This window comes from Lactuca sativa, chromosome 8 (assembly GCF_002870075.4).
Source record: "Lactuca sativa cultivar Salinas chromosome 8, Lsat_Salinas_v11, whole genome shotgun sequence".
Classification (NCBI taxonomy): Eukaryota; Viridiplantae; Streptophyta; class Magnoliopsida; order Asterales; family Asteraceae; genus Lactuca; species Lactuca sativa.
This window is the reverse complement of record NC_056630.2, coordinates 228,165,637-228,237,725: the sequence shown is the minus strand read 5'-3', so window position 1 is coordinate 228,237,725 and position 72,089 is coordinate 228,165,637.

Sequence of the window (72,089 nt, the reverse complement as noted above, 5' to 3'; positions counted from 1 at the left end):
TCTTTAAACCTAGAGATATGCTTTGTTACTTACAAGTTGGTTATGCATTGATTGTACGAAAACGCATTGGTAACTCGATGTTATAAAACGTGCTTTTGTGTATAATTCAATGAGTGGTAGAACAAACATATGAGTCGAAGTTTATCTGTTCCTTCTAGGATTAGAAGCGATATCTGGGCCCCTCGATGATTTCGTTTTGACCTATGTACCGGGCCCGGTCAGAACTAAATTGATGTGTTCAGTTAAGTTCTATGTCAAACAAATCGGAAATCGGGAAACAAATGCTGGACAATAAGTAAGACCATGCTCCATGTATTTGTCCGGCTGATATCTAGAACAGAGGATTATATGATCCCTTATCTAAAATGGCGTGTTCTAGTTCAACAGAGTTTAAAGAGCTACGATTGCTGATCGGTTCCTGAAGTCATACTTGCAACTATAGTTATTAGACTTATCCAAGTGGGAGACTGTTGGATATAGTTTCTAAGTCCATAACTATATTTGGTATGTACTTGACTCGACCCGGTATGGTCCATTTGGGTTGCACTTCGCCCGAACAATTTATGGATAATCTTTTGAGAATAGCACAAGTTATGATTTATTAATATATTATAAGTTCTAATATATTAATATAAGATCATATTATTTAATTATTATTGATCTATAATTAATCTAGGATTAATTTAGAGATCAAAGGGATTACTAATTAAATATGGGCTTCTACATTTATATAGTGTGGGATAATGCTTATTTAGAATGGGCTAGGCTTGCATGGAAAGTCCATGGATACTCCATGGAGCTTTAACCCATGGATCTCATGGAAATGAAGAGACATGGATATTAGGGTTTACACGGATGTAACCCCAATCCACCACACTATATAAAGGAGGCTTTGGTTCTTGAAATCACACTAGTTGAGGTGAGTAAAGCAAGAGGGCCGATTTCAAGATAGTAGTGACTATTCTCTCAAAGTTCCAAGTTTGTGGTGATTTGTGATTTCCATTTGAGGCATCCACACTATTGGTGCTAGGCTCTAAAACTCCAAGGAATCAACTACAACTACAAGGTAAGTATTTCTACTAGCTTTATTTGATTCAAGTTCCCCATGCCATGCTAGTTAGGATATGAACCTTGGAAAAATAATTATTTGCATGTATCTTAGACAAACATAGATCCAAGGTTTATTAGGGTTGCATGTACACTTAGGAAGTGTTAGAATGGTCAAAACCCATCAGGAACTCCATGCCGCGATACTACCTCCCTCACGTACAACTCTGCCAGCCTCTCAGCAGAAGAGCTCTCACTAATAGCAAGGAAGTGAGCGCTCTTTGTCAACCTGTCCACAATCACCCAAATCGCATCGACACCTCTTGCAGTCCTGGGCAATTTGGTGATAAAATCCATGGTAATCTGTTCCCACTTCCACTCGGGAATCTCCAATGGATGCAACTTACCATGTGGATGTTGGTGCTCAGCCTTAACCTTGCGACAGGTCAAGGACCTCTCCACAAACCATGCGACATCCCTCTTCATACAGGGCCACCAATATTCCCTTTTAAGGTCCAAAAACATCTTAGTGGCCCCGGGATGGATCGAGAACCTCGATCTATGGGCCTCCTCCATCAAGATGGTACGTGTTCCGCCCACAAACGGTACCCAAATCTGACCCTGAAAGGTCATAAGTCCTTGACTATCGGTAACGAACTCCGATACCTACCCGATCACCCCGCTCCTTTTTGCTATTCTCCGGTCTCACGGCCTCCGCCTGGCCCCCCCGAATGGTGTCCCACACCAGAGTCATCACTGTCAATCTCATACAAACGTCTCGTATCAGGGCGCTCTCCACCCTACGGCTCAAGGCATCAGCTACAACGTCAGCCTTCCCCGGGTGGTACATGATCTCACAATCATAATCCTTTACCACGTCCAACCATCTCCTCTGGCGCATACTCAGGTTGGGCTGATCCATCAAGTACTTCAAACTCTTGTGGTCCGTTTATATGGTACACCGAAACCCATATAGATAGTGACGCCAGATCTTGAGGGCGAACAACACAGCCCCCAGCTCCAGGTCGTGGGTGGGATACCTTGACTCATGAGGCTTCAGCTGCCTCGAGGCATATGCTATCACATGCCCCCTCTGCATAAGCACTGCTCCCAACTCGGATATCGGCGCATCACAGTACACCACAAAATCCTCCATCTCTTCCGGGAGTGCGAGCACCGGGGCTTCGCACAACTTCTGGTGAAGTGTCTCAAATGAGGTCTGCTGCTCCGGAACCCAAGAAAAAGCGACACCCTTCTGGGTCAGCCTGGTGAGTCGCACGACGATCTTGGAGAAATCCTTGATAAATCTCCGATAATAGCCAGCCAATCCTAGAAAGCTCCTGATCTTGGTGGGCGATCTCCGCACCTCCTACCTCATGACCGCCTCAATCTTGGCCGGATCGATCAATATCCCATCCTGGTTGACGAGATGTCCCAAGAACTGGACCTCTCATAACCAGAACTCACACTTGGAGAATTTGGCATAAAGCCTCTCCGATCTCAGAACTCCAAGGATCTCCCTCAAATGCTCTTCATGTTGTTCTCTAGATCTCAAATACACCAAAATATCATCAATGAATACGATCACCGATAGATCCAACATCGGTCTGCACACCCTGTTCATGAGATCCATGAACGCTGATGGTGCATTGGTGAGCCCAAAAGGCATCACCACGAACTCGTAATGCCCATAACAAGTTCTGAACACTGTCTTCTAGATATCTTCATCCCGAACCCTCATCTGATGATAACCCGACCTCAAGTCTATCTTGGAGAACCAAGACGCCCCCCCACAACTGATCGAATAGATCATCGATCCTCGGCAACGGATAACGGTTCTTGACCATCAACTTGTTCAACTCCCGGTAATCAATGCACATCCGGTGTGAACCATCCTTTTTCTTTACAAAAAGGATCGGTGCTCCCCAAGGCGAGCTACTCAGTCAGATAAACCCCTTCCCCAGCAGCTCCTGAAGCTGTGAGGATAACTCCTGCATCTCTGGCGGCGCGAGGCGATAAGGCGCCTTGACGATAGGTGCTGCTCCCAGAACCAAACCGATGCGGAACTCCACCTGCCTCTTGGGCGGCACACCCGGCAATTCCTCGGGAAAAACATCTGGGAACTCGCACACTAACGGAACCTCATCAATCGAACCTGGCTTCCCAGCGGCCACCCACGTGTCCATCACATAGGCTACGAATCCACTGCAGCCCTGCTGCAAACTCTGTCTCGCCCTCGCAGCCGAACAAAACGCTAACCCACATCGGGTTCCCTCGCCATACACTGTAAGCACTCCCCCACTAGGGTCTCGTATCATCACCAACTGATGCTCGCAGTCTATAACAGCTCCAAATCGGCTCAACCAATCCATGCCTACTATAACACACACATCCCCCATCGCAATCGGGACCAGATCTATCAGGAACTCCACACTGAAGATCTCATGGATACATCCTCGAATCACATCTGTAGCATACACCACTCGCTCGTCAGCTATGGAAACTCACAGAGGTCGACTCAACGCCTCTCGACGGATACTAATGTGCTGACTAAATGCCAAGGAAACAAATGAAAGACTCACACCCGAGTCAAATAACACCAAAGCAGGTACAGAACTCACAAGAATAGTACCTACGCATATCATCATATAAGCACAATATCTCAACTCAAAAAAAGATAAATAAAGAATGCATACGAGCCACAACATCGGGTGCTGCGCGGACCTCCTTTGCAGTCAACTGGAAAGCTCTCCCACGAACCTTCGGAGCCTCGGCCTTCACTGGTCGAACCTCGGTAACCCTAGCAGCAGGCGCAGATCCCTGTCCTAACCCCTGATGCAACTATGGACACTCGACCTTCTGATGGCCAGTCTGGTTGCAATGAAAGCAAACTGCAAATTCCGTGGGGCAATCCTTGGCGATATGCCCCTCCTTGCCACATTTGTAGCAAGCACCCGATCGACAGGCCCCCCATGACCCTTGCTGCACTTTCCTCAAGGGCGGCCCTTCTGGCCTCCAGTCCTCGAATTAGCGGACTTGGTTCGCTTGGCTACCGGCTGAGACTGAGCCGGCCATCGATCCATCCTCTGAGACTCGGCCTCCTTCCTGGCCTGAGTCTCCAACTCAATCTTCCTCTTCCGGGCATTTGCCTGGTGCTCAGTAAATGTCTGATACGTCGAGTTCGACATGAACTCCCGAATGTCTCTCCTCAGAATACCCAAATACCGGCTCATCCGTGCTTGCTCAGTAGACACCTGCTCAGGGTAGAACGTCGCCCTCTCATGAAACTTCCGGGTAACCACAGTAACCGAATCATTACCCTGCTTGAGGGTCAAGAACTCCTGAACCAATCGTTCCCTCTCCATCGGGGGAACATACTCGTCTCTGAACATGGTGGTGAACCTCACCCAGGTCACCGCTGAAATCTTTGCAAGAGTGAAGCTCGCCGTCACGAACTTCCACCAACTCTTCGCTCCCAAGTGAAGCTGGTTCAAAGCGAACCGTACCATCAGATGATCCGGACATGAGCACGTATAGAAGCATCCCTCAATATCAGCAATCCATTTCATCACAGCGATCGGATCCTGCGTCCCATCAAACTCAAGTGGCTTTGTGTTGTTGAACTCCCGGAACAACAACGAGTCACCTCCCTGCTGTCTGGCAGCAGCCACAGCTGCTGTAGCTGCAGCGGTTGCAGCCTCAGTCATCGTGACGTACCGCTCAACGAAGGTCTCAATCAGTGTGGTCTTGATAGACCCAAACATCTCCAGAATCTCGGCCCTGATCGCCGCAGCCACCTCATCGTGGATCATCTGACGAAGCTCCTCGTCATTCACACCGTTCGCCTCAGGTCTGTGGCGTGTCCCAACCATGATGTCTCTGAAATATAACATAATAATATCAAAGACTCGTTCGAGCATGCTCGCACTCGATAACTCCACCCTACTTGTTCCTTAGTACCCAAAGGATTCTTACTTAGAGTGCGCACTGCTCCAGTGTCTTTAGTAGTACGGGCCCTTATACTACCGCCTACACCGCATCAATATACACCCTAAGTCTTCCTCCTTGGATCCCAAATCACAAGTACTCTATATCTCACTGACATAGGCTACCCTTCGGTAGACCTCTTATCAGCCCCTCACTGCTACCTACTCACTCTCAAGCATCACATAGCAGCGCAATCCTTCCTAGGCTAAGGCATCACAAAATCAGGCCGCTCTAGTCCTAATATGAATACCTAGCCAGCTCTATCATGCATAATATAACATATCATATCTCATAATCACATAACGTAAGGGAATTTTGGGGATTCACCGTTCGGGCGCTGGCTGACCGTACACACTGCTCCGCTCTGGTTGTCTCAAAATCTCTTGTTTTTTTTAGATAAATTAGTTTTATCGTTTGAAAATTTCTCAAATCCTCAGTTTGAGTTCGGTTACGCCCGAAGGTGCATCTGAATCCCTCAAACCAAGGCTTTGATACCAACTTGTAACGACGTAAATTTTCAAAATAAATTTTCATTTCTTTAAAACATAATTTCATTTAAGACAAACCATAAAATCCAATGTAACATGGTCATAATACAAAACATATCAAATCCCAAGATCAACCATATCCAAATCCACCTGTGTGTGTGTGTACGAGTCATGCCGACGCCTTCCCACGGTCCTCACTAGTACCTGAAACACATTACACATAACACTATAAGCAAAAGCTTAGTGAGTTCCCCAAATATACCACTTACACACATACGCCTTTCCAGGCCATACTCCACACGACCTTCCGTTCCATGTGTCAGGGGACTTCCGTCCCAACTCGGTAAACCTTCCGGTCCTACCCGTGTCAACCTTCCGGTCCATAACTTCCTGACCTTCCGGTCCACATCATAATGCCTTCCGGCCCATATCAAGCATAACATACATATCACATACATAGCGCATACAAATCAGGCAACTAATAGCATAAAATGCATATATCTCATAGCATACCAGACCTTCCGGTCACACATAGGTACCCTTCCAGGTACAGTATAGTGAGAAGACTCACCTCATATGATGTCTAGTATCTCATGTGCTCGATATCTCCGAATCTCGAAACAACGACCTAGCCTCGCCTAATCACAACAAGTAATCATTCCAAATCATTAACGGCACTCAAGGCTATACCACATCCCTTTCTACAATCCCACAGAAGAGTAAAAGACCATTTTGCCCCTCCCTGAATCAAAAGTCCACATGTTGACCAAAACCCTAAAAGTCAACAAAAGTCAACAGCAAGCAGTACGCGGGGCGTACCAAATCCTGTACGCGGGGCGTACCCTTGCACTCCAGAATCGGGGAACGCGACCCCCTACGCGGCGCGTACTGGGATTACGCCCAACGTAAATCCCAGTTTCCTACTTTCTTCATTTTAGGTCTTAATCAGTTAAGACATAATCTCATATTACAGATCTGGCCATTCTAATACCCTTTAATCCATAAAGTCGAAACCTTTAAGCCTTTGCATGGCTATAAAGGTCCCTATACCCTCTTAACACCTTTCCTTTCTCCTCCAAAAGTCTAGATCTCATGCATGGCTCAACATTTACGTCCAAGATTGCATTTTTATGAACATACAACTCATATAGTCCTGAAATATGATAGATCTAGGCCAATGGAGACTATTTGCTCATAAAGTCTCCATCTTGGGACCAAAATAAGAGCGCGAGTACGCGCAGCGTACTCCTTAGTATGCCCAACGTACTCACAAGCCTAGCATTTACATAAAGGGACCTAACATGACAACTTGGAAAAGAAGAAGGGTTAAATGGTTGAACCTGAATTTCGGGATGTTACACTATTAGGGTTACACCATGTAACTCATAACTTTTCCCATGCCTTATGCTCCATGGATTTTAACCACGATGGAGTATCCATGGGTCACCCCATGGACTTAGTCCAACATAAGGAATCTTGGATCACAAGCCCACATATATATAAGAATGAATGATTTACACAATCAACCCAAATATTTAATTAGTCTCCTTTTGATCACTTAATTAATTCCAAATTAATTCTTGATCAATACTAATTAAATAACCTTTATTAATATATTAGAACTTATAATATATTAAAAAAACCTTTAGTGTTATTTCTCTCATTATAGTCTATCCAAATGTATGATGCCACGCAACCCAAATGGACCATGTCAAGTCGGGTCAAGTCTTACAAATTATAGTTATGGACTTAGACATTAATCCAACAGATGAATTATCCTATGTACATCTTCCATATACCCCATACCTAGATCATAAATACAAACAATATAGAACACTATCTTGCAAAAGGAAATGAATGATGATTTTCATGCACTTATCTCGAATGGCACTTCTATACTTGTTATGAGACTTTGAGGATTAACTGTTGACAGATCTATGTAGATCTTTCGCCATAAGTTTCATGAAGATGGTTTTATTGCCTGATACAAGCCCAAACTAGTAGCCAACGGTCTCAATCAATAGTAAGGATTCAATTATGATGAGATCTTTAGTCCGGTTGTTAAACTGGATACCTAGTCTGGTTGGAAACTGCCTACCAACTTGAGGTGAATGCTTTTATTTAAGACATCTTCAAGTGACAATATATATACGTCCACCAACATGATTTTTTTTTATCATGGATATCAGAACCATGTGTGTCACCTGCATCGATCTTTATACGACCTTAAACATGCCCTACATACATGGTATCATATGTTTAGTCAATATACATCTCACATTGGCTTTCAATACAACCATATATATTCCTATTTATATATTTATTAGTCTACACATGCTACATTGTACCTTCTGTTATATATTGATTACATCAACCTCACTACCTTATCTACTAACTTACTTCACTAGATCATTCCCCAACTCAACCATAAGTTTTTTTGATAGACCATGGTCCACTTAATTTCTTCTTAGGCATCTCAACTACTCTATCATCCACCAATATCTTATTGTCTCACCAAAAGTATGCCACTGAGATCTTACAAAGGGCTAATATGATTCACTACAATCCATACAGTTCCTCGGTTGAACCACTTCAAAATTGGATGCCTCATGTTCTCTCGTTGACAACCACACTTTATATCATAGCTTAGTCGATGATATTCGGTATCTTACCTTCACCTAACCTTACATTTCTTTTATAGTTCAACATATCATCTTATACATGCATGATCCTAAAGAATTGAACCATATTTACATTATCTTAAATCATGCATTATGTTTGTGGTACCCTAGATCATGGTCTCCAACTACATGTCCCCTCATGTGTATACTTTTTATCGCCTACTCCGATGTTGATTAGGGTAGATGCCCGACCATCCATAGATTTACATCTATTTATTACGTTTTCCTGGAGGGATAACTGTTGGATTAAGGTGTCTAAGCCAGTAACTAAATTGATATATTCTTGTAATTAGAATCAAAATCCCTTTTGGGTTGCCGTGATGACCAGAAATAGCTAGAAATGATTTTAGGAGAGAGAAGTATAATTTATTAGATTATTATATGATTAATAAACTAATTAAAAATTATGGGAAAATAATTTGTTAATATATTATGTGATTAATATATTAATTGAAAATAAATAATTGATTTGTTAATTTATATGGTTAAAAAATTAATAAGAAATCAATTAGAATTGATTAAATATTAATCAGAATTAATTCGGGATTAATTGGAATAAATTAAAGATGCAATTGATGAATTGTAATTTTTCAATAGTTAAACAAAATAGGCAATTTTAGAACCATCCTAGGGTGGACGGTTTTGGGAGTCCTTTTAGGGTTTCCAGAAGCCTCATGGATGTTAATAAGGAAATGATTTGAACTGAAATTAAATCCATTATTTAATTATTCAAATCTTGTTTTGCCTGCAAGTTACCTAAACTATAAATAGTACCCCTTGGTTTGCAATATTCGTTCACCACATTACCTAAATGCATAGGAACAAAATTCACTTCATATCTCCTCTCTCCTACTCATTCTAGGGTTTCTGGTTTTGGGTGTGAGTCATTAGAGGCATCATCTTTTTGGTGTTTGCTTTAATGAACTTGAAGAGGATTTAATTTGATTATTTGTTATAATAATCAAATGGTATGTAACCCTAATCTTCGTGTTAAGTTCGATTTTTATAGCCTCTCTCTAGGGTATTTGATGTTCATAGGTTATTGCTACCAGTAGAGAACACATAGATTCTTTCTAGGTTGTATGTGAACTTAAATGTTTAAATGTTTTTCCACCACATGAATTTTGTTTTATAACCTAGAAAACCCATCAATAACGTCATCTCATGGTTCTCCAAAGTCATAGACTTATTTCCCGACATGGATGCAAAATATTACGAGGTCGCAAATATTGTCGCCAAAACATGTTGGATTCATAATCTTATGCAAAAATTGAGATAACTCACTACAAAAACCACAATTTGTATACTACAAGTGCAATACACGTGTCATCTAACAAAGCTCAGCATCAGTGCATTAAATACATAGAGATCGACATTTACTTTGTCGGGGACAAAGTTGCAATTGGCCTTGTTAGTGTGATTCACAATCCATCAAATTCCCAATATACAGATATATTCACATAGGTATAAGCTCCTCCCTATCAATCGTTGTGTATGTGTGTGTGTGTGTGATGTTGGGGGTTGGGGGTGGGGATAGCCCCACTTGTATATTTAGCCCACATTGTATACTAGGCCCATGGGCTTTGTCTATTTGTCCATCGTATTTGTATTTATATTTGTAATTATTGGATTAAGAAATCAATGCGAAAGTCGGTAATCATCATACTGCTCATGGTGTGGTTTATACAAGATTTTGTAATGTCACATTTATTATCCTAGCATAATGATAATGGAAAATTGGAAATATGTTTTTTTGAGGTGAGAGGCAAGCTAATCGGTCCAAACTAGTTTATAAGCGATTTAATTTTCAGGGTATAGGTAATTTAATTTCTCAAACAGAATTTTAAACAAACACATGTAAACGGGTGAAATCAATTTTCCGAAGTTTCCTTGTAAGGTTTTTCGGTGGTTCAGTTCGTACCCATCATAATTTGGTTTCGAATGTCTAGGATGTTATCTAATTAAATCCGATCGAATAACACCAAACTGATCCAACTTCACACAAACTGGTATCGACTCAATCCGATTTCGGACCGGATCCAAATCCAATTTGAATAACCTGTTTTGTCGTTGACCTCTACCGAAGGCGATGGGTAATCTGTATGCCTTTCTTGAGTTTTTGGCCCACAATTTCAATGGGTAGGCTTTCTGGGCCATATTCTAAACTGATTGGGCCTTAAAAAGATTTTGAAATATTTTTAAATTTTTATATTATACAATATTGTAAAGACTTTGGCCATAAATGTTTTTTAAAAACGTTGGGCCAAATTTGGATTTTCAGTTGTAAAGAGTTGGATCCAAATTTACACATCGAATTTATAAATGAGTAATGAAAAAACGTTGCTTTTGTTCGTTTCCATTTTTTTTATCTATATCATGTTTCATGAATTCTTAAAATACGAACACCAAGTTTAAAAGACTTTAGGTGTTACTAAACAACTAGAATAAGAATACTTTATCACTTTACCAATTTATCTCTTCAATAAGATACGACCTAAAAGTACTATAAGTGCCGACTTGTGAATTATTAAATAACATGTATTTGATAATATTATGATAAAAGTTCAATATATTTGATTACAAACTTTATAATCAAAAATCAATAAATAAGAATAAAATTTTTGACATGAATATATCAATAAAAATTATGCTAACAAATACGAAATCAGTAAGAATAAAAAATAAAGAGTTCATATTATTTACAAAGTAGTAGTAAAAGAAGAAGACGTATTTGGTGATAAGATGTATGTAACCAAAATAATAAGTCGTAAATAAAAATTTGAAATCTAAATTAAGTCAACTATAAACTATTAATTGTTATTTCATATGTCCCATATTTATTGTCTACTTTTGACTTTTCAAGTCTATTATTCAGTTTTAACCTTAAATATTTTTATTTGCGTTATATATTACTAGATAAAACTTATAACACTGAAAATATATTTAAAACACAATCCATTCATATATTTTATATCAAATATTATATCAAAAAATATATATTTAAGATCAAAGTTGAACAATAAAGACATCAAAAGTCAAAAGTTGACAATAAATGTGGGATGAATGTAGTATTTTTAAGGAGAGACTTTAGTTTCCCACCAATAGTTTTTTTTATGCATGTCATAAATATATCGAAAAATATCATGAATCATTAAAGTATATTTAAAATATTTGTATATCTCATGTATAAATAATTTATTCATTTGTCAATTGTTATATTTTTGTTTATTTTGGATAAATTATTTCTTATTCTCGTATTAATTTATTAAAAATTAAATTTAAATATGTAGTTTAAATAAGAATTAACTAAAAATATAAGTGTATGCTTATGTGGGTATGCTTAAAGGCTACCAAATGACCATTTTGATTTTTTTTTTAAAAACATAAAACCAACGAACTAAAATGTTTGAGATTGATCTGAAAAAAGAAATTCCATCAATTCGAAAATTATTAAAATTCACGGAAATGACAATTTTGTTCAAGAGTTCCTTCTTGCAAATATTAAATTGAAACTTTCATATTTATCAATAATCATCACAATATCTTTGCAAGAGTAAAGAAGAATGCCAATCAACTTTCCAATTTTTCCACTTCAAATATCTCCTGTACCATATAAAATAAATTGGAAAAAGAAATGGGTTTGGTTTCCTAAGTGTAACCGAAAACACCTTAGACCCAATAAGGTTTGCGGTTTGCTCGAGTTTTTGGACTTGGATCGGCCCAAGAATGGTTTCGGTCCAATACTAGGCCAAGAGAAATGTATTAGGCCCAATAAGGATTTTTGGTTTAGGTCCGAGAGCTCAATAGAGATCTTTGGCCCATTAAGGCTGAAAGAATGGTATTTGGCCCAATGAGACTAAACAGAAGAGTTTTCGGCCCAAGATATTTCCTAGTAGAGGTATTCAGCCCATTAAGATTTGAAATAATTCTTCAAGGCCCAATAAGTCCCAATAAGGGTCTTACGGCCCAAAATTATGTTAATTAAGAATTTTTTTACCCAACTATGGCCCAAATATGGGTTCTCGGCACATAATAAGGTTAACTAGGGCTTTTGGCCCAAGAAGGGCCCAATAAAAAGGTATGGGTCAATTAAGAGGTTTGAACTGAGAAGTCAGGGTTAAGACCCAAAATTGAGTGATTATAGCTTATTGGGTTAGTTTTTGGGCTTACAAGAGGAAGTTTCGACGTGAATCACAATTTTGGATGTATAAACTTGTATAACACTGAAGTTAATTTACACTACACGTAGTGTTACATAGTTACACAAAGGAACTATCTTGCACATGGATAGGAAACCTAACCCTAAAAGGCTAGTTGTGACAAGTACTCATAGAACTCACATGCATTGTTATCTTCAACTGGAATGGGTATAGAAACAAGAACATGTCAACATAATAGGTTACAAACCTCAAGTCATGCGCTAGTGATTAACAATAGGTTTACTCTTGATTAGTTCTTGAAACTTTTGAAGATCTTTAAGACTCCCACAAACCTCTTGACATATAAGATTCTATTTGTCAAAAAACCTTACTTGACAAACAAATATTCAAGAGTTAGTGCGGTTTCTTATCAAGGCAAACACTTCTGACAATTGGTCTTAGTTGGTCTTTGTTTTATCCAAAACATCACAACTTACCAATTTCAAATGTACAAGAGTAAGTAACACTTTACTCTACATTTGATGAGTGTTATAAAACTATTTAAGATATGTCACTCAAGTTGCAATCTTGGAGTACGACTCTAAGACTCGATTTTGGAACGAAGTATGAAACAACGACACCCAACATTCCTAGCCTTTCAGTGTGTGACTTCATCTACAAGACATGTGCACACAAAGACCTTCCATCTTGGTGTTTGCTAGCCAAGCTTTAATGACCTTGAACTTTTCAAGTCTTTGAACTTGTGGGTCAGGGAGAATTATTGGAGGAGGTGGAGGAAGTGAAGCATGATTTCCATCTCCACGGTCCAATCGTGGGACATCATCTTCAAGAGGAAAGATTTTCCATAAGATTCGGGAAGACCATAGTTGCCAGAACTAGACATCTACAAGGGAGAAATTCAAGTGGGTTGATTTAAGTCCTTAATATATATCATCCAAATTAAATATTAAGGCTAGGACCCAACACAATATTCTACAATTCGGAAGAGGGATGCCCTAATCAAATTGCAAAATATTTGAAGGTAGGTAAATGACGATTTACCAATTTCAACATTGAAAAATGAAATTGATTATTAAGTTTTATATCAATTGAAATCCCTAGATTCTTTTGAGATTCATTGAACTTTTCAATGGAATGTTTAATCTCGATTATGCCCTTCAAGTTTGTGACTGTGATACCGAGGATCACAAACAAGGTGTGAATAACCATGTAAATTAACTTGGTACTCGCGAAGTCATTTATCACCTAATCAATGTGCTGGTTAACCACACACACTCCATTGATCTATGAAAAACATCGAGCTACCCTTTGCCACCATTGTTAGTCCAAGTTAGTGTGCCGGTTAACCACACACGCTCCACTAACGACTTGGTAAGGTGCAAAGTGTAATTTCATGCGTTAGCATCAAATTCACATTTTTCCTAAAGTAACTAAGTTTGAGAATTTAAAAAATATTTAGTTACTTTATAATTCATTATACTTTTAATAAGGGTTTAGTGTCCTATCCTACTCGTTCGGCTAACGACCCTCCACCAGTCGAGGAAGCGGTGGGTAAGAGTGGACACCCACTAAACCACCATTTTATAGGCAGTAACCTTATACCCCCCTTATAGACCGGCTTCGTGAATGAGGCCTACTAACGGTAAGAGTAACCTTTTACTTATACATATATAATATGTTAAAGTTTTAATTTTATATAGTATAAGAGTGTATTTTAAACTTTTAAAATACTTGGTGGTTTAATTCTATTACTAAATTATACTCTTAATTTAATTATACTTAAGCCATGTTGTGATGGATTTATTAATCTTCTCCTTTAATTAAACGCTTTAGTTATTTTAATACAATCCATAAGAGGTAATTTAAACTATTCAAAAGACATTAAGGTTCTAAACATAAAATACAAAATTAAAATTATTTAATTAATTTTATGTTATGAACCCAAGAGTTGAACCTTTTAATTACAAGAGTTTTAGAAGTCAATGTTTCATAATTTGATACATTTTAAATACCAAAACTCGAGGATAATTTTGTAACTCTTGAAAACCTTTTGAGTTCCAAACTTGATGACAAAATTTGTAACTCCATAAAAAACTTTTGAATTCCAAAACTTGATGGCAAGTTTTGTAACTCCTAAAAACATTTAGATCAAATTTTAAAACCAATAAAATAATCATAATTTTATCTTTTACAAATTTGACTTAATGCAACTCTTATAGTAAGATAACTTCAAATCAAATTTTACAAACAATTAGCTTATCATATAAACTAGTAAAAAAATTCAAGATTTGACAATTTATCTTTTAATTGGATGGAATAATCATTACCATATCAAAAAAACATATTTTATGATACCAAACAGTTTAAGGTAATAATCCAAATCCAATTTTGGCCAAAAACACCGAAAAACTGCAATAAGGCTATCCGACTCGTCGAGTCAGATTATGGACTCGTTGAGTTCACTATGAACTCGACGAGTTCATGAGTGGACTTGTCGAGTCCCCCTTGCAGAGTGCAGTTTTTCAACTTTTCCAACTTTGAATAATTAAGCATGCATCAATATAACAGAAAACAACCCGTGACTCTGATACCACTGTTGGATTTTATGTACTCTAACATCCATATGGCGTACATACAACCCTAATGCTTTGGATCTAAGTTTTCTCTAGTTATACATGTAATAATATTATTTAGAGCATAAAGTCTACAACTAACATATAATTTGATATTTGAATCATAAAATAGATTAGATGATTACCTCTTTGTTGTAGCGTGATGTTTTTAGCCTTTAAGAATTTAGCACCCCAAGTGTGATGCCTCAAACAAGTCACAAACACCATGAACAAAGGAGGACTTTAAGAGAGAGTTTCTAGGCACCAAAGATCGACTATAGCATCTCCAAGATTACTAGTGTGTCAATTTTGTGCATAAAGGGGTTACATATATAATGTAGAATCCAAGAGTCACATGTAACCCTAACTCTTACACTTAGTCTTATGATCCATAACTCATGTGGACTAACTCTTTATGGATTCTTACATAACTTAGCCCATCATGGATCAATAGCCCAAACCATATGTATCACTAATTTACATAATTAGTCCCCGTTAATTTAATTAGTCTCTTTTGATCACCAAATTAATTCCAAATTAATTATTGATCAATACGAATTAAATAATATGATTTCTCAATTAATATATTATACTTATAATATATTAGTAAATCATAAAGAACCTCTTTCTCAAATATCCATCCTATCAAATTGTCCTGGTGAAGGAAAAATAAATGGGTTTGGTTTCCTAAGTGTAATCGAAAACACCTTAGGCCCAATAAGCTTTGTGGTTTGCTCGAGTTTTTGGACTTGGATCGGCCCAAGAATGGTTTCGGTCCAATACTAGGCCAAGAGAAATGTATTAGGCCCAATAAGGATTTTTGGTTTAGGTAAGAGAGCTTAATAGAGATCTTTGGCCCATTAAGGCCGAAAGAATTGTCTTTGGCCCAATGAGATTAAACAGAAGAGTTTTCGGCGCAAGATATTTCCTAGTAGAGGTATTTAGATCATTAAGATTTGAAATAATTCTTCAAGGCCCAATAAGTCCCAATAAGGGTCTTATAGCCCAAAACTATGTTAATTAAGAATTTTTGACCCAACTATGGCCCAAATATGGGTTCTCGGCACATAATAAGGTTAACTAAGGCTTTTGGCCCAAGAAGGGCCCAATAAAAAGGTCTTGGTCAATTAAGAGGTTTGAACTGAGAAGTTAGGGTTAAGACCCAAAGTTGAGTGATCGTAGCTTATTGGGTTAGATTTTGGGCTTACAAGAGGAAGTTTCGACGTGAATCACAATTTTGGATGTATAAACTTGTATAACACTGAAGTTAATTTATACTACACGTAGTGTTACATAGTTACACAACGGAACTATCTTGCACATGGATAGGAAACCTAGCCCTAAAAGGCTAGTTGTGACAAGTACTCATAGAACTCACATGCATTGTTAACTTCAACTGGAATGGGCATAGAAACAAGAACATGTCAACATAATAGGTTACAAACCTCAAGTCATGCGCTAGTGATTAACAATAGGTTTACTCTTGATTAGTTCTTGAAACTTTTGAAGATCATTAAGACTCCCACAGACCTCTTGACATATAAGATTCTATTTGTCAAGAAACCTTACTTGACAAAGAAATATTCAAGAGTTAGTGCGGTTTCTTATCAAGGCAAACACTTCTGACAATTGGTCTTAGTTGGTCTTTGTTTTATCCAAAACATCACAACTTACCAATTTCAAATGTACAAGAGTAAGTAACATTTTACTCTACATTTGATGAGTGTTATAAACCTATTTAAGATATGTCACTAAAGTTGCAATCTTGGAGTACGACTCTAAGACTCGATTTTGGAACGAAGTATGATTCACCTTTTGATTTAACCATTTCAACAATTCACGATTCCTCTTCTTAGCCATACAAATGCACTAAGATGTCCTTAGAGGATCAATTGTGATATGGTTTTCATAATCATTCCTAGCTTTCAGTTTGGAGAAACTTTTATCTTTCTACCTAATTGATTCTTCTTATTCGTTGTGCCACACAATGAAACCTTTCCAATGATTCAAAATTACACTTAATCTTGTAAGTATAACCATGTTTACTAAACTTTTAGTAAATCATAACGAATAGTATTATTGTTCTTTGTGGTGGACCTGACCAGCGCACAACCAAGTCTACCCAATCCCCTATTCCTTCACTTGACTCACATATACACGTGGACGAAGAATTAGTCCTAATTTCCAAAAGACGAAGGTTCTCATTCATTACACAATACAATTCGCATGATTCCAAGTTTCTATCCAACTGAAACTTGGGTAATGAGAATCATTCATTATTTGGTAAATCTTGACACTATCACAAACAAAGAATCAAATCCATTTTCCAATATTGCTATCAATGGAAACACATAAACAACAATTTTCACAAATGCCATTGCAAGGAAACTTAAAATAAGATAAAATCAAATTGTTTCTTTTATTTATAAAATTGCGTAAAAACTTTTCCTTACTATGCAATTACAAATGAAAACTTTGTTGTTATCTATTCCTAAGCAATCTATCATAACTCTTAAGCAGCAGCTGAAAATTCTGATCATCGAACCATGCGATCGAAATCTATCTCGTTGCGATCAGAATCAGCTTACTCTTCCTTTAAGCTTCCTTTCTTTTCTTCGATACTACAAAACATCAAAATGTAATTACATTACATCATGTATTAAGAATCTCCAAATAGGAACTTAATTGAGTTAGATAGTGGGCTTACCTGAAGTAGAGTCAAACATTTTGACTTCACCATCCTTGCTATCTTTCACGTAAATATGGCAGGTTCGCAAGAAATGCCCCTTCTCTCGGTGATAGAAACAAACAAACTCTTTTGGAATGGCACATGAGACAATCTCAAACTTAGCCCTTCTCTTTACCACTTGGTCAACCGGGTTGACTATGGCCGATCCCTTTTCATTGGGAAAAGAAGACTTTTTTGGACTTCCAATGTTTCCATTGTCAATGTCCATGGAAGTTTGGAAAGTATATCTTCCAATCAAATTTGCTTTACCAGTGCGCCAGTTCATTGCCGATTCAGCAGCAACAAGCAAATATGTTAAATCAATAGGGGTCATGTCATTATCTCCCATATAGTAGTCCTTAAAGAACCTGCTATATGACTTAGGAAGTGATTGAAGAACCAAGTTAACAACCAACTTCCTTGAAACAACAACACCCAACATTCCCAGCCTATCAGTGTGTGACTTCATCTACAAGACATGTGCACACACAGACCTTCCATCTTGGTGTTTGCTAGCCAAGCTTTAATGACCTTGAACTTTTCAAGTCTTTGAACTTGTGGGTCAGGGAGAATTATTGGAGCAGGTGGAAGAAGTGAAGCATGATTTTCATCTCCACGGTCCAATCGTGGGACATCATCTTCACGAGGAAAGATTTTCCATAAGATTCGGGAAGACCATAGTTGCCAGAACTAGACATCTACAAGGGAGAAATTCAAGTGGGTTGATTTAAGTCCTTAATATATATCATCCAAATTAAATATTAAGGCTAGGACCCAACACAATATTCTACAATTCGGAAGAGGGATGCCCTAATCAAATTGCAAAATATTTGAAGGTAGGTAAATGACGATTTACCAATTTCAACATTGAAAAATGAAATTGATTATTAAGTTTTATATCAATTGAAATTCCTAGATTCTTTTGAGATTCATTGAACTTTTCAATGGAATGTTTAATCTCGATTATGCCCTTCAAGTTTGTGACTGGGATACCGAGGATCACAAACAAGGTGTGAATAACCATGTAAATTAACTTGGTACTCTCGAAGTCATTTATCACCTAATCAATGTTCTGGTTAACCACACACACTCCATTGATCTATGAAAAACATCGAGCTACCATTTGCCACCATTGTTAGTCCAAGTTAGTGTGCCGGTTAACCACATACGCCCCACTAACGACTTGGCAAGGTGCAAAGTGTAATTTCATGGGTTAGCATCAAATTCACATTTTTCCTAAAGTAACTAAGATTGAGAATTTATAAAATATTTAGTTACTTTGTAATTCATTATAGTTTTAATGAGGTTTTAGTGTCCTATCCTACTCGTTCGGCTAACGACCCTCCACCAGTCGAGGAAGCGGTGGGTAAGAGTGGACACCCATTAAACCACCATTTTATAGGCAGTAACCTTATACCCCCCTTATAGATCGGCTTCGTGTATGAGGCCTACTAACGGTAAGACTAACCTTTTACTTATACATATATAATATGTTAAAGTTTTAATTTTATATAGTATAAGGGTGTATTTTAGACTTTTAAAATACTTGGTGGTTTAATTCTATTACTAAATTATACTCTTAATTTAATTATACTTAAGCCATGTTGTGATGGATTTATTAATCTTCTCCTTTAATTAAACACTTTAGTTATTTGAATACAATCCATAAGAGGTAATTTAAACTATTCAAAAGACATTAAGGTTCTAAACATAAAATACAAAATTAAAATTATTTAATTAATTTTATGTTATGAACCCAAGAGTTGAACCTTTTAATTACAAGAGTTTTAGAAATCAATGTTTCATAATTTGATACACTTTAAATACCAAAACTCGAGGGTAATTTTGTAACTCTTGAAAACCTTTTGAGTTCCAAACTTGATGATAGGATTTGGAACTCCATAAAAAACTTTTGAATTCCAAAAATTGATGGCAAGTTTTGTAACTCCTAAAAACACTTAGATCAAATTTTAAAACCAATAAAATAATCATAATTTTATCTTTTACAAATTTGACTTAATGCAACTCTTATAGTAAGATAACTTCAAATCAAATTTTACAAACAATTAGCTTATCGTATAAACTAGTAAAAAAATTCAAGATTTGACAATTTATCTTTTAATTGGATGGAATAATCATTACCATATCAAAAAAACATATTTTATGATACCAAACAGTTTAAGGTAATAATCCAAATCCAATTTTGGCCAAAAACCCCGAAAAACTGCAACAAGGCTATCCGACTCGTCGAGTCAGATTATGGACTCTTTGAGTTCATGAGTGGACTTGTCGAGTCCCCCTTGCAGAGTGCAGTTTTTCAACTTTTCCAACTTTAAATAATTAAGCATGCATCAATATAACAGAAAACAACCTGTGACTCTGATACCACTGTTGGATTTTATGTACTCTAACATCCATATGGCGTACATACAACCCTAATGCTTTGGATCTAAGTTTTCTCTAGTTATACATGTAATAATATTATCCAGAGCATAAAGCCTACAACAAGCATATAATTTGATATTTGAATCATAAAATAGATTAGATGATTACCTCTTTGTTGTAGCTTGATGTTTTTGGCCTTTAAGAATTTAGCACCCCAAGTGTGATGCCTCAAACAAGTCACAAACACCATGAACAAAGGAGGACTTTAAGAGAGAGTTTCTAGGAACCAAAATTCGACTATAGCATCTCCAAGATCACTAGTGTGTTAATTTTGTGCATAAAGGGGTTACATATATAATGTAGAATCCAAGAGTCACATGTAACCCTAATTCTTACACTTAGTCTTATGATCCATAACTCATATGGACTAACTCTTTATGGATTCTTACGTAACTTAGCCCATCATGGATCAATAGCCCAAACCATATGTATCACTAATTTACATAATTAGTCCCCGTTAATTTAATTAGTCTCTTTGGATCACTAAATTAATTCCAAATTAATTCTTGATCAATACTAATTAAATAATATTATTTCCCAATTAATATATTATACTTATAAGATATTAGTAAATCATAAAGAACCTTTTTCTCAAATATCCATCCTATCAAATTTTCCTGGTGAAGGCAACCCGCCATGCTACTCTCGGGTCAAGTACATACCAATTATAGTAGCGATGCTGAAAAGTCAAAATCATTGTTACTACTAACATAGAAAAAATTGGAGACAAAGAGAAGTAGGGTAGATAATTTTGAATTACAATTGAAAAATGTTACTCTTGATAGCGATAATGTTCGAGCAGGTAATTGTATTTTGATGAAACAACGTAACATTTACTGCAATTCAGCTAAAAGATTGTATGCTAAACTAACAGATCTACATCATTCTTCTGATATTAGTAAGGAACAACATAGGAAACTATTGCCCTTTTTGGTATTCGAAAGTGAGAAAATAGATTCGAGATCCTATGATTTTGAGAAAAAGATCTCTGAATTTGACAAAGTCCCAAATGATTCTTATGCATATGATATTGTTAAAATAGATGAATGTTTAGATGCTAATGATTTGGTTCATATTGTGAATGAGACCTTAACTAAGACTGAACAAATCAAAATTTTGAAAAGACTAAGAATTCGACTTTTGACTCTCAACACAGTTTTGCTGATATCGAAGATGATTCTAACAATATCAGTAAATTAAGGAAGAGGAAACTATTGATTGTTCCCAGTTATCTATCATCAATGTCACTTCAATGGGAAAGGGTAAAGAAATCTGTAATGATTCGTTGGAAAAGGTTAACATTGACCGACCCTCAACTTCAAAAGCTCAAAACTATGATTATGTGAAAGTCAAAGACTATGACAGTGATAATGATGAGGGCGAAACAATTTTTCTGAAAGTTGTTGTTGATCAAGTTTACGAGGAAACAAAGAAATTCGAAAAAGTAATGAAGGAAAAAGGTCCTATTTATCTCAGATCGAACTCAATTGTATATCCATCATTCAAATGAACCGGTGATATGGTGTTTCCAAATCAAGTGTTTGTTACTACAAGAAATGGAGACAAAGTGAATCCTGAAATCAATAAAATTGTTGATGCAGACAATCAAGGAGTTATGAAAGAAGGTTTTTTCTAAAATTAAAGCACAATTGAAAATACTCTAAACAAGAACTCATCCAGTTTTCAAAGGCAAAAACCTAAAAGAATTTGGGAAGTGAAAACAGAAAAAGAAAGTGTTGTTAAACAACCAATTGAACCAGTTTCTCAAAATCAAAAGACAAAAGCACAAATTTTCAATGAACAAATTCAAAAAGTTTCAAAAGAAGATGATATTTCGATGTCAAAAAACAAGGTTTATTAGCAATATATCAAGTCTTTTAAGAAACAAAAAGATTTTTTCATCAAAAATCGTCTGAAGAAGTTAAGAATTTTTCACAAGATAAGCCTTTTGTTCAGAAAACACCCGCTCAATAACAAAATAATTTTTCAAAAGATCATTCAAAAGTTCAAAAACCAATTCGAACAACTATTGTTCAAAGACCAAGAAATGCACATTTTGCTCAAAACCAACAACAAAGGACTTTTGTTCCTAATCATCAAAATGCAAGGTTTTCTCAAAACAACTTCCAAAGAAATGGTTGTCAACTTAAGGAACCAAGATATGTTCATAAATCTCATGGCCAAGGAGGATTTTCGAATGGTCAACAATTATTTAATCCTACATCCTTAAGTTATAACAAAATTTTCCAAAATCGATATCAAAATCATGCAAAATTGTTATTTCCAAAAAGAGATTTAGAAAAATTAGAAATTCAAGCAAAGATAAACGAATCGTTTAAACCAAAACAAACCTCATTTTTCAAATCCAGATTTGAAGCAGAAAGTCAAAGCTTCATTTGTCAAGGGGAAAACAGAAATGAAGAATTTTAATCATTGGCTCGAAGGCAAGGAAAGCCATACCAATATGGGAAGTTTTCTCAAAAGGAAATTAGGTATGCTTATGAAAGCTACTTGAATGTGTCACAAACTAGAAGTTCATCATCAACGAAATCGAATCCTTCAGTTTGAAAATGGAGAGAAGCTCCTAAAGGAAAAGTTGAGGCGAAACGAAGTGCTAGTGAAAAAGGGAAAGTTGACGTTACACATAAAGTAATGGGTGATTTCATTTCGATACCTAAGTCTATCGAAGTTGACTTAATCGATAGTTTGAAATCAAATGTTCGAAGTTGGGTGTTAGGATCTTCATTTCATAATGCATTTTACTCTAATAAACAAGGACCCAAAAAGCCTTGGGGGACCTAAATTCTTTAATTGATTGCAGGTATTGTGTGACGATCAATACGATGAACACTTGTACATCGACAGTGGTTGCTCTCGTCACATGACATCTCAGAAGGAAAATTTGCGAGATTATATAAGTTTGGAAAATGATGGAGTTGTAAACTTTAGGAATAATTAAAAGTGTAAAGTTAAAGGCTATGGGAAAGTTACGAATGGAAAGTTTACAGTCAATCGAGTGGCATATGTCGAAGGTCTTTAACACAACTTGATAAGTGTTTCACAACTTGTTGTGGGCGTTGGTAATCAAGTAGTCTTCGATGAGGAGGGAAATGTAATTTAGAATAAAGAAGAAAAGAAGTCTTGGTTAAGTCTAATAGGAAAGGTGATATGTTCACTCTCGACATCAAGCGAATAGTTGGTGTTCCCTTTGTTTGCTTACATTCGAAGGCATCATCTGAACTAAGATGGTTGTGGCATCGAAGTATCTCCCATATGAACTTCAAAAATCTCAACAAATTGGTTTCACATGATCTTGTACGTGGCCTTTCCTGTTTTAAAATTCGATAACGATTCATTATGTGCAGCTTGTGAAAAGGGAAAGCAACACCGTCAAGGTCATCCTATCGTCATCGATTCTAAAATCATCGAAACACTGGAACTTCTTTATATAGACCTTTGTGGACCTTTGAATGTTGAGTCTCTCAACAAAAAGAGGTACATCTTGGTCATAGTTGATGATTTTCCAGATTTACTTGGGTTTTCTTTCTTCGTCAGAAGTTTGAAACTGCTCAAGTAATGATTGATTTTATCAAGAACATTGAGCTCAATCTACGAAAGAAAGTTCGAACAATCAAAAGTCATAATGGCTCAGAATTCAAGAACCAATCTATTGATTCATTTCTGGCTGATCTAGGAATTACACATAATTTTTCATCTCCTTACACACCACAAAAAAATGGTGCTGTCAAAAGGAGAAACAGATCTCTATGCAAAGCAGCAAGGAAGATGCTCACCTATGCGAATCTACCACAATATCTATGAGCATAAGCCATTTCGATAGCGTGTTTCACTCAAAATCGATCATTTATTCATCATCATTTTAATATCACCCCGTATGAAATCATTAACAACCGGAAACCAAATGTGACATTTTGTTTTTGGTTGTAGGTTCTTCATAATGAATCTCAAAGATAACCTTTCGAAATTTTAGTTTAAGGCTGACGAGGGGATATTCTTGGGATTTTCACATAATTCAGTAGCATATCGGGTGTTGGATAAGTGAAAAGGAAGATTGAAGAAACTTTGAATCTAACTTTTGATGATTTATTATGTCAAACGTGTTGAAAAGACTTTTGAACAGAAGCCTATCGTTACTGAAACAAATGATGAGTCATTTCTAATTCTTTTGATTTTGATTATGTCTTAATTTTTGGTGTTCTTGACAGGGCAATAGATGCAGAAGTTCATGCTAGTGATAATCGAATTCTTGAAGCATCAAAACATTCTGGTGATTCGACAAAAACTCAGGATGATGATGATTCACAATCTACCTCAAATTCTCAAATACATGTCGAATGTCACCCGATGTTGCAAGGTGATCAAGTGGATGGGGAGAACTTGAATTCGATATCACACAATCATTTCAGTGTGTCTAATGTTGAGGGGGAGCATGGTCAAAGCAATCATTCATTCGAAGGGGAGCCTGAACATTCAAATGCTGATGGTGAGGGGGAGCATCACACTCTCAATCCAATTGTTGAGTGGGAGCATCACACTTTAAATCCAATTGTCGAGGGGGAGTGTCTGTCACACCGCCGAACCAGGATGACGGAAACGTTCGGGGGCGGATGACGTCATTGTATAGTACCATAACAATTGAATATGAATGAAACATAACATTACACGTGACATACATTGAATATACACACTTACATAGTTTATATATTATACTTCCTTATCAGTTACACAAAAGTGACAAAAGTAAAACTTCATTAGATTGCACCACTTGATCTCATAGCAGAGCTGGTTACATGTTACTGGATCCCTGAGAATATAAGTCGTTTTGAAAAGCGTCAACTAAAAAGTTGGTGAGTTCATAAGCATTTTTGTATAAAAAGGTCTTGTATTTGTTTAGAATAGTTCTCGTAGCACTTTCAGAAAAATCCAATATTTTCTATGAAAATAATTTGTACATCTCGTTCTAAATTGTGAATATATGCATGCATGTCCTTTGTTTTCTTTTGTTTGTAAAAGTTGAGCGTACGTTCCTAGAAAATCCAATATTTTCTGATGTAAGAAAAACTGTAGCCTTAAATCCTAATACCGAAAGTGTAAGAGAATGAAGACTTGAAAGATGAGTTGTAGTTTTATAGTTTAATAAAACTGATGAAGTGTAAGCTTCCCGTAAACCAAAATCGTATTGTTATTCCCTATGTGATTCGCTATAACCATGTTTAATGTGACTGATATGCCTGTCATGATGTTCTTCATGCGTCGGTTTTGGTAAGATATTTTTCACCCTAGACTGGCCCGTCTAGGTGTAGCAAACAACTTAGGTGTGGGGGTGTCAAACTCGTATCGATCTATACATAATTACCTCACTCTCCCTCGAGGAGACTCTGGTTATAACTATAGGACTTACAGTGTATGCTAGGTAGGTACGGTGAAGGAAAGTCTCACAAGAGCCTTAATAGATTTATGTGAACTATGACTCATTTTTCTTGTAAAATGAAATAATTAAACCCTTGAATGATGAAAGTGTGGTTTGTGACTCCCAAACTATACCAATTATAATTTATTATGAATGTTTTGTTAAGAAGATTTATATAATCAAATGTATAAACACATGTAAGTTATCATGTCTAGATGTTTTAAAAGATTATAACACATAAACTTACATATAAACACAAGTAAGTGGCCCAAAAATAGTGGGCTTCGATTTTTGGCTTGGCCCAATAGGAATTTTTGGCCCAATAGATGTTTTCGATTCATTAAAGCCCAACGGTAGGGGTTTTCGGCCCAATAAGGCCTAAGCAAGGGTTTTTGGCCCAACAAGGCCTAAGGAAGGGTTTTCGGTCTAATGGAAAGCCCAATAGATGTTTTCGGCCCAATAGGGCCTAAAGAAAGGTTTTCAGCTTAATAAGACCAAGTGAAGAAGTTATCGGCCCAATAGGGCCCAATGAAGAAGTCTTGGTCCAATAGGGGTTTTGGGCCGAGAATTCTTGGGCTAAGGCCCAAAATTGATTGAACTTAGCTATTCGATTAAGTTTTGTCTTGCATGAGGTTATTTTAACTTGGTTCTCCATGTATGAACGTATGAACTCAAATAACATTGTAGTTTGAATTTTACCAATTTGGTGTTGCAAGGTTACATAGAGGAAATTGTTGTACATGAAACACCATCTTAACCCTAATTTTTGCTAGTTGTGAAAACATCACACTTTAAATCCAATTGTTGAGAGGGAGCAAAATGGATTGATACCAAATATTTCAAATATACTAATTGATATGTTTCATGATGTGTCTAATAATGTGTCCAATGTTGGTGAAGGTTCTGAGACGGATGAAATATTTGAAGATGCACCTTTAGACTTCGATCCTGTATATCCTCCACTGGACCGATGGACATGAAATCATCCTAAAGAACAAGTTCTTGGTGATCCCCAAGCTAGAGTTTTGACAAGGGCTCAGCTTCGTGCTAAAAATGAGGTATTGAATGTGCACCAAGAATTTTGCATGTTTAATCTTTTTATGTCAAAAATAGAATCGAAAATAGTAAAAGTTGATTTGGAAGATCTTGATAATAGAAAAAGTACATCTGGTTGGATCCAACCTATTCTTGAAATAAACAACTCGTAGGTTGGATTATTTCCATGCAAGCTGAACTTCTTGAAATCGAAAGAAACAAGGTTTGGAGATTAGTTCCAAAACCTGATGATGTTTCAGTTATAGGCTTAAATGGATTTTTAAGAATAAAACTGACAAAGAGGGTAATGTGGTTCGAAACAAAGCAAGGTTGGTTGTTAAAGGATATTCGCAACAAGATGGTATTGCCTATGATGAAACCTTTACTCCTGTTGCGAGACTCGAGGATGTTTGAATATTTCTTGCTTATGCAACACATAAGGATTTTGATGTTTATCAAATGGATGTCAAGTGCGCTTTTCTCAATGGTGTATTAGAAGAAACTGTGTACGTTGAACAACCACCAGGTTTTGTAAATTATAAATTTCCTGATCATTTCTATATTGTCGATAATGCTGTTTATGGATTAAAACAAGCACCACGAGCATGGTTTGCAACTCTTACCAATTTCTTAAAACTCTCTAAATTTAAACAAGGATTTGTTGATCCCACTCTAATTCGAAAGAATGTGGGGGATCATCTGATGCTAGTTCAAATTTATGTAGATGATATTATTTTTGGCTCGACTGACCCTTCATTGTCTAGAGAATTTGAGAATATGATGACAAGTCAATTTGAGATGAGTATGGTGGGTTAGATCCATAATTTTTTGGGATTGAATATTCGTCAAAGAAGGGATGGGATTTTCATCAATCAAGAAAAGTATTCTTGAAACTTGCTTGAGAAATTTGGCATGACGAATAGTTTTGATAAGTTATTAATTAACTTGATGATCGATTAGATCTTCTTAACAGGTAATGCGATGAAGTAAAAACAGTAAATAACACAAGTATAGATCAAGATGTGTCGAATGATTAGATCAAACAATCCTCGGCAGAGCTCGACTAAGAACTTCCACTGTAGAGGATTCTAGGGTTACAAGAACGATAACAATAAACTTGATGAATAATAACTCTCTGATCGTTCTATCCTATTGTTGCCTTCTAGGAGCATGCAAGCACCTATATATAAACTAAACCCTACTAAACTCACAGATGGACAAGCCCATACCGGAGATACATAATGGAATGGCTAACGGGCCCAATAGACTCAATACATAACACAAAACACGACCCAACAATCTCCCCCTTTGCGTCAAATTGGAGCGAGACTACTTCTTCTTCTTGCTTGGGCCAACAGCGGGAGCCTTCTTGACAGTATCAAACAGACGTGTGATAAGAGCAAGAATAGTCTGTCTGAACCGAATGTACCATTGAATCATATCATCAAAGTACTTGACGTCGTCCGCTGTGTTCTGCTTGCATCTGTGGATGATCCCTAAAACGTGCTCCAAACAGGCAGTGGTGTATAAATGTTTGTTTGCCAAGGCGAAAAGACATTTCTGTCCTTCGTTCCTGGTAAACATGACCGAGTTCCTCTTCGAGTCAATCTTCCCCATCTGCATTAAGTTGAGATCACTGGCAGAGCCAACAGGAGATATTGTAGGTTTCTTCTTAAATACGCTCGCAATCTCCTGATCCATCAATGCAACTTCCATGATGTAGCACACGAGCATCCTCTTGAAATGGTCGATGATCGGACCGTATTCAGCTTCGTTGGTGAGGAGGATATTGTGCAAGAGAATCCAATCATGGGGATTAAGGTTAGGAAGATCTGCAAGGGAAATAGCATGTTTAGTATTGGCAGATCCCCGAAGTACCTTGAACCGAACGTTGATGAAGTTACCTTCACTGTACGGCTTCAAGACCCGAACGTTGACAATTTTCTGAGCGCTCCAAGTCTGATATTGGGGTTGAGCAGCCTTCAGATAGAAATTGATTAAGTCCCGATCAACCTATGGATGAGGATGAGGGAACTCTGTAACGTTGTCAAAGGCATGAAAGATAAACGCCTTTCGGGTCAGTGGCATGTCGAACTGTGAGTCGACAGTGTTGGAACGATCTAAAGAGATCACAGGTTCCAGCCACAAGATACTTGGTGTGTCGATGGCTTCCTTAATCAGCCTCTCAAGAGTCCAGGAAGGAAACAAAGTTTTTCTGCTCTCAAGAAGGTTGTGGGCTTCCTTCTGTTTACGTTCGGCTTCTTCAGCCTCTCTTGCCACACGAGCACTGATGTCAGCCTCATTGTTTCGACTTTGCCACTTGAGAATGTCGACAATTGTCTCTTTATCATCATCTTCACTCTCCTCAGCAATGTTTTTGCCTTTGTCTTTCACACCAGAACCGGAGGCTTGGCCTACTGGAGGAGGTTCGGTTGTGTGAGTTGCTGAATTAGGAGGTGGTTGAGACATTGTTTCCTTCTCTCCCCCTTGTTTCAGAATGGACACGAAATCAAGGAGCCCTTCAATTTTGCTGAGTAGGGGGAGGGCGGGAGCGAGCTTCTCTGCAAGGTCACGCCTCACAGTGTAGTTGAGAATTGGAGCATGTGCTTCTAGGATGTTTGAGATAGCAAAGTGGACATCCGAAACACACGATTTTATTACTTCTCTTCTTCGATTTAACCACAACTTTTGATAACAGCCAACCCAATTAAAATTCCTTAGAATTAATGAAACCAGAATTTTGGAAAATCAAAAAGATTTTCGTGTTGAGTGTGTAAAAGAAAAAGAAATAAAGCAACACTTTTGAGGGATGATGTGATGTCAATAAAGACACGAAGCAGTGGATCCCGGGCACGAATCTCTTCCTTCAAAGTCAAGAGAGACTTTAAAGTGTTTGTGTGGTTTCCTGTTGAATAACGATCAGACACTTATTAAGAAGTGTTGAAAGGCTTCTTTTAATTAGGCCGATGAGGGTAGCTTTTGCTTCGATTAAGAGTTTCTAATCTTGATATAAGACAGAAATCGAACGAAGTACTTGTGAGACCAATGTAGTCTGTTGAACAAGTAGGTTAGAGATAATTTAATTGGCAAGATAAACTAATATATGTGTGAAATCTCAAAAAAAATAAAACTGGATCCCAAGGGAAGAAATGTTATTGAACATAACAATTTCATAGGAATCACTCAGAAAAAAAAAAATAGAGATTTCATGTTGTATGTTCGTCAATTCATTAGTGAAAGCTTGAGCAAATTAATTGTTCACCGTCAATGCATAATGGGTATTGAATTTTGGGTTTCACTTAGCACGTAGTGACACGAAGCTAAGATCATGAACACAGAAATTGTGCAACCATAAACCTCAGTGGTAATGTCTGAGAGTCTCAAGGGTTACGTTTGTGAAACGAGTGAGATGGAGAAAAATGATGTAGATGGTATAAAGAAACCAAAGTACCTCTGCTATAAAAAATAGGACCAAGCAGAAAACTCTTATCTCATGTGAGAAGAGAGTTAGGTAGCTCATGATTAGAATAAATATGATAGCCTAATTGGGAAGACAAGGTTTGTTTGTACCAAGTCAGTAAGGCTATTATTCAGAATCAGATGAGGCTTTGGACACATACAGCAGCATGCTTCTAGGAACATTTAGCTAGTGAAATGATTTACCCACAAGTAGACAAAAAAAATAAAATAAAAAAATAAGAGCCAATAAAGAATTGTTTTGGAGTTTTTGAATTTATATAAAAAAAATTGAATTAAAAAAAATTGGTTTTTGGAATTTTTGATAAAATAAAATAAAAAATAAGACATAAAAAAAATTATACAAAAAAAATGTTGGAACCAAACCCGAGCGTTCGGTCTATTTCGTTTGAGAAAAACTTTGGAACCGAACGCGAGCGTTCGGTTTATTTCGGTTGCCAAAGAAAATAGGTTTGAAAAAGAAAATAACTTTGACAATAAGATAAATGAATTTGGAAAAATTATACATAAGATCTACAACCAAAAGAAATTACCTTTGAGTGATAAGTGAAGATCAGATGATACAACCGAACCCGAGCGTTCGGTTCATTTCGGTACATGAGCACAAGACCCGAACCCGAATGTTCGGTCTATTTCGCTTCTTAATTTTGATCTTGAGAGGTAATTTTTGGTACTGACTCTGATTCCATCATACCTAGCCCTTATAGTATTTTGTTGAAAGATGCTTCAGGAAGAGCTTTGGTGAAGATGTCAGCCAGTTGATCAGTGGTTCGAACAAAGTGAATTTCGACATTCCCATCTTCCACATGATCCTTAATGAAGTGATACCTCAATGCTATGTGCTTGGTCTTCGAGTGTTGCACTGGGTTATGACAGATCCTAATTGCACTTTCAGAGTCACAATATAGTGGGATCTTTTTCATATTGAGTCCATAGTCCCGGAGCTGGCTTTGGATCTAAATCACTTGACATGTACAGGAGGCAGCTGCGACGTATTCTGCTTCAGCGGTAGATAGAGATACACAGGCCTGTTTCTTTGATTGCCAACTAACCAACTTCCCGTCAAGGAATTGGCAGCCTCCAGTGGTGCTTTTCTTGTCTAGTCCACAACCTCCAAGGTCTGCATCTGAATAGGCTTGAACGAAGAAACCTGAGTTAGATGGATACCATAAGCCGAGAGAGGTAGTTCGCTTGAGATACCGGAGTATGTTCTTCACTGCAAGCATGTGAGGTTCACGAGGATTTGCCTGAAATCTAGCACAGTAACAAACAGAAAACATTATATCAGGCCTGGTAGCAGTAAGGTACATTAAAGAACTGATCATTTGGCGATATAGCATAATATCGACTAATGGCTTATCCAAGGATGGAGTGAGCTTGGTGCCGAACGCCATTGGAACTTTAACCTTTGAGTCTCCCATCATGCCGAATTTCGCAAGGAGAGTCTTGGTATAAGCTTCCTGGTTAATAAAGATGCCGTCGGGTCCCTGTCTAATATTTAAACCAAGAAAAAAGTTAATTGGACCCATTGAGCTCATTTCAAATTTAGTCTCCATCAGCTTTCTAAATTCAGCCGTTAAGCTAGGATTCGTTGAGCCAAAGATGATATCATCGACATAGATTTGAACAATCATAAGGTGGTTACCTTCCTTCTTACGAAAGAAGGTTGGGTCAACCGAACCTTGTTTGAATTTGTACATCTTTAAAAACTTGGTTAGCGTTTCATACCAGGCCCTCGGTGCTTGTTTCAGTCCATATACCGCTTTGTCCAGAATATAACAGTGATTGGGATATTTTTCATTGACGAATCCAGGAGGTTGCTCCACATACACCATTTCTTCGAGTTCTCCATTTAGAAATGCACACTTTACATCCATTTGGTAGACCTCAAAGTTCTTGTGTGCAGCATAGGCAAGAAATATCCGAACAGATTCCAGCCTAGCCACAGGAGCAAAAGTTTACTCACAGTCGATTCCTTCTTCCTGGTAGTATCCTTTCACCACTAGTCGAGCTTTGTTCCTTATCACATTTCCTTCCTTGTCCATCTTATTTCTAAAGACCCATTTGAGACCAACAACCGAGGCATCTTGAGGAGTTGGAATGAGGCGCCAAACTTTATTTCTTTCGAATTCATTAAGTTCGTCTTGCATAGCTTGAACCCAATCGGAGTGATCAAGAGCAGTGTTAACTGTCTTTGGTTCAACTTTTGAGACAAATGAGTTAAACATACAGAACTCTACTTTTGAAAATAAGGAGGTTTGCTTTGCCTTTAGTTGAGATCGGGTCAGGACCTTTTAAGAGACATTATCGACAACCTGTGAAACAAGATGATCTCTGGTCCATTTGACATCAGGAGGGTAATTTGGATCATAGGATGGATCCAATTCAGCATTTACCATCTCTTCTAGTTCAGATTGACTATCATCGTCATAAGACATATCGACTTTCTCCCCCTCGACCGATGAGCTTTCAAGTTTATCTTTACTTTCCGGAGCTACAGGAGTTACGGGTGGTGTTGAGCTTTCGGGTACCACAGGACTTTCGGGTGCAGATTGGCTTTCGGGAGCAGCTGAAGAACAGTTCTCCCCCTCAACATGTGAGCCCGGATGTGAAGAAGAAGGTGGATTCTCCCCCTCAACTAAAGCACCGTGTTGTGGCGGGTCGTTTGGACTTGATCCTCTTTCATTCATTTGCTTGGCAGCATCTTCGATGAGTTGCTTCAGATGATCTACTTTGTTGTCTGCTGCACTAGCTTCCGAGAGAGTAGCCTTCTCTGGTTCATCGAATAACTCAACAAACTTCTCAAACAGATTTGCAATCGAGGTTGTGACTTGGCCTGTTTGAGAAAAAAATTCTCCAACTTTGTCTTCACAGGCCTTCAGCTTTTTGACATAGCTATCATCAAAAGTCACATAATAAGTTTCTTCTATCTTCCTCGAACGCTTGTTTAATACTCGATAGGCTTTCGAAGTGAGAGAATATCCCAGGAAAATCCCTTCATCGACTTTGACGTCGAACTTGTTACGATGTTCTTTAGAGTTGAAGATGAAACACCGTGAGCCGAATACGTGGAAGAATTTGACATTTGGCTTCCTGTTGTTGATGATCTCATAAGGAGTGAGACTAAAGCGTTTATTGAGATAGGACCTATTCTATGTAAAACATGCTGCAACAATAGCATCAGCCTAAAAGTATAAAGGTAAAGAAGCAAAACTTAGCATGGTTCGGGCCGCCTCACACAAAGATCGGTTTCGTCTTTCGACAATCCCGTTTTGTTGAGGGGTGTAGGGAGCTGAGAAGTTGTGACTGGTTCCTTTTTCTGCCAAGAAGTCTTCGAATTCTTTATTTTTGAACTCTAGCCCATTGTCGCTCCTGATGTTGCGAACGACTTTCCTCAGCTGCACTTCAACCTGCTTGATAAACATCTTTAGCTTGAGAGTTGCTTCAGATTTGTGCTTCAGAAAGAACACCCATGTAAAACGTGAAAAGTCATCAACAATGACAAGAATATACTTCCTGTCACCGATGCTTTCGATAGATGATGGACCACACAAGTCAATGTGAATTAACTCTAGTGGTTCAACAACTTTAGTGTTTACAATCGATGGGTGACTTTGACGACTCTGCTTCCCCATTTCACACGCAGCACATAAATGTTCACGATCGAACTTGAGCAACGGAAGACCTCTAATATGACCTCCTGTGACAAGTTTGTTGATATCCTTGAAGTTGAGATGAGAGAGCCTTCGGTGCCACAGTCAGCTTTCGTCAGATTGTGCTTTGGACAAAAGGCAAATAACTGGATTTCCTTTGATAGGTTTGAGATTGAGAGAAAACATTTCGCCTTTGCGCTCCGATTTGAGAATCACTCTTTTTGTTTTCTTCTCTATTATTTCCGAACCCTCATCGTCGAATGAGACCTTGAGACCGGTACCTCCAACGAGCTGAGATACACTGATGAGGTTGTGCTGTAGTCTTTCAACATATGCAACCTTTCTAATCGTGAAATCTCCATTTGTTATCATTCCATAACCTTTTATCATGCCGAATGATTTGTTCCCGAACTTGACATTTCCCCTGTTTGAAAGAGACCGAAATTCCCTCAGCTTCCTTCCTTCTTGTCATGTGACGTGAGCAGCCACTGTCAATATACCATTCTTCGTCAAACTGCTTGTCACTGATAACCTGCAAAAATTAAGCAGATTTAGGAACCCAAAGTTTCTTGGGTCCACGTGAGCCTTTCACAGGAACAGGAATAGTAAGAGAGATGTCAACAAGATATGTTCTTTTTATTAAAGTTGTTTCATCTTTCTTTTTAACAGTGAAAACTTTAATTTTGTTGGGATTTGTTACACTCGGTTGGGATTCAGGTTTAGGCATTTGGACTTTGGAATGATTTTGATCAGTCTTGACTGAGGAAACCTTCGATTTTCCTTTCAAATCTGTTGAAGATTTTGGATTTTGAGTATGAACAGAATTGGATTTAGAATGAGGTTGAGAGGAATTAGAAGAATTAGAACGAGAGAAGTTAGATTGAGAAGTTTTATTGACTTGAGGTCCTGAGTAACACTTTTGTTTTTGGTCATTTGTGGGACCGAATCTCGAACTTTGGTCGCTTTTGCTCTTGGAACCGAACTTATGCTTTCGGTAGCTAGTGTTCTCTGAACCGAACCTTTCCCTTCGGTTGTTATGATCCTCAGAACCGAACCTTTCCTTTCGGTTATTATTACTTTCTTGCTGCCTAACAACACTTTTCTCTGACTTTGAATTTCTGTCATGATAAGAGAAATGGGCGTTTTGAGATCGCCAAAAATGTTTTCGATCAGAGAGATTTTTCTTGTATCTCTGATTCCTTTGCTGCTTCTGATCCTTCACTTGCTTTGGCTGTCGATGGATATTGGCTTTTTGCTTTTGCTTCTTTTCAGCCGGTTCACTTTGAACTGATGATGTTTCGCTTGAAGGAGTGACTTCTTCTGCAGGAACTCCTTTTTCTTCAGGAACTTCTTTTGTACCACTAGTACTTGGCATGTCGAAGTTGTCAGGCTTGTTTAGTGGCTCTGGCACATATCTGCCTTTGGTTTTCCAAGACGTTAGCTCCAACAGACCAACGGTTTCGTCAGCATTATCGATAGGGGCGGACCAGAAGAAGTCATCACAACCATCAACATTATCTTCATTTACAATGGCCGTGAGTTCGGCTGTCTGATGTTCAGTAACTCCTGTGACCTTATACACCTGATTTGGAGTCGTCCTTACCTTTTGGTATACAACAACTTTTTCTTCAAGGATCGGGGACTTTTGTTGGGACAGACGAGCAAACTCCACAGAATTTTCTGAAATAAGATTTTTGTGGTTTTTGGGTTCGCTCTTGACAAACTCAGAACAATCAACTTCATCCTCTATAGAAATTTCACTCATATCATCATCCTCATTAAGCTCAGATGCATTTTCAACATCAATTTTATTTTCTGAGCTCAATTTGGCATTCAATGAGTCAAACTTTTGTATGGTTTCGGTTCTTAGTTTCAGTTTATCATTTTCATCCAAAAGATTTTTCAGCATGTCCTTATGGTCCTTGGACTTTATGAAAGATTCGATTCTGTCTAGACCATACATATAAGTCGGATTTACATCCTCAGACGAAACTACACTTTCGCAATTATATGCTTCAGCGTCAATTTCATCTTCCTTAAACTCAAGGAAGGGCAAAATCATGCGATGAATTTTCTGTCCTATTTCACAGTTAAGATGAAGTTGAGTGATGTTAGAATAAAGACGCTTAGCAATCAAACAAAATACATTTCTTTGTTTCAAAAGTTTTAAATTGTCTCTTTGTAAATAAATTTTTCGTCTTTGGATTTGATCAACTCCGACTCCTTCAGCTCTATCCACATCCTCCGTTCCTCACTCTTTGAAGACACCCTACTTATTTGGTCAGTTAGGTTAGAACTGGTGACCCGTGTTTGAGTTAAACTGCTGTCTAGATGAGAGATTCTTGAATTTACATTTTGTAATTCTTTTTCATATGAATTTTGTGGGACTATGAATGAGACAAAAATGGATTGTACCTTCTTGATTAATTCATCAAGCTCATTAAACTGCACGCTGAGAGGTTTTGCTGTGAAGCACAAGTCCTCTCACTCCTTCGTGTCTTCATTCCCACCGTCTGTGTTGTATCCTCTCATTTGAGATACATCCGACACCATCAAACACTTTCCACCGCTTCCTTCACCTTTCGCAACGTAAGCCTTTCCATGAGATGGCTTTCTGACTTCGTCATCCTCAGAGTCGGTTGACCAGACCTCCACGCCACCGAACTCATCATCTGCTACCGAACCCTGCACAATTAAAGCATTCATAGAAGGGTTAGCAGTAGTTTTCTTTCTCTTGATCTCTTCCAGCTTTTTCATCAACACAGCTTCTTCATCATTTTCTTCATCCTTTTCTGCCATTTTCTTTAGGACACAGTCTTTGGCATAGTGGTTCTTTCCTCCACAGTAGTAGCAGTTCACACCTGAATCTCCTTCAGCTTTTGGCTCTTTCTTTGGTTCTTCTGCCTTTGGTTCCTCCCTCACTTTTTCAGAACTATAGCTTCCCTGCCAATTTCTGTTCTTATTGGTAGGAAACCTTTTCTTAATAAACCTCTTTGGATTTGACACCATCATTGCATAATCTTCAGAGGTAAGGTTATAGTCTTCTAAGTTAAGATCTTCATCTTCTACCACACTTTTTCTTTTAGATAGAAGGGCCAAGGAACCCAATCTTGAAACCACATTTTTCTCCTGCAAGACAATCTTTTCTTGGGATTTCAAAATCCCTACCAGTTTAGCCAATGAATATGATTTGAATTGCTCATGAGCTTTAACAGTGGACACAACCGCTCTCCACTCAGATCTAAGACCATTCAAAAACGTAACTTTTTGTTCAATCAACTTCCTTTCAATATCGTGTTTAATCATCTTACTGAGAAGATGATTGAAACGATCGAATGTCTAAGTAACAGTTTCCTTGGGATTCTACTTAAATTCGCCAAACTCAGATAAAAGTAAGGTCTGAATGGAATGCTCCAGATCTTCGTCTGTGGAATATAACTCTCGCAGCCTATCCCATATTTCTATGGCAGTGCTGCATGAACTTACTAGCCTGAAAGTATCCGATTGAAGAGCGAATCTGATTAGTCTCAATGCTTTAATATTGCACTGAAACTTATCCTTTTCGTCTTGAGCAATATCTTTTACGTCCTTCAACAGATCATTATACTCTTTCTGAGTTTTAATGATTTTAGACGATGCTGAATGAGCGAATGGTCCAAACACGATTGCTTCCCAAATAAGATATCCATTGTCTTCAGATCCAATGACATAATCTTCAAAGTGATGTGCCCAGACTTCATAATCCTGGGTGTAAAGGATGGGAATCTTCGTCGTTGATCCAATGCTGTTTGAGATGTTTATTGGATTTGATTGTGACTCGTACATGCTTGATCGTATAACCTATTTGAAAGATCAGACTTGTAATATATAAGATTAGGGAAAAACAAATAAATGCTGAGTTACGTCAATTATGGGATGACGGCTCAATAAATATTAGTTAATGCGGATTAACCCTAGCCGCAACCTTTTTCACAAAAAAGATGTGTATGAATTACACAGCCTCCTGCTCTGATACCAAATGATAAGTTATTAATTAACTTGATGATTGATTAGATCTTCTTAACAGGTAATGCGATGAAGTAAAAATAGTAAATAACACAAGTATAAATCAAGATGTGTCGAATGATTAGATCAAACAATCCTCAGCAGAGCTCGACTAAGAACTTCCACTGTAGAGGATTCTAGGGTTACAAGAACGATAACAATAAACTTGCTGAATAATAACTCTCTGATCGTTCTATCCTATCGTTGCCTTCTAGGAGCATGCAAGCACCTATATATAAACTAAACCCTACTAAACTCACGGATGGACAGGCCCATACCGGAGATACATAATGGACTGGCTAACGAGCCCAATAGACGCAATACATAACACAAAACACGACCCAACAAGTTCTAACTTGAAAGTACCAATGGCAGCTGGCACACACTTTGGAACTTTGTTGGACAAGCCTGTTGTTGATCTTACATTGTACAGGAGCATGATTGGTTCTTTACTATACTTAACTGCTAGTAGACCTGATATTATGTTTTCTGTTTGCAATTGTGTCAGATATGAATCGAATTCAAGAGAACCCCATATAATAGTTGTAAAGAATATCTTTCATTATCTCAAAGGAACTATATCATTGGGATTATGGTACCCTTCAAAGAATGGTTTCTTCATTCAGGCTTTTTCAGATGCAGATCTTGGTCGGTGTCAACTCGACAGAAAAAGCACTTCTGGTGGATGTCATCTTTGTACCAGAAGCTTGTTAGCTGGCAGTCGGAGAAACACACCTGTGTTTCAATTTCCACAGTAGAAGTAGAATATGTTGCTGCCGCAACTTGCACTTCTCAAGTCATATGGATACAAAGTCAACTTCGTGATTACGCAATCAACATGAAAAAGATACCTTTGTATTGTGATTCACAAACTGCAATTCACATCTGTCATAATCCGGTGCAACATTCGAAGACAAAACACATTGCACATCGATATCATTTCATCAAGGATCATGTCGAGGATGGTAATATCGAGGTTCATTTTGTAAAGACAACGGATCAACTTGCTGACATTTTTACCAAGCCTTTGGATGATAAATCTTTTCAAAGGATCTTGTCTAGTTTAGGAATGCTCGATGCAAATGTTGTTCCAAGCTTTTCATCCTCCTAAAACATTAAGAAGTCAAACTACTATTGATCGATTTAGAAGTTACTGTTCACTATTCAACATTCGACCCACTTGGTTTTCGAAATACCTCTGAATGGTTAAGTTCATACTTCATTGTTTGAGAAATGTTATTAATTCGAAGTCCATTATATGGAAGTCGATACTTCTTACTTCGAATGTGTGGTAATATTTAATTGTTTTTCATATTGCTTTCTAAAACCAAAAATATGAAAAATATTTTAATATTTTTTTTACAGTTAAAAAATTCAAAAACTCCAAAATGATTTTCTTTATTTTGTCTTTCAATTTTAACATAAAAAATTCCAAAAAGATTTTCTTATTTTTGTTTTCCCAAATTCAAAAATAAAATCCAAAAATATTTTCATTGTTGTTTTGTGTGTTTAATATTTTTTTCAGTGCATATCTTGATTGTCACATATTGGTGGACATTGCTTCATGATAAAGGGTCAGGTACACATTTGAATCTATGTACCAGTTAAGTGTCCCTAGAAGCATGTTGTTGTATGTAAGCCTAAGCCTCATAGACTCAGTGTGTTTCGAAGCCTTACTGGATCACTCATTACGAGGGTTCCTTCCCAAATCAGGCTATATTTGCATTAGTCGACAAGCTACCTTTCTCTTCTCATTTTTGAGTTATGAGATTTCTGCTAAGTCCATATTATTCGCAGAGGTACACAATGTTTCTTCACCAATCTTTTTCACCAAATTTGTTGTTCACGATTGACACACTTCAGTTGTGTATCGTCAACATGTTTGATTTACACCAATCAGAATGTAGATATTGCTAAAGTCTATGTTCGTGATCCTGATTCATGAGGCCGCGATGATGGTGAAACCCAAAGTTCCTAACTTATAAGGGCATTAACAGTGAACTAATGTTCAAGATTTTCATGAAACATTTTTTGTACCTTATTTCGATATTCAAAATCGTATTCCTTCATTATGAGAGGTCTTGACAAAATGTTCTTTTCCCAAGACATTTTTTCCCCACAAGATCCATAATTTTTTTTGGAATATGATTTCCGTCTGGATATCTGTTTGCATCCTAGTCAGTTTATAATTCATCCTACCTAAACTTGTCCCTGACTACGCTGGTCATTTAGGTAATTTTGATCATTTAACTCACACTTATGTTAAGTTGTGGTTATGAACAAAATTTAGCCTACCTTTGAAGCGTACATAAACGAAGCCCTTCAAAACACATTCACGAGTTTTCAATTGTAATTCATGGGATACAACATAAACAGTTCGATATCTTTCTTGATGTCGAATGAAGCGATCTTTACATGGGATCCATTTTCTTTACATCGAATATTTATTTGATGTCACTATTTGCACATTTTTTCTTTTGATTCCCACTATATCTTTGGCACACATTTGCACTGAAATCCTCGAGGTTTTGGGTAGTACCAACTCAAACCTAGATTTTGCAAGTTTGGCTATGATTTTGCTTCTTATCCCAAAAGAGAACGAGCCCAACCTCTAAACGAAGGACAAAAATGTTTTCTTGATGCCGAATGCTTTTGGTATCATAACGAAGTTCAAAGTGATGGTTCTTATCCTCTTAGGGCAAACGAACAGTTTGATGGATAAGACAATTTGGTTACTTCAAGGTTTTCCAGGAAAAGGTGCTCATTACTTTTCAAACGTAGCAACTTTTACGACAACTGGTCCACTTTCCAAGAATACATGTGGCGGAATTTCATTGATGGCCGTTTGAAATTCAAATTGTGCACTACGTATAAAAGGCATTTGGGGGTCACAAATCAAAACTTTACGCATCCTGGTTGAATTTTTCTCCAAAATCTTTCCTTGTTATACTTATCTCTTCACACAATTCTCCAAAACCCTAACAATGGCGGCAGTAGCTCGTCATGTTGATCCATCAAACACTACTGATGAAGCCGCATCTTAACCCCTATTGAGGATTCAGAGTTCCAACTACCGCATTCAACTTGATGTATCGAAGTATCCTGAAGAACTAAAGATGATGATTTTTGCCCTTAATCACCCAGTTCTTTCAATTGTGATGTCTGCTTTTGTCCCTGTCCCTATGACTTGTTTATCATTGGTTTGTTCTACAACGGTATTTAACAAAACTTCCAAGGTGGTGACGTGTCAATTAAAAAACAACAAGAAGTACAAAGTCACAGAGAGGAAGTTTGCACAAATCTTGAAGCTTCCCAATACTAGTCCATTTTACGAGGTTACCAATGAACAGGTGGTTCATATGTTCAATGAAATGGGTCATCAACCCCCACTCATAGGAATAAGTCAGTTTCGCAAGTCTGCTCTACTTTGTATCTGGAACTTTTTGTTTGGGGGTTTTTTGCGTTGTCTTACAGGTTGAACTGTTGGTCTTGAAAAAGCCAAATTGGAGAAATATGCCTTGATTATTGGCTTATATTATGATATTAACGTAGATTATGTTACAAATTTGTGGGAAGAGTTTGGAATACGTATTTCTCATACTAATGTTTCGAATGGTGTTTCCTGTGCGCGATATTGGAGATTAAATCTGCAAGAAGTGTATACAAAAGAAGGCGTATTGGTTTCATCTGATGATCCGAAGGCAAAATTTACAATCTATCAGCATCTAAACAACTAAAGATGATCAAGTTGAGTTTCCTATAGTGGCTTGAATCCCTGATGCTACGTTGTGAACGGTGGATCTGGCTTGTCTAGTTCATGTTGCTTATTTGGCAACAATCAAACCTAATGAACAAGTCGGGGATTTATTACCTAAAGGGGCAGAAGGATCTTCATAGGCTGGTAAAACTTCAAAGAAATCGAAAAAGTCTGAACAACCTAAGTGCTCCTGCACCAATTGCAAAGGAGGTTTTGAAACTTGTTCAAGATCCTGTTGGTCATGAAACTCAAAAGGAAGTGGTTTCTTCGAAAACATGCATTCTTAAACGAACCAAGAAGCCAACACACATACCTTGTCACTCATCAGAAATACCCACTATGGAAGAAGTTCCCGAGGAGCCTCTCTCTTCACCAAAGGAGGGTTCTGTTTCAAAAATCAAGAAGATTCACAAACCACATCTCAATAGAAAGGGTGTGACCATTCGTGAAATTCCTACTCCTATTTCTCCCGCTTTAAAGAACTAAAGAGCACATGCCATGGTAAAGAAGATCAAGAAGAAGAAGAAGTAATTGGAAGATCCTCTAGATGAGGTTGTTCACGAAACTAATTTCGAGAGTGTAAGTGATCGTTCTCCTCTTCGTACTGTTGATATTGGCTTCACATCATCTCAAAGGTACTCTCCAGTCATGTCGACTGTCGAAGAGACTAGAAGTCTTGGTGGCTCTATCAAAGTATCTAATAAACACACAACCACCAATTTGGGTGATCCTTTCATTTCTTCCATCCTTGAGAAGACAATAGTCATACCACCAGAGGTTTGGATGGCTGAATTTGTTTCGGAAGTGGTTCAAACCTCAGGAATCCCTGTGAACGTATCTAATATGGACACAAATGTCAAAAAGGGTGATGGGGTGACGAATTTTGAAGCTCAAGATTCAGGCTGATATTAGGGGTCGAAACATTGTATCTGGGATTGAGGTTGATTTGTTGCTCAAATCCCAAGAGAATCGATTGAATCAAGCAATGGATCAAATCAAAACGAAGCATGAAGAACGTTTGAAATGTCATGTTGAGTAGTTTTAGTTTGAAATTAAAGAAACTTGTGCAGTCACTAAAGAATGACATATACTTTTTGTTTTAGAGGTCAAGAAAGTACAAGAGTCTGTTAATCTGAAGGTGGAGTCCCTCAAGTCTGAAATGTCGAAGGAGGTGGCTAAGCTTGAAGACATTTATTCGTCTCTTCATGGAAAAATCGATGTTATTGTTGAGGCTATCAGGAACCTTGTCGAAAATTATACTTCATCCTCAACCAAGGATTCATAGGTGTTTAGAATGATGGAAGAATTTTTGGGAGATTGAAGGAGTCAATTTCGAAGATGAATAATTCTCATAAATCTTCTGTTTCTCAGGAGTCTTTATCCTAGATATTTTCTTCGTTCAAATCCAATTTTAAAGCTGGAATTGCTCGTCTCCTAAAACTTGTTAATTTGATGCCAACGGATGCCCTACCTGTCAAAACAATGGTGCAAGGGGGAGATAAGGGGGTTGGCACATCGAAGGATCCTGATCAAGGAAAGATTGTTAGGAAAGTGAGAAGCATTCAAATTCCAACATCACTTCCTACTTCTATGTCAACAACTTCAACCACAGTGAGTTCAAGACCATTGCCCAAAGGCATAGTCATAGGTGCTACTGTTGGGGGTTCGAGTTCAACGCCACCACCTTCGAAACAAGTTAAAGGTGATAGAGGAAAGGGAATTGTGAAGGAAATTTCAGAGGAGGAGAAAAGGAAGAACATTGAAAAAGAAATCAAAAGACAGAGCAAATTTAATAACATTTTGAGACAAAGGCAAGGTGATCCACCAGGTCTTGGTAAAGGTGATCCAGACAAACAATTTTGTTACGAAACAATCAAACAAATTGTTTCCTCTAGAGAGATGTATGATTTTGAGAAGGTTCTGAAGAAGAGCTTTGAGATTGAAAATATTGATAAAATAATGATTTCAATCAGTTGTATTTGTTGGATTAGTGTCTAAGTCCATAACTATAATTGGTATCTACTTGACCCGACTCGGGATTGTCCATTTGGGTTGCATGTCATCGGAACATTTGGATAGACCGTTTTTGAGAAGACGACATTTGTGACGAATTAATAAATTATAAGTTCTAATATATTAATATGAAATCATGTTATTTATTTAGTATTGATCAAGATTTAATTTGGACTTAATTTAGTGATCAAAGGAGACTAATTAAATATGTGGGGATTGATTGTGTAAATCATTCATTCTTATATATGTGGGCTTATGATCCATGATTCCTTATGTTGGGTTTAACCCATGTGGTGAGCCATGGATACTCCGTGGAGGTTAAAACCCATGGAGCATAAGGAATGGGTAAATTCGTGAGTTATATGGTGTAACCATAATAGCCACACTATATAAAGACCCCATTGGTTGGTGAAATTGGGACTAGTGTATACATAAGAGGGCAAGCCGATTTCTAGAGTTCATGTATCTCTTCTCACGGTTATTCCAAGTGTTGACGATTTTGTGTGAACCATTTGAGGTGTCACACTTGGGGCACTAGGCTCTCGAGCTTCATGAAGTCAAGCTACATCAAGAGGTATGTATTCTAACTTTTTATATTACCCAAGTATCAAAAGATTGTATTCTAGATAGGGTAATACCTTAGAATATTCATATTTGCATGTATAATAGAGAAAACATAGATCCAAGGTATTTAGGGTTGCATTTACACTTAGGAGTGTTAGAATGCTCAAAACCCAACAATGGTATTAGAGACTAGGCTTGTTTTCCTTTTATACTTGCAAAATTGGCTGAAAAATCGAAGTTTGTTGCTGTCTGCTCAGCAGACTAGCCGATTCCATGAAGGGACTCGACGAGTCCAAGGCTAAATTCATCCAACTCATCGAGTTGGTTCATGCACTCGACGAGTTAGACCCCCAGACATCAAATCTTCGACTGTTTTGGCTGGAATTGGACTAGGAACATTACCCTAAGCTGTTTTCAACTTATAAACCTGTTTTTGGTGTGGTAATGTTCATGTTAATCCAATTTCAAAGATAATTGTCAATAGATTCATGTTTTTCTATTAATTTAATGGTTAGGCTAATTACATGAAAAAGTTTGATTGAATTATCTTGTTCTTATGAGTTGCTTAGATTAATAGAAAAGTTATGTGAAATTGTTGTTTTCAATCCAAATTAATCTAAGAGTTGGTTCTAAAATCTGTTTTTGTAACTTGTCCTCAAGTTATATGAAATGTAACATTTAAGATTCATAAAACTCATAAATATTTCCATAGGTTATGAATAAAGAAAAATCATATTCTTTTTATAGTTTAAAGTCTTCCATAACTTGTCCTCAAGTTATGGAACTTGAAGAGTTTTCTGAATTAAAACTACTTTAAACACATAAGTTATGGAATTGAATAGTTTTGAATAGTTTCAAAACTTGCCCTCAAGTTTTGGAATTTGTAAAGTTTTCCCTTATGAATACTTTAATTCCAATTTAAGCCCTTAGAATTTTAAAAGTTAAAATTCAACCCTTATACTTTATAGTATTATAAGTTAATTATATATATATATATATATATATATATATATATATATATATATATATATATATATATATATATATATATATATATATATATATATATATATATATAAGAGCAAGTCAGTCTTACCGTTAGTAGACTTCATTCACGAAGCCGGTCTATAAGGGGGGTATAAGGTTACTGCTTATAAAATGGCAGTTTAATGGGTGTCCACTCTCACCCACCGCTTCCTTGACTGGTGGAGGGTCGTTTGCCGAATGGGTAGGACAGGGACTACATTTTTCTCTTCATTAAAAGTATTGATGATAAATACTAAGTAACTAAACTTTTATAAATTCCCAATCTTAGTTACTTAGTAAAATGTGAATTTGGTGCTAACGCATGAAATTACACTTTGCACTTTGCTTAAGTCGGTTAGTGGAGCGCGTGTGGGTAACCGGCACACTAACTTGGATTTAACAAGGTAGACAAAGGGTAACTTAATGTTTATCGTAGTATCGGTGGAGCGCGTGTGGTTAACCGATACATCGATTAAGGGGTAAATTATTAAGGGTACCAAGTATATTTGCATGGTTATTCACACCTTGTTTTGTGATCCTCAACATCCCAGTCATAAAATTTGAGAGGGCACAATTGAGATTGAAACATGCCATTGAACAGTACAATGATTCTCAAAAGATCTAGGAGTTTCGTATCCAAGTAAAACCTAATTAAATTGTTTCGTTTTCATGGTGGAAATTGGTGAATCATCATTCGCCTACCTTCAAATATTTTATAGTTTGGATTACGAGATCCCTCTTCCAAGTTATAAAAGTATTGTGTTGGGTCCTAGCCTTAATATTTCATATTGGGTGTTATATTAAGGACTTTAGATCAACTATCTTGAAATTCTCCCAAAAGATGTCAAGTTCAGACATCTATGATCTTCCCAAATCTCTTAAACTTCACTTCCTCCACCTCCTCCAATTATTCTCCCTAACCCACAAGTTGAAGGTCACTCAAGCTCTATTGGTACGCAAGGTCTATGTGTGATCGCATCTTGGAGAGGAAGGCATATATTGTCAAGTCGGGAGAGTTGGATGTCAAAGTCTTAAGAAAGTTGGATGTTCAATCACTTTCTAAGTCACATATCGAGTTCCTTGGGACTACTATGAAACAGACTATGACATGACCCTTAACGATCTTATCTATTTGCTTGGTGCTACTGAATCAGCAATGATTTGGAGGACTGGTAGAGCAAATTTTATTAAGATGATCAACTTCCTAGACTTCCATGGACATCGAAAATGGTAACATTGGATATCTAGAAAAGCCTTCTCTTCCAAAGGAAGGGATTGACTATAGTCAACGTGGTTGACCAAATAGTAAATAGAAAGGCTAAGTCTGCGATAGTCCTATGTACCACTCGTAAAGAGTCCATATGTTTCTCTTGCCAAAGGAAGGGGCATTGATTGCGAAGCTGCCTATTTACCAGAAAGATCATAGGGTTGATCAAGTCAAGAAGTTTGACTCTACTTTAGGTAAAGTCCACTATCTAACTCTGTTATGTTTCTATTATGAGATTCTTATTACATGATACTACTGGGTCACATGTTGATGTTTTAAGAATCAAAGAAAAAGTGAAGAAACTTAAAGGAAGTATATGCTAATTCTGATCGCAAAAATGGTTTTCGATCGCATGGTTCGGTGATTAGAATTTTGAGCTGTTGCTTAGGAGTTATGATATATTGCTTAGTAATAGATAACAAGTTTTTCATATGCTTTTGCACTGCAAGGATAAGTTTTTCCGCAAAGTTTAAAATAAAAGGGGTTTTTACTTTTATTTATTTCAAAATATCCTTACAATGGCATTTGTGGAAAATTGTTGTTTATTTGATTCCATTAATAGCAAGAGTGGAAATATGAATTTCATTCTTTCATTTGTGGTAGTGTCTAAATTTACCAAACAAGGAAAGATTCTCATCACCCAAGTTTCAGTTGGATAGAAACTTGGAATCATGCAAGTTGTATAGTATGATGAATGAGAATTTTCATATTTGGAAAATTAAGACTAATTCCTTATTCACATGTATATGTGAGTCAGGTGAAGGAATAAGGGATCGAGTACACATTCTTGTGCACTGATCAAGTGCACCACAAAAGATCTATAAGACTGTTCGTTATGACTTACTATAGTTTAGTAAATATGGTTATACTTACCTGTTTAAGTATAATTCTGAAACACTGAAAAGTTTCGATGTATGACAGAACGAATGAGAAAAATCAAATTAGGAAGAAAGATAAAAGTTTCTGAAATCTGAAAAGATGGGAGAGTACTTTAATAACATGTGTTTGTGATCATCTTAATGATTAAGATACCATATCACAATAGGCTCTCTAAGGACATCTTAGTGCATTCCTATGGCTAAGAAGAGGAATCAAGAGTTGCTGAAATGGTTAAATCAAGAAGATGAGTCATACCTCATTCCAAAACAAGTCTTAGAGTTACCCTCCAAGATTCAATTTGAGTGACACATCTTAATGAAGGATTATTAACACTTGTCAAATGTAAGAGTAAAAGTGTCCTACTCTTGTACATTTGAAATGGGTAAGTTGTGATGTTTTGGATAAAACAAAGACCAGCTAAGGCCAATTGGTTGAAGTGTTTTGATAAAGAATCCACACTATGTCTTGAGTATTTGACAAGTGAGTCTTATATGTCAAGAGTGTTGGAATAGTGTCTAAGCCCGTAACTGTATTTGGTATGTACTTGACCCGGTTATGCATGGTCCTTTTGGGTTGCCTTCTCCAAAACAACTTGACAAGGTAATTTAAGGAGAAAGAGAGAGTATTATGATATATTATAAGAATAATATATTAAAGGAGAAATCATAATTATTTAATTAGTATTGATCATAAATTAATTAGGAATTAATTTGGTGGTCAAAAGAGACTAATTGAATAAAGGGGGTATAAACTGTCAAATGTATGATAGGTTAGTTTTAGGTTAAGGAAACCTAATGGGCTTAAGGGGGAACGAAATTATGATGGGTATCCATCATATTTTCGTCCAAGGGCCTTATTCCAGAAGGTTCCATGGGCTGCTTGGTGGCTAAGCTGTCCATTAGGGTTTAGAGTGAAACCCTAGTAACCTGTAAGTATAAATATGACCCCTAGGGCATGAATTCGGCCACCACTTGATTCTAAGAGTACCCTGGGCCGAATTCTATCCTCTCTCTCCCTCTCTCATATTTCCTTCTTGCTTGTGGGGTTTGTGAACCATTAGAGGAGTTGCATTTGTGACTCTAGGCTCAAAAGAAGAAGATATACAAGATCTAAGCCAACCATTGAAGAGGTAAACATCTAGATCTGATTCCATATGTTATTTCAGTTGTTTATATGCTAGATTAGGGTTTGTAAGTCTTGGAATCAAAGCATGTTTAATAGTGAAACCTAGATCCAAGCATTAGGGTTTGTATGAGCACATAGGAATGTTTCTTATGCATAAAACCCATCAGTGGTATCAGAGCTTTGATTGGTTTCAGTTGTATGTGATGCTTAACTGCTTTAATTGCTGAATAAAACGATTTTTGGTCCCTGCCCGACTCAACTCAGCGAGTCAGTACCTGGACTCGGCGAGTTGGCCCCTACTCGGCGAGTCCAGGCCTGACTCGGCGAGTCAGTTCGTCAGAATTAGGGTTTTTCGGGTTTTGGTTGCTGTTTTGACTTGGACTTGATGCTTAATTTGTTTTATAAAGTTAAAATCCGAATTTTATCTATATTAAGTGTTTATCCTTGCCAAAAGAATAGATAATTTCAAATCCTTTTGAATATTTGTTATTTATGTGATAAATATGGATTATTTAAAACTTATTTGGTAATTATCTAATGACTAAAATTAAGATTAGGTCAAATATAGATAATTATGAACTTAATTGGCTTATTTGAATTATTTGTTATTTGATCCCTTATGTTTTGAAAAGTTCAAAACTTGCCCTCAAGTTTTGAAATTTGAATTTTGTAATTAAAAGTTTAATTTTGAATAATTTAAATTTCAAACCCTTAGAATTTTACAAGTTTAAAATTCAACCCTATACTATTATATATTATTACAAGATTAATTAATATATATATATATATATATATATATATATATATGTATATATATATACATATATATATATATATATATATATATATATATATATATGTATAACTTTGAATGCTAGTCTTACCGTTAGTAGGCCTCATTCACGAAGCCGGTCTATAAGGTGGGTATAAGGTTGCTGCCTATAAAATGGCGCTTAATGGGTGTAAACTCACACCTACCGCTTGCTTGACTGGTGGAAGGTCGTTAGCCGAATGGGTAGGATAGGGCAACCCTCTCCTCATTAAAAGTATAATGTTGAACATAAAGTAACTACATGTTTTACAAATTCCCATTCCTAGTTACTTTAGGGTAAAATGTGAAAATGATGCTAATCCATGGAATTGCACTTCGTACCCTTGTCAAATGTTGATGGAGCGCGTGTGGTTAACCGACACATCAATTTGGGGATGACATTGGTAGCGAAGGGTGACTCGATGTTTGTCATAGATCAATGGAGCGTGTGTGGTTTATCGGCACGTTGATTAGGGGATAGAGACATTGAGTGCGCCATGTTGATTCGCATGGTTATTCACAAATTTGTTTGCGATCCTCGGCATCCCAGTCGCAAATTTGAAATGCATATCGAGATTTAAACATGCCATTGAAAAGTTCAATGAATCTCAAAGATCTAGGAGTTTTCAATACATTTAAAACCTAAATTGCTTTTTCGTTTTTCATGGTGAGAATTAGTGAATCGTCATTCACTTACCTTCAAATTATTTACTTTTAGAGTACGACATCCTTTTCTAAGTTGTAAATAATGTTGTTGGATCCTAGCCCTAATTTCTCATTTGGGTGTTTAATTAGGGATTAATTTCTAATCAAACTTTGTTCCTTTTCTTTTTCAGATGTCTGCAAACAACAACAACAACGCTTCTGGGTCATTCTCGTAGATGAACTTGTGTCAGAAAGTGACATTTGATGGTTCAAACTTCAACGAGTGGATGAGGTATATCCGCATTATCACACACTACGAGGACAAAGAATATGTCATCGATGAAAAGCTTGAGAAGATCGTCCCAGATATTGCTACTCCTGAGGAATTGGCCGCCTTTGAGGCCCACGAGCGTGATGCCACGAAAGTTCACTGCATCATGCTGGCCACCATGAACCTCGAACTCCAAAAGTCCTATGAGGACATGTATCCATATGAAATGCATCAGGATTTGCTGGACAGTTATCACCAGAGCGCGAGGCAAGAGCGCTATGAGATCATTACTAACATGATCACCGCTAAGATGGGGAGTGGAGAATCCCTAACCTCTCATTTGCAAAGAATGCATAGGTATGTTGATCGTCTTCTCAAACTTAATGTTAAGTTTGATGAGGATTTGGCCATCAACATAATCCTCCACTCCTTGCCCTCCTACTACAATCAGTTCAGGATGACCTACCATATGAACAAAGAGGAGGTCTCCTTGAGCAAGCTCCAAGGGCACTTGAGGACTGCTGAGAGCAACCTCAAAGACAAATCTGTTGCACCGTCCCCTGCTGTGGCCGCTCCTGTGATGGCAATAGGTCAAGGAAAGGGCAAAAAGAGGAAGGCTCCATGTAAGAGCCACCATAAGGGGAAACCCCGTGATGGTTCGTCCTCAAGTGGGACCAAAGCTGGCTCCGTTAAACCCTCTTCCGATCCTAAAGAAGCAGAGTGCTTCTATTGCCACCAAAAGGGCCACTGGAAGCGAAGCTGCCCTCAATATCTGCAGGACATAAGAGATGGGAAGATCAAGCCCACATTTGTAGCTATGTATTCTATTAAATCTAATAACTCATCATTTGCTACTTCATGGGTTCTTGATACAAGATGTGGTTACCACATTTGTTCTGATTTACAGGGCCTAAAAAGAAGTAGGGAGATGGAGCATGGGAAGATGAACCTGATTATGGGAAACAGAAGATCGTCGCCTGTGACCAAAGTCGGTGTTTATTCTTTAGTGTTGAGTAATGGATTAGGAATAGATTTAGAGAATTGCTGTTATTCGCCGGATATGGCAAGAAACATTATTTCTTTTCACGGGTTGTTTAGACAAGGTTTCAGATATTCTTTTGATAATAGTAATGGTTCTATTAATGTTTATTTGAATGGTGTCTTTTATTTCAATGCATTACCTTGTAATGGGATTTATGAATCTGTGATGATTGTTGATAATTTTGGAAATAATGTTTTGAATATTGATTCGTGTACTAGTCTAGACAAAGCATGCTTGTGGCATTATCGGCTTGGCCATGTCAACAAGAAACGCATAGCCGAACTCCAAAAGGATGGAGTGTTGGAGTCATTCGACCTTAGGGACGATGACACGTGTGAATATTGTTTACTTGGGAAGATGACCAAGTCACCCTTTACTGGCACTTGTGAAAGGGGTGAGGGTTTATTGGATCTCATACACACCGATGTATGCGGGCCCTTTAGATCCACCACAAGGGATGCTTGCCGCTTCTACGTGACTTTTACAGATGATTATAGCAGATATGGATATATCTACTTAATGAAGCAAAAGTCAGAAACCTTTGAAAAGTTCAAAGAGTTTAAGAATGAAGTGGAGAATCAGCTGGGCAGGAAAATCAAGATGCTTCGGTAAGACTGAGGAGGAGAGTACCTAAGTCTTGAATTTCACGACTATCTAAAATAATGCGGAATCGTTTTGCAATTGACGCCTCCGAGGACGCCACAATTGAATGGTGTGGCTGAGAGACGTAATCGGACCTTGTTGGACATGGTTCGTTCTATGATGAGTCAGACTTCGTTACTAATAGCTTTTTGGGGGTATGCCTAAGAGACTGCCGCCCACATACTTAACTTAGTTCCCACCAAGAAGGTTTCCAAGACTCCTCACGAGATGTGGACAGGGAAGGCTCCCTCGTTGGCACATATCAAGGTCTGGGGTTGCGAGGCTTTCGTAAGACGAGAGACTCACGGCAAACTAGAACCTCGTAGTGAGAAGTGTTATTTCATCGGCTATCCGCAGAAGTCTTTTGGCTACCTTTTCTATAGACCGAGTGACAATGTTGTCTTCGTTGCTAGAAGAGGAGTTTTCCGAGAAAGGGAATTGATAGGCCAAGAAGACAGTGGGAGGAAAATTGAACTTGAAGAGATTCAAGATCAAAGCGATGAAGGAACCTCTGACACTGGCACTCAACTTGAGGAGAAAACTCTTGTTGAACCTGTTGACGAGTCCCTACCTCTTTGACGTACCACTAGGGCTAGTGTGCCACCCCAGTTTTATGGTTTTCATATTACTACTAAAGGGGATACATTTATTAGTGATAGCACACTAGTAAATTTGGATGAACCTAGCAGCTATAAGGAAGCCATGGCAGGCCCGGAGTCTGCAAAATGGAAAGAGGCTATGGACAGCGAGATTCAGTCCATGTACGACAACCAAGTTTGGAATTTGGTTGATAATGTACCGGGTCGTAAGACAGTCGGGTGCAAGTGGATCTTCAAGAAGAAGATGGACATGGATGGGAAAGTGCATACTTATAAAGCGTGATTGGTTGCGAAGGGCTTTACTCAAACTCCCGGAGTTGACTATGATGAGACCTTCTCACCGGTTGCGAAGATAAAGTCTATTAGGGTGATGCTTGACATAGCTGTGTTTCATGATTATGAAATATGGCAGATGGACGTGAAAACCGCTTTCCTTAATGGAAAGTTTGCTGAGGATGTCTACATGAATCAACCAGAGGGTTTTGTCAATGCGAAGCATCCAAATAGAGTATGCAAGCTTGAGAAATCCATTTATGGATTGAAACAAGCGTCTCGCAGATGGAATCTTTGTTTTGACGAGAAGGTTAAAGAGTTTGGCTTTCTGCGAAGCGAAGATGAATCTTGTGTGTATGTTAAAGCCACTGGGAGTATAGTAAGCTTCCTCGTATTGTATGTCGACGACATACTACTCATAGGAAACGATGTCCCAACCTTGCAGGAAGTCAAGTCCTGGCTTGGGAATTGTTTCGCTATGAAGGACCTCGGAGAGGCTGCTTATATTCTGGGAATAAGAATAGTAAGAAAAGTGGAAAAGAGACTAATAGGACTCAGTCAGGATACATACTTGGAAAAGGTACTAAAGCATTTTAGTATGGAAAATTCCAAGAAAGGGGAGTTGCCAATCCAAAGCAATACCAAGCTGAGTAAGACTCAGAGCCCGAGTACAGAGACAGAGATAGCTGATATGAGTCGAGTACCTTACGCTTCTGCAGTAGGCTCTATCATGTACGCTATGACTTGTACTCGCCCTGATGTGGCCTTCGCTTTGAGCATGGTCAGCAGATATCAAGGGAATCCTGGTAGAGCTCATTGGATTGTAGTTAAGAATATTCTTAAGTACCTTCGGAGGACCAAGGAATGGTTTCTAGTCCTCGGTGGGAGTGATGACTTAAGGGTACGAGGGTACAGTGACACTAGTTTTCAGACGGATCGAGATAACTTCCGATTGCAGTTAGGCTGGGTCTTTACCCTAAATGGAGGAGCAGTGACTTGGAAAAGTTCCAAGCAAGAGACCGTAGCTGATTCAACATGCGAATCAGAGTATATTGCGGCGAGCGAAGCGTCAAAGGAGGCTATATGGTTGAAGAACTTCCTTGGAGACCTTGGAGTTGTACCATCCATAAAGGAGCCGATGGAAATTTTCTGTGATAATGAAGGAGCGGTTGCCTTGACCAAGGAACCGAGAGATCATGGCAGATCTCGACATATTGATAGAAAATACCATTTCATCAGACATCGGGTAGAAGAGGGACTCCTCGTTGTGAAGAGGGTATCATCGGAAGAAAACCCAGCAGATCCCCTTACGAAGGGACTGAGTAGGGTTAAACACTTGCAGCACGCTAGGAGCATTGGGCTGAAGGATGATATAAGTTTGGATTAGATAGGAAATGTGTAATAGATAGTTTGTACTTGACATTCGATGAATAAATAAAATGTATTATTTATGAGTAAAGTTACTATCTTGTGTTGGTTATTTATCTATTGTTTCCATTTTGCATGTTTTGACTTCCTGAATGATATGATTATTCAAAAGGTCCACAGTCGGTCATATTTTGGAAGTAGATATGAATGAAGACTGTCATGAATTGTTTGTAGATTGTCTAAAAGGTTTTAGACATAGCAAAGGTTTGCTGCAAAGTTCATGAGTGCTTATGAATATGAGTTGAGCATTGGATTAAACCCGAGGTTGCTATATCACTTAGTGGTGTTTTATCTTAAGTGATCGCAAAGCGATAACATCATATAGTCTTAAAAATTAGAGATATGGTTGTTGTTTGCTGGTTGGTTGTACATTGATAATGTGCAAACGCATCAGTAACTTGATGTTATAAAACACATTATTGTGTATGATCCATTAGTAAATAATAGATGCATATGAGTCGAAGTTGATCTGTTCCTTTTATTCTATGAGAATAAAAGTGATATATTGGCCACTTGATGAATTGGTTTGACTTATGTGCCGGGCCCGGTCAGAATGAAGTTGATGTGTTCAACTAAATTCTATGTCAAACAAGTCAGAAATCAAGGAACTTTTGCTGGACAATAAGCATTGCCAGCATGATATCCAGAACAGAGGATTATACGATCCCTTATCTAAAGGACAAGTTGATCAGAGTTGACAGCAAAGTATAAGAGCTACGATTGCTAATTGGATTCTGAAGTCATATGTGAGATATAGTTACTAGACTTATCCAAGTGGGAGACTGTTGGAATAGTGTCTAAGCCCGTAACTATATTTGGTATGTACTTGACCCGGTTATGCATGGTCCTTTTGGGTTGCCTTCTCCAAAACAACTTGACAAGGTAATTTAAGGAGAAAGAGAGAGTATTATGATATATTATAAGAATAATATATTAAAGGAGAAATCATAATTATTTAATTAGTATTGATCATAAATTAATTAGGAATTAATTTGGTGGTCAAAAGAGACTAATTGAATAAAGGGGGTATAAACTGTCAAATGTATGATAGTTGAGTTTTAGGTTAAGGAAACCTAATGGGCGTAAGGGGGAAAAAATTATGATGGGTATCCATCATATTTTCGTCCAAGGGCCTTATTCCAGAAGGTTCCATGAGCTGCTTGGTGACTAAGCTGTCCATTAGGGTTTAGAGTGAAACCCTAGTAACCTGTAAGTATAAATATGACCCCTAGGGCATGAATTCGGCCACCACTTGATTCTAAGAGTACCCTAGGCCGATTTCTAGCCTCTCTCTCCCTCTCTCATATTGCCTTCTTGCTTGTGGGGTTTGTGAACCATTAGAGGAGTTACATTTGTGACTCTAGGCTCAAAAGAAGAAGATATACAAGATCTAAGCCAACCATTGAAGAGGTAAACATCTAGATCTGATTCTATATGTTATTTCAGTTGTTTATATGCTAGATTAGGGTTTGTAAGTCTTGGAATCAAAGCATGTTCAATAGTGAAACCTAGATCCAAGCATTAGGGTTTGTATGAGCACATAGGAATGTTTCTTATGCATAAAACCCATCAAAGAGGACAGTGGGAGTCTTAAAGATCCTGAAAGGATTTTAAGATCTAATCAAGAATAAAAACATGTAGTTTGACACTAGCACATGACATGAGGTTTATAACCTATCGTGTTGACATATTACTATTTCTGTGCCCATTCTAGTTAAAGTTGGCTTTGCATATGAGTTCTGAGAGTTCTCAATTGGTTACATAACAACTTGGAAGCAACGGCAGGCCCTTGTGCTGCCAGGTGGCAAGAAATTAAGATTGAGTTCAGTCCATATGAGTATGGATTTGTCATTATCCTTGTGTTGTGATTATGGTTTTGCAAATTCACATGGATAAGAACACATACACCATAAAATCTAAGTGTCATAAGGTTTGTCTCCGATTCTTGAAAATGATGGTGAGGAAACACTTTCACTAAGTAGATTTTAAGTAGATAACAGTTATAATATTTGCATTCTCAAAGTCGTTACTGGAGCGTGTGTGCTTAACCGACAGACTAACATGGACTTGTGAGAAATGGCAAAGTTCTAAAAAATTGAGACTATGATTACGACATCCCTTTTCATAGTTCTAAAATTGTTTTGACACACATGTGTTCTATCTTAAGAAATGTGTATGATTTTGATAAAGTTTTATCAAAGAATCTCGTATCAGAAATTTGAACTTTAGTTAGAGAGTCAATAAAGTATTAGGTTCTAGAAGTTCAACTGATTTCTGAGTACATGTAAAAGCTAGTGGGAGCATAAGTGTTCTGCTAATAATCATCATGTAAGTGGGAGCATGATAATTATAATAAGTGTTGCAAGTTATCAATGTTAATTATAAAAAACAAAAGGTTTCAATTAGGAAGAAGTTGTTTTTCTATAATTAAAGGAGAGGAAGTTATACTTCATTTCAATTCTAAAAGCTTAGATTGAGGTTTTAATCATCTTTAGTCAAGGATATATATGAATTTTGTGTTGGAATGGCTCAACATAAGGAAATTCTATATATGGGTCCATTATTTGCGTTCTAAAATTCGATTATGATTACGACATCCCTTTTCATAATCTTAATTATGAGAACTTGGCAAATAGAAATATTGTAGCAAAAGAACTGGTCTAGTATCATGTCTTTATGTGAGACATCATGAATCGTGTCCCATATGCTTCAGATATAGGATTGATTACATGTGCTATAATATTCATCCTTTCTAAAATTTCCAAATGCTTAGGGCATTAAGAAGGGAAAAGGTCTAGAATTGGAGATGACTAAAATGATTAAGAATTGTCGAGGACAATCTAAGGTTTACCAAAGAAAGATTTGTTGCTCAGGGACAGTTGGAAGTATAATGTTAATTTTGGAAGGACCATATTCACATATTCTAAAAAGAGGAAACTCTTGGTCAGAAGTAATAGTAAAAAATATTCATATTCCTATAGGTGGAAGTTATTCATCAAATTTGTGTAAGATTAGGAAACTTAATGCAAGAAGGATGTTCAAAGGAATGTACTTCGAATTTAAGACTTCGTTCCATGGAGTTGATCTCCATTGGAATACTCTGTAATATCTGTTGGCAAGTCTTTGTGAATTTGTGCATAATCATTACAAGAGGATCAATGCATATAAGTTTAGAATCTAACAGATTTAGGTAAATGACAAGATTTGGAATTCTTGCATTTGCAGTAAGGAATTGGGAGTGTGAAATGAGAATCATTGGAATTATGTTCAATCGATCTATTTCAAAAAGTAAAGATTATAGAGAAACTTAGTATGCATACTTGGTGTATGGCATGACTAGTGTTTAAAAAACATAATGTACATGCTTGGAGCATGGGACAACAATTGTTCTAATTCAAGTATAAAGTTGTTAGTTTGAAATAGTATGCAATGAATAATGTGTAATCAATATGGTGATAAATAAAAAGTGTTTTATTTATGTTCATTAGTTCTGAGACCATATTGGATTCGATTATACCCGTGTTTCGCTTTGCATGTTTTGACTTCCAGAATAACTAGGTCGTTCTTCTTGAATGACTAAGTTATTCAAACTATCCACAGTCAGTCATATGTTAGAAGTAGATATGTATCAAGACTGTCATGGGTTGGCTTGGAGAGGTCTAAGATGTTGGACAAAGTGGTGGTACAACACTCATGAGTTCTCATAAGTTCTGAGTATTGGATTCAACCTACGCTCATTGGAATCACTTCATGGATTTTATCACGAGTGATCATGAGACGATAATATCTTATATTCTTCAAACCTAGAGATATGAGTTGTTACTATGAGTTGGTTATACATTGATTGCACGAAAACGCATTGGTAACTCGATGTTATAAAACGTGCCTTTGTGTATGATTCAAAAAGTAGTAGAACAAGCCATATGAGTTGAAGTTTATCCATTCTTTTACCTTCGGGATAAAAGCGATATCTGTGGGTCCCTTGATGATTTAGTGATGACACCCCGAATTGCTTGGCCAAGCCAGAACTGATTTGATTTGTTCAATTAGTCGGTCGTCATAAATCGGAAATCGGGAAACAACAAATTGACAGAGAGAATGATTATAATCCATGTCTCAGTACATATGATATCTAGAATAGAGGAATATATGATACCTTATCTAATGGACAAGTCATTGACAAAGGTTAGAGTTCATTGACAAGGTCAGAGTTCGACAGCGACCTTTGAGAGCTACGATTGCTAGTTGGTTTTTGAAGTCATACACAATAATAATTTTAGAATTATCCAAGTGGGAGACTGTTGGATTAGTGTCTAAGTCCATAACTATAATTGGTATGTACTTGACCCGACTCGGCATGGTCCATTTGGGTTGCATGGCATCAGAACATTTGGATAGACCGTTTGTGAGAAGAGGACATTTGTGACATATTAATATATTATAAGTTCTAATATATTAATATGAAATCATGTTATTTAATTAGTATTGATCAATAATTAATTTTGACATAATTTAGTGATCAAAAGAGACTAATAAAATATATGGGAATTGATTGTGCAAATCATTCATTCTTATATATGTGGGCTTATGATCCATGATTCCTTATGTTGGGTTTAACCCATGTGGTGACCCATGGATACTCCATGGAGGTTCAAATCCATGGAGCATAAAGAATGGGTAAAGTCATGAGTTACATGGTGTAACCCTAGCGGCCACACTATATAAAGACCCCATCGGTTGGTGAAATTGGGACTAATGTATACACAAGAGGGCAAGCCGATTTCTAGAGTTCATGTATCTCTTCTCATGGTTATTTCAAGTGTTGTTGATGTTGTGTGAACCATTTGAGGTGTCACACTTGGGGCACTAGGCTCTCGAGCTTCATGGAGTCAAGCTACATCAAGAGGTATGTATTTTAACTTGTTATAGTACCCAAGTATCAAAAGATTGTATGCTAGATAGGGTAATACCTTGGAATATTCATATTTGCATGTATAATAGAGAAAACATAGACCCAAGGTATTTAGGGTTGAATGTATACTTAGGAGTGTTAGAATGCTCAAAACCCAACAATATTTTCCCATCAATCACATGATGTTTATCTCAGCTCAATATCATTTGGTGGATAAGTTTGATGACAAGGAAGAATACAAGAGGCTAAAGTTGAGATTTCATGTAGTTCTTGGAATGAAGGAGGAGGAAGTCTGGTCCTTGGTGAAAATTGTTAAAGTTTTGAATATTTCGAAAGATACATTGTTCAAACGCTTACTACAAAACTTTTGATACTATGTTGTCAGAGCTAATAATGTAGTTTTCAATTTCTCAGTAGCAAATTCTCCTCTCATGAATCTGAATAATCTTATCAACGTTGCAAAGATACTGAGTGATGTTGACGTGTCAAAGCTTCAAGTTAATAGTAAAGAAGATTTCTTGATTGGCTTTTCACATATCAAGGTGTTCATAGACAATTATTATGATTGTCTTGCCTAGACTGATGTTGAAATCGCTTTGGAAATGGGTAGAATAGTGACAGTACCTCAATGAATGCTTTAGGGTAAGGGAAGTCTCAATTTTTTTGAAGATGAAGAGATATGTGTTAAGCCTTTGGGTGTTGTGTTCATTGGGAAGAACAATAATCAAAATATTACATAGAATTTGTTTAAACTTGAAGATGTGGATGTTGGGTTAATGTCTAAGTCCATAACTATAGTTGGTAAGACATGACCCGACCCGGCATGGTCCATTTGGGTTGCATGGCATCATGCATTTGGATAGACTATAATGAGAGAAATAACACTTAAGGTTTATTAATATATTATAAGTTCTAATATATTAATAAGGTTATTTAATTAGTATTGATCAAGAATTAATTTGGAATTAATTAAGTGATCAAAAGCAGACTTATTAAATATATGGGTTGATTGTGTAAATCATTCATTCTTATATATGTGGGCTTGTGATCCAATGGCTCAAGAAATCGTGCACTAGAGTGTGAATATGAGGGCTAAACGATTTCAAGGAGTGTTCCATTTCTCTCAAGTCATTCCATGTGCATTTGGTGCTGTGTGAACCATTTGAGGTGTCACACTTGGGGCACTAGGCACTCAAGCTTCATGAAGACAAGCTACATCAAACAAAGGTATGTATTCTATCCATTTGATTACCCAAGTATCAAGTATTGTATGCTAGATAGGGTAATACCTTGGAAAGTTCATATTTTCATGTATAATAGAGAAAACATAGATCCAAGGTATTTAGGGTTGCATGTACACTTAGGAGTGTTAGAATGCTCAAAACCCAACAGTGGTATCAGAGCCTAGGCTTGTTTTCTTGTTATACTTGCAAAATTAGCTGAAAAATCAAGTTTTTATGCTGTTTGCTCAGCAGACTCACCGAGTCCACTGATGGACTCGCCGATTCCAAGACAAAATGCATCCAACTCGCCGAGTTGGTTCGTGCACTCGACAAGTTGAACCCCCAGACAACATATATTCGATTGTTTTGGATGGAATTGGACTAGGAACATTACTCTAAGATGTTTTTGGACTTATAAACTTGTTTTTGATGTGGTAATGTTCATGCTAATAAAATTTAAAAGATAATTGTCAATAGATTCATGTTTTCTATTAGTTTAAGGTTTAGACTAATAACATGAAAAAGTTTGATTTGAATTATCTTGTTCTTATGAGTTGCTTAGATTAATAGGAAGTTATGTGAAATTGTTGTTTTCAATCGAAATTAATCTAAGAGTTGATTCTAAAATGTGTTTTTGTAACTTGTCCTCAAGTTATATGAAAAGTCACATTTAAGTTTCATAAAACTCATAAAGGTTGGCAATGGTTACAAAAAATGAAGAGTCTTGTCCACAAGTTATGGAGGTTCAAGAGTCACTTCATTAAGTAATAAGATGCAACCTTAATTAATTTCATAAGTTACAAAATACAGAAAAGTTACATTCTTTTATTAGTTTAAAGTCTTCCATAACTTGTCCTCAAGTTATGGAACTTGAAGAGTTTTTAATTAAAACTACCTTAAACACATAAGTTATGGAATTAATTAGTTTTGAATAGTTTCAAAACTTGTCCTCAAGTTTTGGGATTTGAAAAGTTTTCACTTCTGAATACTTTAATTCCAAGTTAGCCCTTAGAATTTTAAAAGTTAAAATTAAACCCTTATACTTTATAATATTATTAGTTAATAATATTTATATATATGTATAAGAGTAAAGCCAGTCTTACCGTTAGTAGGCCTCATTCACGAAGTCGGTCTATAAGGGGGGGGGGGGGGGGGTATAAGGTTACTGCCTATAAAATGACAGTTTAATGGGTGTCGACTCTCACCCACCGCTTTCTTGACCGGTGGAGGGTCGTTAGCCGAACGGGTAGGACAAGGACTAGAATTCTCCCTCCATTAAAAGTATTAATGATAAATACTAAGTAACTAAACTCTAATTAATACTCAATCTTAGTTACTTAGGAAAATGGGAATAAGGTGCTAATCCATGAAATTACACTTTGCACTTTGTTTAAGCCGTTAGTGGAGCGTGTGTGGTTAACCGGCACACTAACCTGGACTTAACAAGGTAGGCAAAAGGTAACTTAATATTTATCATAGTATCGGTGGAACGTGTGTGGTTAACCGACACATCGATTAAGGGGTAAATAATTAAGGGTACCAAGTATATTTGCATGGTTACTTCACACCTTGTTTTGTGATCCTCGGCATCCCAGTAACAAAACCTGAAGGGCACACTCGAGATTGAAACATGCCATTGAATAGTTCAATGAATCTCAAAAGAATCTAGGAGTTTCTAAAACCAGTTAAAACCTAATAATTTATTTCGTTTTTCATGGTGGAAATTGGTGAATCGTCATTCACCTACCTTTAAATATTTTATAGCTTGGATTACGACATCCCTCTTCCGAGTTATAAAATAGTTTGTAGGGTCCCAGCCTTAATATTTCATATTGGGTGTTATATTAAGGACTTTTAATCAATTATCTTGAATGTCTCCCAAAAGATGTCTAGTTCAGACATCTATGATCCTCCCAAATCTCTTGGAACTTCACTTCCTCCACCTCCTCCAATTATTCTACCTAACCCACAAAGTTCAAGGTCACTCAAGCCCTATTGGCAAGGCAAGGTCTAGGTGTGATCACATCTTGAAGATGAAGTCACATATTGACAAGCCGGGAGAGTTGGGTGTCAAAGTCTTGAGAAAGTTGGTGGTTCAATCACTTTCTAAATCATGTAGTGAGTTCCTTTGGGACTCTTATGAAACAGACTATGACAAGAATCTTAATGATCTTATCTATATGCTAAGATCAACTTCCTAAAAATTTATGGACATTAACAATGATGACACTGGAAATCCAGAAAAAGCATTCTCTTCCCAAAGGAAAGGCATCTGCCATAGTCAACTCGGTTGACCAAATGTTAAAGAGAAAAGCTAAGTCTGTGATAGTCTTGTGTACCATTACCAAAGGGTACATATGTTTATATTGCCAAAGGAAGGGGCATTAGTTGCGAAGCTGCCAAATTTTACCTAAGGATGTTAAAGTCAATAAGTTTGACTCTACTTTAGGTAAAGTCCACTATCTAACTCTGCTAAGTTTCTATTCTAAGATTCTTGATACATGATGTGACTGGGTCACATGTTGATGTTTTAAGAATCAAAGAAAAGTGAAGAAACTTAAAGAAAGAATATGTTGAATCTGATCGCGTAGATGGATTTCTATCGCGTAGATTGAAGATCGGTTTCTTGAGCTACTTCTTAGGAGTTATGATATATTGCTTAGGAATAGATAACAACAAAGTTTTCATGCTCTTTTGCATTGTAAAGATAGTTTTTCCGCAAAGTTTTTAAAATAAAAGGAAAAATGATGATTTTATTTATTTTAAAATATCCTTACAATAGCATTTGAGGAAAAAAATTGTTGATTATATGATTCCATTAACAGCAAGAGTGGAAATATGAAATTGATTCTTTCATTTGTGGTAGTGTCTAAATTTACCAAATAAGGAAAGATCCTCATCACCCAAGTTTCAATTGGACCGAAGCTTGGAATCATGCAAGTTGTATAGCATGATGAATGAGAATTTTTCATCTTTGGAAAATTAAGACTAGTCCCTTGTTCACATGTTATGTGAATCAAGTGAAGGACTAAGGGATCGAGTACACATTCTTGTGCACTGGGCAAGTCCACCACAAAAGATCGATAAGATTATTTGTCATAATTTACTAAAGCTCAGTAAATATGGTTACACTTACAAGCTTAAGTGTAATTCTGAGATATTGGAAAAGGTTCCAATGTATGGTAGAGCGAATAAGAAGAATCAAATTAGGCAGAAGGATAAAAGTTTCTCAAATCTGAAAAGATGGGGAGTACTTTAGTATGATGTCATATGATCATCTTAATGATTAAGAGACCTTATCGCAATTCATCCTCTAAGTGCATTCTGATATCTAAGAAGAGGAGCTATGAATTGTTGAAGTGGTTAAATCAAGAAGATGAGTCATATTTCATTCCAAAACCATTCTTAGAGTCATACTCCAAGATTGTAACTTGAGTGACATGTCTTAAAGAAGGTTTAAAACACTTGTCAAATGTAAGAGTAAAAGTTTCGTACTCTTGTACATTTGAAATTGGTAAGTTGTGATGTTTTGGATAAATCAAAGACCAACTAAGGCCAATTGTGTGAAGTGTTTGTCATGATTAGAATCCACACTATCACTTGAATATCTGACAAGAAAGTGTTATATGTCAAGAGGACAGTGGGATTCTTAAAGGTCTTGAAAGTCTCAAGAACTAATCAAGAATAAAACCTGAAGTTCTTCACTAGCACACGACTTGAGGTTTATAACCTATCGTGTTGACATATTATGTGCCCATTCCAATTAAAGTTGGCCTTGAATATGAGTTCTTAGAGTTCTCAATTGGTTGCATAACAACTTGGAAGCAATGGCAGGCCCTTGAGTTGCCAGATGGCAAGAAATTAAGATTGAGTTCAGTCCATATGAGTTTGGATTTATCATTATCCTTGTCTTGTGACTATGGTTTTGACAATTCACATGGATAAGAACACATACACCATTAAATCTAAGTGTCACAAGGTTTTTCTCAAATTCATGAAAATGATGGTGAGGAAACACTTTCACTAAGTAGATTTTAGCTAGATAGCAATTGTGATATTTGCATTCTCAAAGTCGTTAGTGGAGCGTGTGTGGTTAACCGACACACTAAGCTGGACTTGTGAGAAGTGGCAAAGGTCTAAACAATTGAGACTATGATTACGACATCCTTTTTCATAGTTCTTAAATTGTTTAGACACACCTGTGAGCTATCTAATGAAAGGTGTATGATTTTGATAAAGTCTTATCAAAACAATCTAGTATCAGAAATATGAACTTTGGTAAGAAATTCAATAAAGTATTGATTTCTAGAAGCCTAGTTGATTTCTGAGTACATGTCAAAGCTAGTGGGAGCATAAGTGTTATGCTAATAATCATCATGTTAGTGGGAGCATGATAATTATGATAAGTGTTGCAAGTTAGCAATGTTAATTATAGAAAACAAAAGTTTCAATTCGTGAGGTTGCAGGGGTTGAAAAAGTTGTTTTGGTATAATTAAGGGAGAGGAAATTATACTTCATTTCAATTCTAAAAGCTTAGATTGAGATTTTAATCAAATTTAGTCAAGAATATATATGAATTTCATGTTGGAATGGCTCAACATAAGGAAATTCTATATATGGGTTCATTATTTGCGTTCTAAAATTCGATTATGATTACGACATCCCTTTTCATAATCTGAATGATGAGAACTTGGCAAATAGAAATGAAAATATTATAGCAAAAGACTGGTTTAGTCTTTATGTGAGACATCATGAGTCGTGTCCCATATGCTTCGGATATAGGATCGATTACATGTGCTATATTCATCCTTTCTAAAATTTCCTAAATGCCTGGGGCATTATGAAGGGAAAAGGTCTAGAACTGGATATGACTAAAACGATTAAGCAATTGTCGAGGACAATCTAAGGTTAACCAAAGATTGGTTGCTCAGGGACAGTTGGAAGTATAGTGTTAATTGTTGGAAGGACCATATTGACATATTCTGAAAAGAGGCAACTCTTGTTTAGAAGTGATAGTCAAAAAGAGAATGTGGAAATGATCCCATTGGTGGAAGTTGTTCAATAAATCTGTGTAAGATTAGAAAACTTAATGAAAGAAGGATGTTTCCAAGGATTTGATCTCCTTTGGAATGATCTGTAATGTTTGTTGTCAAGTCTTTGTGACTTTCTGCATAATCATTACAAGAGAATCATTGCATATAAGTTTAGAATCTAATAGATTTCGGTAAAATGACATGAATTTGGAATTCCTGCATTTGCCATAAGAATTTGGGAGTGTGAAATTAGAATCATTGAAAGTTTGGTCAATTGGTTTATTTCACAAAGTAAGGATCATAGACAAACATAGAGTGCATACTTGGTGTATGGCAAAGCTATTGTTTAGAAAAACATAGTGTACATGCTCGGAGCATGGGACAACTATTGTTTTAATTCAAGAATAAAGTTGATAGCTGAAACAGTATGCAATGAATAATGTGTAATCATATGGTGATAAATAAAAGGTGTTTTATTTATGTTCATAGGTTTTGATACCATATTAAATTCAATTATTCTTGTGTTTCATTTTGCATGTTTTGACTTCCAGAATAAACTAGGTTATTCTTTCAGAATGACAAAGTTATTCAAACCATCCACAGTCAGTCATATGTTGGAAGTAGATATGAATCAAGACTGTCATGGGTTGGCTTGTAGAGGTCCAAGTTGGTGGACAAAGTTGTGCTACAACACTCATGAGTGCTCATTAGTTTTGGGTATTGGATTTGACCCGCGTTCATTGGAATCACTTCATGGATTTTATCACGAGTGATCATGAGACGATAATATCTTATATTCTTCAAACCTAGAGATATGAGTTGTTACTATGAGTTGGTTGTACATTGATTGCACGAAAACGCATTCGGTAACTTGATGTTATAAAATTTGCCTTTGTGTATGATTCAACAAGTAGTAGAACAAGCCATATGAGTCGAAGTTTATCTATTCCTTTTACCTTAAGGATAAAAGCGATATATGTGCGCCCTCGATGATTTAATGATGATACATGTGAGTTCTTGGCCAAGCCAGGACTGATTTGATATGTTCAATCAGTCAGTCATCATGAATCGGAAATCGGGAATCAACAAATAGACAGAGAGAGTGATTTTAATCCATGTCTCAGTCCATATGATATCTAGAATGTAGGAATATATGATACCTTATCTAATGGACAAGTCATTGACAAAGGTCAGAGTTCATTGACAAGGTCAGAGTTCGACAGAAGCTTTTGAGAGCTACGATTGCCTGTCGATTCTTGAAGTCATACACAATAATAGTTTTAGACTTATCCAAGTGGGAGACTATTGGATTAATGTCTAAGTCCATAACTATAATTGGTAAGACTTGACCCGACCCGACATGGTCCATTTTGGTTGCATGGAATCATGCATTTGATAGACTATAATGAAAGAAATAACACTTAAGGTTTATTAATATACTATAAGTTCTAATATATTAATAAGGTTATTTAATTAGTATTGATCAAGAATTAATTAAGTGATCAAAAGGAGACTAATTAAATATATGGGTTGATTGTGAAAATCATTCATTCTTATATATGTGGGCTTGTGATCCAAGATTCCTTATGTTGGACTAAGTCCATGGGGTGACCCATGGATACTCCATGGAGGTTAAAATCCATGGAGCATAAGGAATGGGTAAAGTTATGAGTTACATGGTGTAACCCTAATAGCCACCATATAAAAGAATCCCATGGCTCAAGAAATCATGCACTAGAGTGTGAATATGAGGGCTAGACGATTTCAAGGAGTGTTCCATTTCTCTCAAGTCATTCCATGTGCATTTGGTGTTGTGTGAACCATTTGAGGTGTCACACTTGGGGCACTAGGCACTCAAGCTTCATGAAGACAAGCTACATCAAAAAAAGGTATGTATTCTATCCATTTGATTATCCAAGTATCAAGTATTATATGCTAGATAGGGTAATACCTTGGAAAGTTCATGTTTGCATGTATAATAGAGAAAACATAGATCCAAGGTATTTAGGGTTGCATGTACACTTAGGAGTGTTAGAATGCTCAAAACCCAACAGTGGAAAGGTATGGAAATTCACAATACACGAGTCTTCTTGTTCATCTTAATAATTGCAAAGGGAATTTAGTAGGGGATAAGGTTGAGATTCGAAAGACGATTATTTGGTACACGAAGATTCGTAGAGTACTTCATTAAGCCACAAAGATGTTAATGACCTAGGTTCGACATTTCTCACAAATGGGGATATTTTTTAGTTCGAAATAGGTTGTGAGGTGTCGAATTACCTTTTGTAATGTCTAGTTTCGAAGTCTGTATTCACGTATTCGAATGTATGTATTACATAAGGCGTGTTTAGATTTCGATGCTTAAGTGTCAAATCCTTATGTATTTTTTTGTGTCCTTCTGTTAATTCATATAAATAGGGGTGGGTATAGGAGTTAGAGTAACTTTGGTGAACATTTGAACACTTTAATCTTTGAACACAATAAAGAGCCAAACATATTATATTTATGTTTTGTGTTCTTGATTCAGTTCATACTTTGATTTCATTCTATAGACTCGATTCATACAAAATACAATATGAACAACTTCCAATACCTTTTCAAATCTTGAGTCGTCAAGTGCTTTCAAGTTCTCCAAAACTAAGTGGTCCTTTGTTCCCACAGATACAAGTTCAATCCGGTGTACATTAAAGTCTGAAAAGTAAAAATTCAATTTCTAGTGTTATAATGCTTATTAAAATTACATAAAAATTGACAATGGGATTGGTCATGGGTTATGCTCCAGCAAAAAAAAACAAATCAACATAGGGAATATGAGAACAATTGCTTACCTTCAAATCGGAATGGAGACTGAAAGAAAGATAGAACCTTTTGTTACCTTCAAATCAGAATCGAGAAAGAGAAATATGGAACATAGAAGGATGAAAGTAGTGGTGGTGGTTGTGTTAACTGGCGACGAAGGTGGTGGTAGCGATATCAATAAGGTTTCGATTAATGGTGGTGTTGACTGATCAAATTTATTTTTTCTGCATTGCATAAAAGGTTTGTACATAGTGCAGTTTTACTTATACGACTTAAAATTCAACATTTGACTAAATATGCTTTATAAGGTAAAATAATCTATATATATATATATATATATATATATATATATATATATATATATATATATATATATATATATATATATATATATATATATATATATTAGGGTTGTGAAAATCGTTTGACGGTAGCTCGGCAGTCGACTGGTGATAATAGATTACTCGGACTAGACGGGGATTAATCGACGATTAATCGGGAACCCTTAACTATTAATAAAATTATTTAAAAAAAAAGTAATATAACTTAAAAACATAAAGATTTGAAAATTTAAAATCTTAAAATTCTGAAAATTTTGGTATAATATTTTAAAATTTAAAAATTTAAAACCTTAAAATTTTGAAAATTCAAAATTTTCTTATTAATTTAAAAATTAAAATTTTGAATTTTCTAAACATTCGCTGCCGAGAACCACCAAGTCCGAGTTTGATCAATTTCCACCAAGCACTCTAATCGTAATCTGTTCAAGGCCGATTTCTATAACACTTATATATATATATATATATATATATATATATATATATATATATATATATATATATATATATATATATATATATATATATATATATATATATATATATATATATATAAACCTTTGGAATCCTTAAAACCTAGAAAATTAATAGAATACATAGAAAAAAATAATTTGAGATATCTAGAGGATTTTTTTTAACATTACAAGGCTTAAAATCACAACTTTTTATACCGCTGAAAAAAAGTTTTATATATATATATATATATATATATATATATATATATATATATATATATATATATATATATATATATATATATATATATATATATATATATATATATATATATATATATAGCGATTTTGAATAAAAATTTGTGATTTTTAGGTTTGTAAAGTCAAAAAAAAAAAAAGATTAGATATCTCAAAGTTCTTTTTTTTTTTTTCTTTTTTTTTTTTTTTTTTTTTTAAATCTATTTTTGGAGTTTCTAGTTTTTTTAGGTTTATGTATTTTCTATTGGTTCTCACACTATATATATATATATATATATATATATATATATATATATATATATATATATATATATATATATATATATATATATATATAAAGGTTGTAAAAATCGTTCGACGTTAGCTAGTCTGTGGACTGGGGGTAGAGGATTAATCGGCTAGACGGAGATTAATCGGGGACCATTAATTGTTAATTTGTTAGATTTTAAAAAATTAAATATGACTAATAACATATAAAAGTTCGTAAATGCCACTAATATCATAACAAAATAGGTTAATATGATAAACATAACTCTAATCATTCTTCAAATAGTTTTTATTGAGATATAAATTTTTCAACGTGTTAAAATTTCATCGGGTTCTACTGTTTCAGTCATTGTGTATGCATGGATTAATTGCTATGCGCTCTCTAATCGGTCGAGTAGCGCCTAGGGATTATTAATCAGAGATTAATCGGAACCTAATCAAGATTTTTATAACACTAATATATATATATATATATATATATATATATATATATACACACACACACACACACACACACACATACTAAGTCATACGACCGTGTGAACATGAATGTAATAATATTGATCTTGAAAAATGTTTTACGACATACACATATATTATTTGAATTAAAATGAAGAAATTACAAACCGTATGAAACATAAATATCTATCTATGTACCATATATTGTAACATACACTCAAACATCATCAACCAAATCTTGATGACAAATGTAGTATTTAATTGTTTTTAAACCTTGAAGTACTTCCTTATAGACATTGTTGGTCGTTGTGTTTGATATGTTCCTCTTTTCATCCATGATTACCATATTTAAATCCTCCTTGGTATTTACTCTAGACAATGTAGCATATAGTTCTCCGTGGGTGATCATGAGTTTCGTAAGAATAACCCAACTATAGAAAGTGATTGAGTTTGGCTTTCATTGTTTGTTATTGCTTAAGACAACACCAATGATAATTGTTTGTGAATGAGTTTGAATGACATTCGTTTGTTAGATGGATTAATGGATCCTGTGTATGAATGTTTGAGCTCTAACATTATTTCCCGAGATGATTTCTACTTCAATCACACACGTTGATCGGTTGATTACACACATGCATGTCCTATTAAATATTTTGAGAGATTGATCAAGATTGTTCAACGACATTACTGGTGCACCTACTTTCAAATTTAATTCACGACTTGGTATTCTTGAAAATTTTATGGAGTTTAAAAAATCAGGTGAGTACAACACTTTGGTCAGAGAAATGTATAACATAGAAATGCATAATTTATTGGAACTTAAATATGTTTGCAAATCGCTAGGCATATGATTAAGCATATACTTGCTTATCTTGTCAACTTCTTCATTTGAAGGTGCCAAAATATCATGTTGATGAAAATAGTTAATACTATCAATACTTTGTAATTATGGTAAGAAAGAAAGATACACAAAATCAACACTTAACTTAATAAGATCACAAACATTTTTAATCAACATGTACTTCAGGATTCGAACCTCTGCTTGCCTATCATTATCCTCACCTATGACACCTTCACCAATGTTGAGTATCCACTATGCAAATTTTTGTACTTCAACCAAGTTTTTTGGACTCCTAAAATGTCAAAAAGGGTGCGATATAAAGCTTCAACACAATGTTTATTCACCGTCAGAGCCTCATCCCAAATAATCAATTTTGTCTCCTTAACCAATTAACACATGTCACTGTTAATAATAATGGGTCATGCTAAGTCTTCGTCAACATTAACTGGAATTCTGAATCTTGAAAAAGCATTGTACCCTCCCGTAAGCAATAATGAAGTTATTCCACATGATCCAACAATAAGAATAATATGTCCTTTGGAATGCATACTTGCAAATTAGGTCCTCCAATGTCACACCCTCGGTCGGTGGCGGAAACGCCAAGCTGTGCAACATTAGAATGTTGGATAACAGATATTGAACATACATTAAACAATACAAAACAATATAAAACATAAATATCAATTCCATTATGGACAAAAATATTACATTAAAATGTAGTTCTAAAATACTATAAATTCTAATACAAAAGGTGCATTGACGGTAGACATAACTATAACGGTAATAACTCTTCAGTAGCTTCGTTGATCAACCGATGCTTTCGGAGGTGCAATCTTCCATCTCTTGGTTTTCTAAGAATACATGTGGTTTTGAAAATGTCAACATAATGTTAGTGAGTTCACAGGTTTTTATACTTTGAAAATACTTTTTTTATAACCTTGTTAGGTTGTAAAAGTATTTTGATTCCTTCAAAGTAGTAATCTACTATTTATGGGTACTATGGCTTATGAAATTCTTATTTCTTATAGGTATTATTCGTGTATTCATACTTTAGGAGTTTATTTTACGGAAATGTGAGTATTCTTATCTATAAGGTAGGGTGACTGGGAGTGAACTTCCATGGTCCATATAAGTTAATCATATACCGTCCAATCTTAACCTATATAACAGTATACTTATGATGCCATTCGAATCTTAACGGTTTTATAATTATTATTTGAAGTAGATATTCTTAGCAAATCCAAATTGGCAGAGTGGCGATATAGCCATTATAAAACCTGAGAGACGGCCTAACATACTACTATTATACGTTTAAATCAGTCATAGAGACGGTATAATCTATTACCATTATCTGTTCGAAGAGAGTATTGATCG